The sequence below is a fragment of the Bidens hawaiensis genome, unplaced genomic scaffold, assembly GCF_021521415.1.
Source record: "Bidens hawaiensis isolate Kalapana, Puna unplaced genomic scaffold, B.hawaiensis_p1.1 tig00033581_1, whole genome shotgun sequence".
NCBI lineage: Eukaryota > Viridiplantae > Streptophyta > Magnoliopsida > Asterales > Asteraceae > Bidens > Bidens hawaiensis.
The window spans coordinates 150,271-222,359 of record NW_027495772.1 but is presented as its reverse complement, the minus strand read 5'-3'; the positions used below and the strand labels follow the sequence as shown (position 1 = coordinate 222,359).

The 72,089-nt window shown below is 38.9% G+C and overlaps 1 pseudogene across 1 annotated transcript; it reads right to left on the bottom strand.

Moving 5' to 3' along the window:
- Positions 1-36,418: 36,418 nt before the first annotated feature.
- LOC143585138 (leucine-rich repeat receptor protein kinase HPCA1-like) lies at positions 36,419-48,406 on the bottom strand (annotated as a pseudogene). The gene is made up of 9 exons (XR_013144506.1): positions 48,303-48,406; positions 45,831-45,962; positions 45,602-45,741; positions 45,269-45,493; positions 45,139-45,199; positions 44,526-44,667; positions 44,226-44,445; positions 36,988-37,227; positions 36,419-36,935 (listed from the first exon to the last, which is right to left on the bottom strand). The product of XR_013144506.1 is annotated as a leucine-rich repeat receptor protein kinase HPCA1-like (transcript).
- Positions 48,407-72,089: the final 23,683 nt, after the last annotated feature.

Below are 72,089 nucleotides of genomic sequence, written 5' to 3'. Positions count from 1 at the left end.
AAATCGATACTGCATTTATTCAAGACATAAAAACCAATCGTTAAACCAATAACCTCTTATTTATAGGTTAACTTGTGCTTGTTTAAAAGTTGGTTCTTGCATTATCTTTCTTCGCGCCGTTTACAAGTGAGTAATCTCGTACTTAATCCCCTTTTATTTTTAACGTTTTGGGATGTTCATGTGTTCGTACAACTTGAGTCTTAAACTTGTTTATGAAATTTATGTGCGCAAAACCCCATGTGTTATGGACGTTTACTTGGCTGTTTATTTGTATGTGTGACTCATTAACCGCTTTGACGGCCTATTCCGAAGTTTTCATGGATCCATTAGATGAACACGGGAGACCTATCGTTTACGGTTTTCTTGTTTTGTTACACATGCACGTATGATTTATCGTTTTTGTGCTCAATTGGGAGCACGGATTGAACTATGAGCTATGATCTAAGGCTTGATCACAATCTGATTACACCCTATGTTAAACCCCAGTTAAGCACATGTTGCGCGCACTGTTTGTATTATCTATTTATATCTATTAAACTTGATTTCTCACCGACACGCAAGTGTTGACGTTTTATTTTAACACATGTTCAGGTTTGCTGTAGCTGCTTTTGGAAATCTCTTGGACGCGTAGGATGTTTTCTTTTTGTTTGGACCTAGATTAAAATGTAACAAGACAAGTTATGTTATTTGAATATTTTAAGTTATGATATGATTTATGTTACTTTATGTCGTGTTCTGCGAGTGCGCAATGAAATGTGTTTATTAAATATTGACACCCAAATAGTGTCACGAGTAATGAAATAATACGTGGCGCCCCGATGTATAATCCGCCATCGGTCGGGGTGTTACAGATTGGTATCAGAGCTCCGTGACTTTAGGATAGGTGGTTAGACGTAACGACCTAGAATACCTAAGAGTCCCTTCTCGCGCATGAGAAATATCTCATGTTTGCGCGCTAATTGTTAATTACTCGATATTTATAAAATATACTTGCGTATATGCAGCACATGATTTCATGTTTATTTCGCGATCTTTCGATTTTTATTGTTAAATTTCAATCTATTTCTTTACTTACATATTCGTTTGTTTTGGGGATTGAAAATCCGAGAAGTCATGGTGGTACATGAATAGTTGATTTTCAATTACCATTAACTTTATGTTTAAATTGAAGATTTGAAAAGTCATGGTGATACATGAATTGTCAATCTCCAATATTCATTTGCTCGATATTTTAAATTGAAGATTTGAAAAGTCATGGTGATACATGAATTGTCAACCTTCAATGCTCGTTTACTCGATATTTTAAATTGAGAATTCGGAAAGTCATGGTGATGCATGAATTGTCGATTTTCAATTCGAATTCATTACCTGTATTAAGTTTGCATTTAAATTCATAATTTACTTCAAAATTTGATAGCATTTAACTCCGCGAAACAAGCTTTACAACGATATACTTGCGCTAAAACGATTTCCCAAACCAAGATATTAACAAAAATTAAAACTTTTATAGAATGCCTCCGCTATCTCGCCGTTATCAGAGGAGAGAAGCCGCGCGCAGACGTAGGCAGCAACGTTCCCAGGAAATGGCCGCCGCAATAGCCCAAGCCTTAAACCAAAATAATACCAACCCCTCCGGATACAATATTAAGTCCTTTAATGCGGGTAACCCTCCGAAATTCGCAGGGCTTGAAGGAGCCACCGTAATGCTCCAATGGCTCGAGAAAATTGAGAACACCTTTCTCCATACCCAATGCCCTCCAGACCGACGAACCTTATACGCCTCAAGTGTCCTAGAATCAAGGGCGCTTACTTGGTGGAACGGAGTAGCTCATGCGCGTGGCGCAGAGGCTGCTTCTAGCATGCTCTGGGAGGAATTCAAGGAACTTTTGACTAGAGAATTCTGCCCTCCCAACGAAATAAAGCGCCTTGAGGAGGAATTTTGGAACTTGAAGCAGTACAGTGGCGAAGCGCGCGAGTACGCTACGCGCTTCCACGAATTAAGTTTGCTTGTCCCACACCTAGTTACCCCTTCCCGCCGAGCCATCGAGAAGTTTCTTGGGGGTCTTCCCATGGAAATTCAAGATTCTGTATGGGCCCAGGAACCCAGCAACCCTCTCTGACGCCATCGAGTTGGCCGCTGTGCTCAGCGACAACCATGTCAGGGCAGGAACCCTGTTCCTGCGGGGAGCCGAAAAGACCAAACTCACCAAGACTGTCCTAGAACCAACAGAAACCAAGCCAGAACCCTCAAACCGTAACAACCTCAAGCGTAAGCGCAGACCCAATCATCAAACCTACGCGCTTACCAACCCGCTCGTTGTCCAGCAACCCGCCTACCAACCTTTAGTACACGCTCCTAACCCACTGACAACTTACCCAACACCCCCTGTAGTCCATAACTATGCCTTAACCAATCCCGCACTCCCTACCCCGTCAACTAAGAAACCTTACACAGGAAACCAACCCTTTTGCCCAACCTGTAGACTTCACCATCCAACTCAAGTCCCGTGCCGACAATGTAACCGATGTGGCCGTTCTGGTCACACTGCTGAGAACTGTAGAGTCCTTCCCGCCAACCCAATCGCGCAAACACCACCAACTTACCCGCTAAACCCACAACCAACATACCCTAATCCACGACCCAGGTCGTGCTATAACTGCGGTGACCCCAGTCATTTCCGGAACGCGTGCCCGAGACTGCAAGTACAAATTACGCAAGCTAATCCGGTTAACCAAATTTCGAACCAAGTGACGCGTGGCCGAGCTTTTAATATAACCGCGCACCAAGCGCAAGCGAATAATGACGTGGTTAATGGTACATTTTTACTTAACGGACAATATGCATCTATACTATTTGATACTGGCGCCGATAGAAGTTTTATTTCTCGCGCATTTGAACAAAAACTTGCGCGACCACGAGTAAACTTAAACGAAAACTTTTCAGTTGAATTGGCTAATGGTGAAACTATTTTAATAAACTCCGTGATCGAAGATTGCACGCTTAACCTTAATGAACATGATTTTCTAATCGACCTCATTCCCATGCCTCTTGGAAGCTTTGATGTGATTATTGGAATGGACTGGCTCTCGCAAAATCGCGCCGAAGTAATCTGCGCCAAGAAGTTGATTCGCATTCCTCGGGAAAATGGTGAAAATCTTCATATCTACGGCGAGAAACCATCTAACGGTCTTAAACTTATGTCATGCTCTGAAGCCCGAAGACTTTTGCGGAAGAATTGTGTCGCGTTCTTAGCTAATGTGGTCAAACCCGATGAAGGAAAGAAGAAACTTTCTGAAATCCCCATCGTGCGTGACTTTCCTGAAGTCTTCCCCGATGATCTTTCTGGTTTACCTCCCGCTCGAGAAGTCGAGTTTCGTGTTGATCTTGTCCCTGGCGCATCCCCCGTAGCCAAATCTCCTTATCGACTTGCACCCGCTGAAATGCAAGAATTGGCAAGTCAACTTCAAGAGTTGACCGATAAAGGATTCATTCGCCCTAGCTCTTCACCATGGGGTGCTCCGGTGTTGTTCGTTAAAAAGAAAGATGGTTCGTTTCGCATGTGTATCGATTACCGCGAGCTGAACAAGCTCACCATTAAGAACCGGTATCCCTTACCGCGTATTGACGACCTCTTTGACCAACTCCAAGGTGCCTCTTGTTTTTCCAAAATCGATCTCCGTTCTGGCTATCACCAGTTGCGTATCCGCGAAGAGGATATTCCCAAGACTGCCTTTTGAACCCGCTACGGTCATTTTGAATTCTTGGTCATGCCCTTCGGTTTAACCAACGCACCCGCTGTTTTCATGGATCTAATGAACCGGGTGTGTAGATCTTTCTTGGACCGATTCGTGATCGTGTTTATCGATGACGTTCTGGTGTATTCCAAAACCAAGGCCGAGCATGAACAACATCTTCAGTTGGTGTTGCAAAAGCTTCGAACCGAACAACTCTATGCCAAACTCTCCAAGTGTGAATTCTGGTCGGATGAAGTACAGTTTCTTGGTCATGTTGTAAACAAGATGGGTATTCATGTTGACCCATCCAAAATTGAAGCAATCAAGAACTGGATTACGCCGTCCACTCCTACCGAAATCCGTTCCTTTTTGGGCTTAGCTGGTTATTACCGGGGATTCATTTCGAACTTCTCAAAAATCGCTTTGCCGTTAACAGCTTTAACGCACAAAGGCAAACCGTATATTTGGGGCTCTAAGCAAGAAGAAGCTTTTCAAACGCTCAAGCAATTGTTGTGCGAAGCTCCTGTTCTAGCGTTACCTGAGGGTACTGACGACTTTGTCGTTTATTGCGATGCCTCCTACCAAGGTCTCGGTTGTGTACTTATGCAACGAGGCAAGGTTATCGCTTACGCGTCTAGGCAACTTAAAATTCATGAAAAGAACTATACGACTCACGACCTCGAACTTGGTGCAGTTGTATTTGCCTTGAAAATCTGGAGACACTACCTTTATGGGACTAAGTGCATCATTTACACAGACCATAAAAGCCTTCAGCACATTTTTGATCAAAAGGAACTTAACATGAGACAACGCCGATGGAACGAACTCATCAGCGATTACGATTGTGAGATCCGGTATCACCCTGGAAAGGCTAATGTGGTAGCCGATGCGCTCAGCCGAAAACCCAGCCAACTTAACTGTATCTTGCCGCGCACGCAGCTTCGCTTCGCGCCGATCCAAAACGATCTTGAATCGCGCATTCGCGACGCGCAGCGCGCATCGATCAGCAAAGGCAACCTACGCGCCGAGTTAGCGTGTGGTGCAGAAGTACATCTAGTCCCTAACCTGAATGGAATTCTCTGTTATCTCAATCGCATCTGGATCCCCAATGATGAGAATCTTCGCTCTGTCATACTGAGTGAAGCACACAAAACTCGTTATTCCGTTCATCCTGGTGCTGACAAAATGTACAAAGATTTGCGCCTTTCTTATTGGTGGCCTGGTATGAAAAAGGATATTGCTGTGTTCGTAGCTAAATGCCTAACTTGTTCTAAGGTAAAAGCTGAACATCAACGCCCATCTGGTTTGCTCGAACAACCTGAAATTCCTATGTGGAAATGGGAAAGTATAGCAATGGACTTTATCACCAAGTTACCCTTGACCGCAAGCAAACATGATAGCATTTGGGTAATAGTGGATCGATTGACCAAGTCTGCCCACTTTCTGCCCATTCGTGAAACCTACCGTGTTGAACAACTTGCGCATCTATATGTCAAGGAAATTGTCTGCCGTCATGGTACTCCCTTGAGCATCATATCCGATCGCGATGGCCGTTTTATATCTCGCTTTTGGAAATCTCTCCAATCTGCGTTAGGAACTCGTTTGGACATGAGTACTGCATATCATCCTCAGACTGACGGACAGTCTGAGCGAACCATTCAAACCCTTGAGGATATGCTTCGATCTTGTGTTCTTGATTTTGGAGGTAATTGGGATTCACACCTACCTCTGATCGAGTTCTCTTATAATAACAGCTATCATTCCAGCATCGGTATGGCCCCATTTGAAGCACTTTACGGTCGAAAGTGCCGTTCACCAATTTGTTGGAACGAAGTGGGTGAAGTTCAAATCACAGGACCCGAACTAGTTCAAGAGACAACCGATAAAATCACCAAGATCCGTGATCATCTGCTGACTGCCAGAAGCCGACAGAAGAGTTACGCAGATCGCAGGCGGAAGCCTCTCGAATTTCTAGTTGGTGATCTTGTTCTCCTCAAAGTGTCGCCCTGGAAGGGTGTTGTCCGCTTTGGGAAGAAAGGTAAGCTTGCACCTCGTTATGTTGGTCCATTCAAGATTCTTGCGAGGGTGGGAAAAGTTGCCTACAAACTGGACCTGCCGCCCGCGCTCAGCAATGTGCATCCAACTTTCCATGTATCCAATCTCAAGAAATGTTTAGCTGACGAGAACCTCCACATACCACTTGATGAAGTTCAAATTGATGAGTCTATGCACTTCGTTGAGAAACCTGTGGAGATTATGGATCGCGAGGTAAAGCACACCAAGCGCAGTCGCATCCCTATTGTTAAAGTTCGTTGGCAGTCCAAGCGCGGAGCCGAGTTCACTTGGGAAAGGGAAGATCAGATGAAGATCAAGTACCCGCACCTCTTCTCTGCGCAACCTACTTCGAGATAAATTTCGGGACGAAATTTCTTAAAGTAGGGGAGACTGTGACAACTGCCCAATCCGACCCGACCCAGGTACCCGTTTTCGAATCCGATTCTTTTTATGATTTAAAATTTGATTATTAATCTTTGTAAATTTAACATTAAATAAACTATATATATATACATATTATATTACTTACTAACAATAATAATTTCCTTCCCGCCGTCCCGCCTCTTTTTCTCTTTCTTGTCGCCGTCCCTCCCTTTTTCTCTTTCTTGTCGCCGTCCCGCCTCTTTCTCTTTCTTGTCGCCGTCCCGCCCCTTTGCTTAACCCTTAAGCCTTGAAACCCCTCTAACTCTTTGCTTGTCATTTGGTTCTTCCCGCCTAAGGATGTCTGCGCAGCTCCACGCGCCAGACTCCTTACAAGGAAGCCTGCGCGAAGACCAGCTGTTCCTGCGATACGCGAGACGAACTCTTCTCGCAGCGCGCTAAGAATTATAGTTCTCGCAGCGCGCTAAGAGTTGTAGTTCTTCTCGCAGCGCGCTAAGAATGGTAGTTCTTCCCGCGGCGAGCTAAGGATTTGAGTTCTTCCCGCGGCGCGCTAAGGTTGTTCTGTCTGCCTTCGCCCTCGCGCGTGCGCTCGAATCTTCTCGCGCTAGACCTTAAGTCTTTTCTTCGGTTTAGGTCAGCCTGTATGCTTTTGAAATATCTTATCTTTTGTTTGAACTCTTTAGGTCAGTTCCGACATCTGTCCGAAAAGCCACTTTCGGCGCAGCATGCGCACCGATCCTATTGGTTGACAGAAAAAGTGACTGGCATAATCTTTTGAAATCTTCTTTTGCATGTCTTGAACAGTGTTTTATCTGACACCTCCCATGCTTTGACCTGTACCTGTCAGCTTTTCCCCATCCCCTGCAGCTGCCGGCATATCTTTTGATATCTTTTGCTTTTGTTTTCTTGTGCTTTTTAACATCTTTTGCTTGATTTGATAAGATCTTTTCCCCTTTTTAAGGGATTGTGTTCCCTAGGGTTTTCCTATAAATAAAGCTATTTCCTTTTTACACTACAACACTCCCCAAATCTCTCTCCCTTTGCTCTCTGCCGAAGATCGCCGCTCCTCTCTTTGCCTCCGTCTTCTCTTCTGTTCTGCCCAGAATCTCGGTAAATATAAATATATAAATTTTAATTTGTTTAATTAACAAATCGATACTGCATTTATTCAAGACATAAAAACCAATCGTTAAACCAATAACCTCTTATTTATAGGTTAACTTGTACTTGTTTAAAAGTTGGTTCTTGCATTATCTTTCTTCGCGCCGTTTACAAGTGAGTAATCTCGTACTTAATCCCCTTTTATTTTTAACGTTTTGGGATGTTCATGTGTTCGTACAACTTGAGTCTTAAACTTGTTTATGAAATTTATGTGCGCAAAACCCCATGTGTTATGGACGTTTACTTGGCTGTTTATTTGTATGTGTGACTCATTAACCGCTTTGACGGCCTATTCCGAAGTTTTCATGGATCCATTAGATGAACACGGGAGACCTATCGTTTACGGTTTTCTTGTTTTGTTACACATGCACGTATGATTTATCGTTTTTGTGCTCAATTGGGAGCACGGATTGAACTATGTGCTATGATCTAAGGCTTGATCAGAATCTGATTACACCCTATGTTAAACCCCAGTTAAGCACATGTTGCGCGCAGTGTTTGTATTATCTATTTATATCTATTAAACTTGATTTCTCACCGACACGCAAGTGTTGACGTTTTATTTTAACACATGTTCAGGTTTGCTGTAGCTGCTTTTGGAAATCTCTTGGACGCGTAGGATGTTTTCTTTTTGTTTGGACCTAGATTAAAATGTAACAAGACAAGTTATGTTATTTGAATATTTTAAGTTATGATATGATTTATGTTACTTTATGTCGTGTTCTACGCTGTGCGCAATGAAATGTGTTTATTAAATATTGACACCCAAATAGTGTCACGAGTAATGAAACAATACGTGGCGCCCCGATGTATAATCCGCCATCGGTCGGGGTGTTACAATAAAGTAAATTAAGAAAACTATTAAATGATTTATCATAAAGTAAATTATCCTTTCTTTAGTAAACATCATTTTAATAAAGAAATATAGTATATACATAGGCTTAATTAATTGTATCATATCCCGTATAATAAACATACTTTGAAGTTAGTTTATACATTTATTTTTAATTAGTTGACTCAAATAAAATTTTCAATTTCATATCCCGTCTCTAGTAAAAATTATTTTAATATATAAGCTTAACTAGTATACATTAAAAATTTATCAAACTAAACAAAATTATATTCTATGCTTAATTATTTATGTTATTGTTAACTGGGTCTAATTTTATATGTATAGGAATTGACAATTCATACCAGTTACCAAAATTCGTTTAATTGATATGATTAATTATATTAATGGTAATAAATATCAATTACTAACTTATTCTTGTACATTACTAATTTTATGCTCTAGCTTGAAATATGGTGTAGATTTAAACATATCAATTTTAATTATATTGTAATTAATCATGTTTAAAACATTATATCACCTAACCTAACTAAAGCACCTATTATAAGAATCTTTATAAAAACGTAAATACATTAATTAATTAAAAATAATAATTTATTGGTTACCTTACACGGTAATTAAAAAACTATAATAAAGACATATTAAATTGGTCAAATGTATTAAAGATTCTACAATGTACGTGAGCACCGGATTATTAACTATGTAACTTATTTTTGTAAGTGGTCAAGAATTTTAATTTCAAAATGGTTCAAATAAATAGTTTTTATTATTCAATTAAAGAATTTAGTTGAAATTGACATTAAATTCACAATAACTTGAAATATTTAGAAGAAACTAATAATTTTTTGATTTAATGGATGAATATTGAATAATTATGAAATGAGTTTATATTTATGGATGGTATTCAAAAAAATAAAAAGGGTTGAAAAAATTAGTCAAATTAGGAATGAGAATTATGTTTAAGTATGTAAATTTTATTTAAACCTATTCAATATAAATGGTCAAATTGAGACAAATCGTTAATTTATTCAAATTGTTGTTATTTAAACCTATTCAATATAATCAAATATGTAAATGTTATTTAAACCTATTCAATATAATTGGACTTTGACAAACAACAATACAAGATTGATTATCTTACTATAGATAATTTAATGTATTATAGAATAATCAACTAAATTTCATTTCGGTACTATATAATAATCAATTAAATAACATAAATTGTGAAAAATAAATAAATACATGAATACTAACATAAATATAAATAAATATTAAACAAAAATAAAAGACATCTTATCAAACAATTCTCAATCCATGAAATTAGCTATACCAAGTTGAGAATAATAACCTGAAATGATAAAATTAAATATTAATATTAATATCACATAATAAATATATTACAAATTATGGAAGATTTGAATCATGTGAAAAAATGTAAAATTGATGTTATAACTTACAACCGAAAAATTTGAATCACGTTACCGGAAAAACGAAATAGTGAAGATCTCCATTGAATCTTCGTTTTGAAATATAACCTAAAAAGATTATAAGAAAAAAACATATAAATATTAATATAAATACAAACAAAAATGGAAAATTATCAGTTTAATCTTGGATTTTTATATAGAATCTAAAGATATTATAACAAAGTAATATAAAAATTAAAATAAATATAAAACCTTACCAGAAAACCGTAATAACTTCAACATATTAATTCAATCTTAGATTTTGTTCTACAACCTAAAGAGATTATAAAAAAATTATATAGCAATTAAAATAAATATAAAACATTACCGGAAATCCTACCGGAAACAATAGAACCTTATCAGAAATACGTATAACAAAATTGACCATTACCGGAATATAGGAGACGGTTGAGGAATAAGCCAAGAGAGAGAGAGATTAAAATGGTTAGGGATTGTTGGCTACACTCATTGTTAAGAACATTCAATTGGTTCAACATGGTGATATTTGTTGGCTCCATCTTGCTAGTGGTGAAAATTTTTGAAAAACAAAAAAATCATTTAGGAACAATAACACTTTTAAGCAAAATAATGAATAAGAAAATGGAAGATATAAAAACAACAAAAAGTAAAAAACTTGGCACAAGCTTATCGTTTTTACTAAAGAGGCTTTGATGGTGTAAGAATTAGCTTATCAAATGTACGTATTTATACGAAATGAATTAGGGTAGACTAAATTATAGAAGGAAGGTATACAGGTAATTGATTAAAAACATAAATTTAGGAAATTTCAAAAATTTTCAAAAAAGTTATAGTAAGTACGAATAGAAGGGAAATCGTAATTAATGGATTTTCAAATTTTGAATTTTGTAAAATGCAATGTTACATAATTAGATTAGTATAAATGTAATATTATTTAATCTAAATGTTGACTATATTTAAACATAGGGAAATAAAGTAATTATTGTAAAAATATAAGTTACTAATTATATTATTTACAATAATATAATTAATCATCAATTATAACACCATATATTATGTAATGTAATTCATATAAGGTGTGAAAATAAAAGTTACTAATTTTGTTATATACATGTAACTCAATTGTTAATTAGTAAATCGTAATTATAAGTCAATGTTAACAATAATAAGTCAATGGGCCAATGGGTCAACAACGGATTTGTAACACAATTGTTATTGTTAAACAATAATAAGTCAACGGATTTGTATTATAATTGTTAAAACTTAATGACCGTAATTAAGTCAATGGATCTATGGGTCAACATCCATAAATATGGTAAAACTTAATGATTGTTAATTAATTCAAATTTACACTATAATTTATACAATAATTAATTCATATTTACAAATTAATTACATTCAAAGAATATACAATAATTAATTCAAATTTACAAATTTCGTAATTAAATCATTTTCTTAATCAATTGGGTCATAATTTCTAAATTTAACATGAATGGTACAAACCTTTACAACTTTATGAATTTGATAATTTTAAATAAATATAATATTTTAACAAAATTTTAATATTTTAAATCGGTAATATCTCTATCTTATATATATATATATATATATATTATCCGTAATCTCTATATTAAATCCGTAATCTCTTCTATTGATGAAATATCAAATAATTATCTAAATTATATATTATATATTATCTAAAAAATAAACAAAGGTGGTGAATGAAATCAACCAACAATTATAAAATATTCAAAATGAAATTTTGAATATTTGATTTTACAAACTATAGCTACGATTTTAAAATATTACATTAATTAGAATATTCAAAATGAAAAATTAAGCATTAAATGAAAGATGAAAGATAATATTTTAATAGCATTGATAAATATTATTTTAATATATTATTGATTTATTTTATTAAGATGAAAATTAGAGAAGCCATTGATATACATGAAAAGTATGAGAATCAACCAATAGAAAGGGGGAAATGAACTTAAAGCTTACTGTTTTAATAGTATAGTTAGATTTTTATAAGATCAAATAAAATACATGTGTTTTTTTCCCATGGAAAATCACCCAACACCTCTTGTGAAAATCGAGCTAATATTTTGTTTAGCAACAATTTTGGCCATATATATAACGAAAAACAAATATAATAAAGTTTAAAAGAACTTGATGAGCTAGATACGCCCTGTTTGTCGTAAGGCTTGTTAAGACTACTGAGCACACAATACATATTAGAGAGTCCCGAGGCCAAGTACTACCATAATTTGGTTATGAACGTTCCTTTTGACATATTAAGGCATGTCGGGTTTTGCTTTGTTAAAAAATAAGCACTTATGAATAAAATGTTATGACTACAAGATCAATCAACGCAATTTATAAAAGAAAACGTGTCTTGACAACTAGCCCGCGTTTACACCATTTGAATTTAATACTTTTGGTTTTCTTACGGCTGACAGTGTAGAGTTACTTAATTGCTAAGTGCAACGGGTTATGCATAGTAATGTTATGACTCAAAGATCAAGCAATATAATTTATAATTAAAAGGCACGATCTTGCAATCTAAAAGGAGGCTACCGACGCAACTTATTGCTCATGTACCTTTTATTTCAATGTAAAAGAAAATATAAATTTTTGTAGCTTTAAGATTTAAATACTAAAAGAAAATAAATTTTCCACCCTTAATTTAAATTTTCACACTATGTTACATTATATGTTTTTAATCTTACAAATGAATTACATTCTCTCTTCAAATGTTAAAACAAGTTTAAGGAAAGTGTTACTTAAGTAAATGTGTATGTATGCATGGGAGAATTATGTGGAGTCGGGAAACCTCTTCATAAAAAGGACTGAAATGTTTGCCGAATTGCCTATACACCGTATTTAAATTTTGAGACCAACAAACCCATTTCAATATCACAAATTCACAGTTGTCGTATTTATTTTGTAATTTGTACAAAAACTCTTCACCCAGATCATATTCAAATGTTGATTTGCCATATTTACAAGATATGAAGGTTTCCATTTACAGATTTGGAATATGCTATGATCAATTACCATTTGTAGCAGGTTTAATTTACACACACATAATCGTCCTAATTCCTGGTCGTGAATTGCTCAAGTTGACGGCAATTTCATAGAATAGTAACAAAATTTCAAAAGTATTCAAATTGTATTACTCAAGTTTAAAAAATGTTCCAATTAAATCACTTAATTTTTAAATTTATTAAAGGGATACTGGTTTTAAATACCCTTAACTTTGACCAATTAGTAGATAACACTCCCAACTTACGGAATGTTCCCCAGCATTCCCAACTTTTAACATATGTTCTTCTGGCACTCCCGGAGTAACGAAACACTAACTTCGTTAGTGTTTGGGGTAAAAAATATCATTTTCCAAAGTTCAAGGGATAAAATCAAAATTATGTTTATTATATATTTCACATCTTTCTCCACCCAACCACCACTCCCTCTTCCCTGTCACCACCGCCACTGCAGCCACCAACCACCACTGCCACTACAGCCACAAACCACCACCACCAGTAGCCACCAACCACCATACTAATCTTGATCTTTAATTTCCAGTTGTTGAGCAATTTAATTTCCAACAAAAACCCCAATTTCAAAATACAAAAAACAGAGATGATGATGGCGATGTTGTTCGTGTGTGTGTGTGTGGCGGAGATGGTGATGGCGGTGCACTAATCGTAAAAGCAAAGAGAAACACGGGGTCGGCTGAAGATGGTGATGATAGCAGGGCGGTGGTAAGGTAAGATGGTGACCTCAGATCTGGTAGCGAGGGTAAGTACGACGATGGTGGTGACAGATTCTTTCGTCATGGTCTTTGATGGCGTTGGTGGTTGTTGGCAGGGAGGTGGGGTGGTGGTGGTGGCAGGGAAGAGGGGTGGTGGTGGTTGGGTAGATAAAGATGTGAAATATATAATAAATACAATTTTGATTTTATCCCTTAAAATTTGAAAAATGACATTTTTACCCCAAACACTAACGAAGTTTGTGTTTCGTTACTCCGGGAGTGTCAGAAGAAAATATGTTAAAAGTTGGGAGTGTTGGTGAACATTTCGTAAGTTGGAGTGTTATCTACCAATGTGTCAAAGTTGAGAATATTTAAAACTAATATCCCTCTATAAAATTAAAGTTTTAATATGTTTTTTTTTCATTTTAATTTCTTTTATGTTTCACATGAAATATTTTTATCTTTTTTTTAAGTTGACGTTGAGTTATTTTTATCTTTTTTTAAGTTGACGTTGAGTGTTGACGTGAATTTTAATTTTTATTTTTTAAAATTTAATAAAATTAATGTTTTTTAAAATTTAACTACATATATTGCAAATTCCGACTCCCACATTTTATCTCCCATTGTTTTCTTAACGAACAAAAAAATCGGTAAGGCTCGAGTTGAAGATTTAGTAACCCAATTTGTGAAAAATTTGCATGTGTAACCTAATCATAACACTTTAAAACTTGATTGTAATCGTTTTGTTTAATTAATATATTTGATATTATAGTTGAAAAAAAAAACTTTATTATTATATAACATTTTTCCACCAATGAAAATTTGTATGGTGGATTTTTTCAAAATATTATCCTTGCAAATTAGTGATCGATGATCACCGACTCACGTACTCGTCACAAACTGTGCACAATGACAAGCGACTGCAAAGTCTAAGAAGAAATCATACTCGAAATCGCATCATAAAATCATTAAGAATTGTTCTTCGGAAACACGTTCCCGCAACGCAAATAACGACTAGAGCTGGACTTACCACGTTGGATACACTTAAGTGTCAGCTATACTCATTTCCCTTACAGTGACTAATAACTGGCTTCCCTAGTTATGCATTTTAGTTGGCGTATTTGATTTTTCACGTCAAAAGAACGCATAAACTCACGATTCATTATGGCATGAATCAAAAAGGAATTTAATATTGAATAAGGGTTCAGATAAGGTTCAGATATATGTGGGTTATTTATTTGTGTTTGTTTATGATAACTATTAGTCGTCTATTAGTGGTAAAAATCTTTTTAAGAAAGTCTTATTTGTAACCGACCCAAATCTACCAAAATTCGATGTGTGTTTGGAATCAAAATCCGTAAAATCTTATAGACGGGCATCTAAGTGTGACATCTCATGGTCAAAAGTCATGACATTTTGTTTGATAATTACGGAAAAATCTTGTGTTTAATCTAATCACTTCTGTATATACCGCGACAAAAGTGTGTTATTCATCGAGGGCCCATCATCTCGGATGAAGTGAACCGTCGTCATCGTCTCATAAAACAATCGATGTGTGTTTGTTATCAAGATCCCGGTCAATTATTATCTAAACATATTTCGTTTTATATTTCTTTAACATCACCCTTTTGTACGTGTTTAAACATTAACCACAAATGCAAAACGTATACCCTTCACCGTACGTCAACAACTACTCACCAAATGAGCAAAAAGGGCCCAATGGTCCTCTATATCAAACTAGTGAATTTTAGACTTTTAGTCAGCCGTGGAAATTTGAAGTCAAAGGATTGAATGATGGTGTAAGCACTTGTGGTTTAGGCTATCAAGTTTTAAAGCTTTCATAACACATTTATGGCGCCACTCATAAAATAAATAAATAACTAAATAAAACAAAACATTTATGGCCTTTCAGAACTTCCGAGAAAAAAATGTGACATGGTCTTGCAATCATTATTCAGTTTCAAAGCAGAATAGTAGGTGTGTAATTAACTCGTGTAATGTTTGGGTTTTGTTTGAGTCAGCCCATTTCCTGTTTATTGCAATGCAAATATGAGTAGATGCCAAGTAATACAAAACAAATTAAAAAGAGAAAAAAGAAAAAAAGAAAATTAGTTACTCACATTCATTTGAAACTTTTTTGTATTTTTGTATTATTATTATTATTATTATTATTATTATTATTTTTGTAAATTTATCTTTTTCTATTCCTAGTTCACAAACTTGATCATGTATATATAGCTCAAATATAGAATAAACAAATGGTGATAATCAAAGAAGAAGCGGCTTGAAATAATAAACTTTTTTGAATTGAAGAGTTGGTAAACGGGTTCAAAAGGGGAATTCAATTTATTTTTAAATGCTAATAGTGAAAATCAAAACCCACATTTTAACATGTCGTGTTCGGGTTGACCTGTATTTTAATCAGGTCACGTTCGATTGACTTGTTTAAGAAAACAAGTTTGAATATGACTCATATTTTATGCATGAATAACCTCCATCTTGTTTCAAAAAGCCTCTTTAAATAACAGAGTTGTAAGGTCCAAGATGGATCTTTTAATTATGATATCAACGATCTAGGTGTTGGTGCGGAATTCCAATACTAGATGATTCAAGAACACAAAACACAAAACAAGTAGAACACCAAGAATTGCTTCAAAACACACGTATTATTATACGTCGGGTGCTTAAGCACAATGATTACACACACGTCTAGAACAACCCTTAGACGACACAAAAATAACTTCGATGAACAACCCTTGTACCCTATACAATGCATTCTATATATAGGGTGCTCAACCTACTAGCCCAATATAGCCCAAAGCCCACCGAGATCCAAAGGGATCTCGGTTAACATACGCAGCCCAAACAAAATAAACAAACTAAGTACAAACTAAATAACTAGGCCCAACAATCTCCCCATTGGTTTGTAGCTTGGTTCTCAATCATGCTCCATATAATCAATGTCAGCGTCTTTCAAAGCACCTGCCCAGAATTTGCACCTGATAATTGAAGCTGCCATGCTTGTGCATTCTTTTGCAGCCGCTTAAAAAATCGGGTCAACAATTATCTGAAACGTGCTGAGCGTCTTGATGTCTTTTTCTCCAAGCTTTAGCAAATCTCTAGGATCAACAAATTTGTACTGCCATTTGCCCTTCTGCAAACGTATAACAACGGTGGCAATCTCGCTATCCAGAATCTCATGTTATCCAGAGTACCATCTGGAATAGCTTTAGGCACAGGAATATGAGTGGCCTTCTTTGTAGCAGGCCACATAACGTTGACCATTGTTTTTCCTGTCTTTGGATCCACAACCCCCTTTGCTTTCTATAAGAACGATTATGCAGTTGGCATCTTCGGAAAGCCTTGATCAACTTGATTTCTCAGAAAGTTCTAGAAATCTCTACCACGTTTATCATTAGTTGGGTTGTGGAATGGAGAGTTTATCAGGTCACTAAGATCCACCTTAGTCCATGATCCAAAATCTGTCATCGTCTTATAGTACCCAGTGGCCCCGGACTTCCGCTTAACCCACTACATGTTCTTTTCAGCATCAAAACCCCATGCCACAACTCCAGAACGATCCCCATATTTATATGAAAAACCCTTTGAAAAGTGACAACAAACCTTTTTGGGTGATCGGATGATTCAACATTTTGATTGGAGTTTTTCATTACCAGGAGCTTCCTCTGAACTCTATCTGACTTGTCTTTGGTGACTGGAGGGGCACACATGTACTGTTTCGGCGTCTCAGATTCATCTATGTTTTCAACTGAGCGAACAGTAGAGCTACCACCTTGATCAACGTTAGGCATCTTTGAAGTTACATCACTGCTGCTCTATAATTCATCTCCAAACTTCTGAACGAGTTTTTGTTGGAGGTTTAGATAAATAGCAGTTAATTCTCCCATGTTCAAGTTCAAAGACTCGACGCTAAAGAGCTTGCACATCAACGGGAGCTTCTTCAATTACAACTCCTTTGCCTTTATCATGCAGATATCTTTCTTGCATGGCCAAAATCTGAGCAACCTTCTTGGAAACATTAGAGCTTGACTGACCCAAATTGGAAGGGCCAGAAGATCCAAAAGGAGCATCAGTGAATGGTATGTAAGCTTCATCAGTGTGTGGAATATCTGCCACAAAATCAAAAATCACTAGCAATGTCATCAAATATCTGATCTTGAATCTGTGGCTCTGCAGTGGATGAACTCGGTTCAACGTGAGTCTCTGGAACATGTGACTCAGGTTGGTGTGTTTGTTGCTGTAGGCTAGTGGTTTCTGTTGTTGTTGGTGTGGTTGTTGTTTCAGTAACCAGCACGTCCGATCTCAGATCTTTCTTTCTCCGTTTCCGTGGAATGAGATCAGCTACTGGTTCCTCGGGAACATCATCTTCTTCATTTACAGCAATTGCTTGAGGAGGCTTCAGAGCAGTCGACTGTAATAATTCTTTGAAAGTCTCAAATTCACTTAATTGCTCAGCAGTCAGAGCAATATTGGTTTCACGATGTTCTGTCTCTTCATTTTTCATCATCAGAAATCTCAAAAGCTGCAGCAAGCCTTTGAACTGGCGACACGTGTTCATCTGCAACTTGAGCTACAACTGGCGCAACTTCTTTCTCAGCAAATCTCCCAAAATTTTCCAGAGCATTGAGACCCTGATAGACGATCTTGGAGCCTTTCCTGGATTGTTTCATCAACCCAAAGGTGTTGGGTCTAATTGACTTCATATCTAAAGTATCAACTGATCTGACAAGGTCGGTGTAGTGAGAGTGAAAAATCATCTGCATAAATCTTGGATACATGAGGAACATCTCTTTCTTCTTCCCTTTCAGATTGCTCATCATTTCATTGAAAACAAACTTGGAATAGTTGTAATTCCAATCCATGATCAGAGCAACGATAGCAGACATCTGAGTATGGATTATCTCGTCAGATCCTCCCTTTCTTCCTGACACAAATGTGAAGAACGTGTGTATTAAAAACCTCCAGTATGGGTGGAAAAACTTCTTGATTGCTGTAGGATAAGTACCCTCATAACCCATCCTGGTGAGGATCTCAGTGACAGCTGTAGTAGAATATTCCGTCGGGTAATCAGGTTGATCTCCAAATAGAAGTACCTCCCGAATGATGTCCTCTGTGATGACGACCGGCTTCTTCTGCACCTTGGAATCTATCGATACAACTCCACCTGGCCCTCTTGGATTGATTGAGGCATGGTTCCAAAAATCAGTGATCATTTTCCTGCATATTACAGGGTTTTCTCGTAATGCGTGAGAAATCCTGCAAGTGTTGAGACCGACGATCATAGATTTGAACTCCTTGTGAGCCAATGGTGGATCAAATAAGTGTCCAACAATATTATGTGTATCCACAAACTTTAACGGAGTCAGATCAGCCATTACTGCACCAAACGAATCAAGTTAGTAAAAACAATCTTGACTATAGTTATATTTCAAAGAAGGTTAGTCAAGTTTTAAGACATGAGGGGCCAATGATGACAAAATCACATTTGGTGGACCATAAGAGAAAAAAATAATAAAATTATAAATGAATTCGGTCCATCAACGAGTTCTCTGTCCAACAACGAAGTCAAAGTCAAATACAGATGGTTTTCGGTCAACGCCCAACGTATTCTGTCAAGATTGGCCGAGAACATGAGTTCTCGGTCAAGACCAGCGATTTCGGTCTATAAAAAATCAGCCGAGAACGTGTGTTCTCGGTCAAACCCCAAAGATCTCGGTCAACGAAAGTCAACCGAGAACCATGGGTTTTCAGTCTAACAGCTGGAGACAGAGAACCCTTTGGTTTCCTTCTTGAGGTATGTGCCATCTTCTTCAAAAACACCGAAATATCCATTAAACCTGCAACAAAACCTTTTAAGTCCCTGATTTATAACCCTAATACTCTCCAATCAAACCATCAATCACTTATCCTAACAACCCATGAGTCCTCGTTCGTCTATGATATTCATCTATTCATCTATCAATCCTTGAGAACCCGATTTTCACAAAAAACAACTAGCTTGAACCTTGATTCATTTACCTGTGAATCAATCAAATAACATCAAATAAAATAGAGTGTGATTAGATTATGCAAGAGGAGTTCTCAGCAGGATGGTTTGAAAAGAAAGATGGATCTTGAATGTGTTTTGAATGTAATGAGGATAATAATAGAGGTTGGGGTTACTTATACCCCAACAGATATGGGCCGAGAACCCCTAAATAAGCCCAAACCTAAATCAAACCAATTGATTAGCCCAAAATCAGTTTAAAAACACATTGAAAACGATCCAGTTAAATCACGCATTTCGAGAAGAGTAGTTTCGGGATAAAACAAATAAAACAAAGATAATTAAATGAAAATTACACAATAATGAAAATAACACGAAATACCAAGCCTTTTGAATGTAGTGAATTGGGATCAAATTTCAGTTTTTGCAAAAACGCCGCCTTTTATGAAAAGATCCGAACATGAAATCATATTGTTTAAGATGTTGTCACAAGGATTCATGTTCAGCGTTATTATGACATAAAGAGACAAGTTGATAGCATGTATAATGAACTTAGCCTGATTTTCATTGCATCAGTGATATATATTAGGTTAAGTTCGGCATAAATCTTAGATTGTCATCACTCATGGACCTGTGATGCCTCCTATCTCTTCTCAAAGCGTATTTGGCTTTCCCAGATCACCCCAATTTGACTTCAACCCCTTAGTGCTTGATCAAAGAATTTTAAGAAGCAATAAAACTTTGAGCCTTAAGCCTATTGATGTACCACAACAGATATTATATACAAACTTAACTGAATACACACCATTTTTTTTACTTCATATAATAATAATAGTAATGAAAACCTGTAAGTCCCGAATCTGGATCACTACAGTACGATTGCACAGTATTTTTGGTGATCAAGACACTAACGGGCTCGTGTATGACTGGGTAATTGCTTTTCTGCCTATCATTCGGAGAGATGTATATGGAGACATGCACATTTCTTCAAAATGACTCTCCACAGTAAGTTTAGCAAATTTAGTTTATATCAATTCAACTCTTACGCATCATGGAAAGCAACCATACCAATCAATGACTGTTTTAGAGCCTTTTAAGCTTAATAACTTCACCCGTTAGGCACACAGAAACAATTTATCTATCATTTTTCAAAGGTTGGATCAATTTTCATTTGAAAATATTTTGAAGCTTCTAAAAGCTGTTAACTGAATAATAATATCATTTCCCAGAGAGTTACAGAAAACACACATGTTAAGAGCTCAGAAACCCCGGTCACTATTTAGATTTCAGGTAAATGGCTATCTCGCAGGACCAAACATATAAAAATACATGTCCTTCCAACTTAGAGTTACCAACATAATTTTCAGTGAAAGAATTCAAAACACATAAAACAAATCACAATCGCCCTGGATTCTTTCAGTCTTTAGATAAATGGCTATAAACATATACAAGTATATGTTCTTCAAACTTGAGCAATCGACATAATTTTAAGCGAGAGTGAGCAGTAAAAAGACACACTACTTTTGGCTTTTTGAATTTTACACACTATTTTTGGCTTTTTGAATTTTCACACACACACACACACACTATTTTTGGCTTTTTGAATTTTCACACACACACTATTTTTGGCATTTTGAATTTTCACACACACACACTATTTTTGGCTTTTTGAATTTTCACGCACACACTATTTTTAACTTTTTTGAATTTTTCTCCCCCTAAAAAGTATACAATAAAAAAGACCCAATCCTCGAAACGAAGCATTTTAAGAAAATTCATAAGCAAAATTAATTTGGTTGTTCCGACCAGTTCTGTAAATAAGTCCGTCACGTTGTTATCAGTGTGAACTTGTTCAAGATGAATCAATTTTCGGTCGTAACGGTCATGAATAAAATGAATTTTGATATCGATGTGCTTGGTTTTAGAGTGTTGAACTGGATTTTTAACAATTGCAATGGCAACATCATTATATGTGCTTGGTTTTAGAGTGTTGAACTGGATTTCTAACAATTGCAATGGAAACATCATTATCACAAAAGATATGAGTATCAAGAAATTCCAAACCGTAATCCAGCAGTTGATTTTGCATGCAGATAACCTGAGAACAGCAAGCTGATGCAGCAACATATTCCGCTTCGGCGGTCGAGGTGGACACCGTTTGTTGCTTCTTACACTGCCATGAAATGAGACGATCTCCTAAGAACTGGCATCCTACAGATATGGATTTCGTGTCAATGTCATCTCCACCATAATTTCTATCAGCAAAAACATAAAGATCAAATTCTGATTGTTTGGGATACCAAAGACCTAACTTTGGTTGTCCCTTCAGATATCTAAAAATACATTTAACAGTAATTAAATGAGATAGTTTAGTATTAACTGGAAGCGAGCACATTGGTAGACTGCAAACATGATGTCAGGACGACTGGCAGTGAGATACATTAGAGACCCGATCATCGATCGATAGTTTGTTTGATCTACGGGACTCCCTTCCGGATCTGATGACAAAAGAGGCCTTTCTGCCATGGGAGTGTTAGCACTCTTGGAATCTTGAAATTCAAACTTTGCGAGCATATCTTCAACATACTTCCCTTGATGCAGTAAAATTCCTGTCGAGCTTTGGCGAACCTGTAACCCCAGAAATGTTGTCATTTCACCCAGCGAACTCATCTCAAATCTTTTCTTTATCACTTCTTCAAATTCTGCACACAACTCAGCACTGGTGGATCCAAAGATAATGTCATCTACATAGATCTGGACTAGAATCAAATCTTTTTTGAAAGTTTTGCAGAATAATGTTTGATCAATAGTTCCTTGCTGGTATCCATGATTTAGAAGATGTGCTACCGTTCGAAATTTTGGTCGTATTGCCACGAGCCGGAGGAAAAACTGAGGATGGGTCGAACCGCTGAATCGGATCATAAATTCATACTAGGAGACTGCCATACAATATTTTATGACCATAAGAAAGAATCGGATCAATAATTATGCTCTAACGCCACCCCGTGTCCCGTTCAAAATTTTGGTCGTATTGCCAAGTGGGTAGTAAACGAGCCGGAGGAAAAACTGAGGATGGGCCGAACCACTGAAACAAATCATAAATTCGGTCTAAGAGAGTGTCATAATTTCGAACGACCCACGGGGTGGAGTGAGGGCATAATTATTGATCCGATTCTTTCTTAGGGTCATAAAATATTGTATGACACTCTTTTAGACCGAATTTATGATCCGGTTCAGTGGTTCGACCCATCCTCAGTTTTTCCTCCGGCTCGTATACTACCCCCTTTGGCAATATGACCAAAATTTCGAGCGGGCCACGGGGTGGAGTGAGGGCATAATTGATGTTCCGATTCTTTATTAGGGTCATAAAATATTGGTGGCATACCATGCCCAAGGAGCCTGATGAAGCCCATACAATGCCTTGTCTAACTTGTAAACATGATTTGGTTTATTGGAATCAATAAAACCGGGTGGCTGTTCCACATAGATCTATTCCTTGACTTTGCCATACAGAAATGCAGTTTTAACGTCCATCTGATACATTGTGAACCCCATGAATGAAGCATAAGCCAGAAAAATTCTGATGGCCTCAAGTCTAGCCACTGGAGCATAAACCTCAATGTAATCTAACTCTTCAACTTGACGAACCATGAACTACCAACCGTGCCTTGTTTCGAACAATAACCCTGGTGTCGTCTTGATTGTTTCGGAATACCCATCTCGTATCAAGTTCTTTCTTTCCTCCCGGTAACTCAACCAATCTCCAAACTTTCAACTTGTCAAACTGATTTAACTCTTCATGCATAGCATCTACCCAACTGGGTTCCTGGAGGTCCATTTCTACTTTCTTTGGCTCTATCTGAGATATGAAATAGGAAAACAAACAGCTGTTTATGTGTCATGTTTGACTTCTGGTGGACACGCCCGTTTCAAGAGGACATATGACGTTCTCAATTGGGTGATTTTTTTGAATTCTTGAAGGGACCAATTGATCGGAAACATCACTGATAGAATTCAACTTTGACTGATTCACGTCAATGTCAGCAAGGGGGTTCTTCCATCCGGATGTCGCTGTATTATGTGAGTACGAAGTGCTGGCGACATATTCATTTGGAATGACATCGGGAAATAGTGTGCTCCCGAAAATGTGATGAATAGGACTCTCCCCCTCAACTATTGCAGTATCTTCAGACGAATTAGACGAGTATTCAGTTTCTGGAACTTCTTTCGGCTGAGAGACGGATGCGGGTGTGTCTTCATTAAATGGTTCTATGACATCATCATCCAGAAGTGGAGAGATGTGAGATACTGCATGTGAGCCTTCTTTCTCAGCATCCACTGTACCACTGCCTGAAGGTTCTCTGTTGATGACCGGAAACACATTGAATGGTATGAAGAGTTCATTGTAATCGAATAACCAATCCGGACCAACACGAGCATCGGTCTCGTATTCTTCCAACCAACGAACTTCATAGGACCCTAAAATCTGTTTGGTTGACTTATTGTAGACTCTGTAGGCGGTATGGCCCGCATAACCAAAAAAGTAACAATCATCGGCGTTGGCCCCAAATTTCGGAGTAGATTCGAGATTCAGTAGGGTGCATGGACAACCAAATTCTTTGAAGTGCGCAACAGTAGGTTGGTGGCCGTAGACAATCTCATATGGAGTTTTCATTTTAGATTTGCTGAATATCACCCGATTCTTAACATAACTGACCGTATTAATAGCTTCTGCCCAGAAAAATAATGGCAGCTTAGAATCACACAACATAGTCCTTTCCGCTTCGATAAGAGTTCTGTTTCTCCTTTCAGCCACACCATTTTGTTGTGGTGTTCGTGCTGAACTATACTGACGAAGCACCCCCCTTTCTAAACAGAAATAATTCAATGATGCATTCTTGAATTCTGTACCATTATCACAACGTATTCCCTTCATCCTTAAGTTCAGTTGGTTCTCCATAAGCACTATGAACTTTTTGATCAAATCTGCAGCTTCACTCTTATTTGACAAGAAAAACACCCAAGTAAAACGTGAGTAATCATCAGTAATAATAAGATAATAAGAGCTGCGTGAAAGACTCAAAACATGAACTGGAAGAGATCCATATGTAGCAATTGAAAAACTGATGAAATGGTGTTGATCAATTTGGTTTATGAGTTTTCGATTGTGTTTACCCAAAGCACATGCCACACATTTTTCAATAGTAACAAAATCTTTAATGGGTAAGCCACGTACCAAATCAATTTTAGTAAGACGATTCAAATTTTTCGTATTAGCATGACCAAGACGACGATGCCAAAGCATGACATTGTGTTACGACACTTTTGAAAACAGGCATGTTATTTCATCAGGAACATTTTTGTTCATGTCAATCAAATAAGCATTATCTTTTCGTTGTGATTAAACAAGAATCCAGTCTTCTGGTATAATGATACCAGGTTTTAAAATTAAACACTCTTTCTTAGTAAAGTGAGTTGAAAACCCTTTGTCACAGATTTGTGACACACTCAGCAAACTGTGCTTCAATTCAGGAACAAAATTAACATTTCCAAATTTTAGAACACCGTTACTTACAGTACCCTTATGTGTAATCTTTCCCTTTTCTCCTCCCGCAAAGGACACATACCCACCATTAAATGTTTGAATGTCGTGTAGTTGGGAAATGTCTCCTGTCATGTGCCTGGAATAGCCACTATCAACATACAATGCCTGATGATATTCATCCATAGCTGTCCCTGCACAAAATGCGGGATTAGTTAGATTTTGGTACCCAGTCCATAGTTACAACGGGTGACCCTGATTCATCTTAAGTTGTCACGGGTTGCCATGGAATGTCCTTTTTATCATCAAATGTAAAGCTTGCAGACTCTTTTAACGGAGATCCAGGCAACCATTTATGTCTGCCATTGTAGGATTTGGCATTATGTGTACGAATGGTTGACTCTATCTCCGGTGTTTTTGGTTTAGGAAAACACGTTTTTGTCTTTTCGACCTGTTTTGGTTTATAGTACGTGTTAGTTTTTGAAACTGAATCCCCCCTTTTAACCCCATTGCGAAACATGTTAGGCTTGGTCTATGAGAACTAAACTTGCCCGATTTGTTTCGGTTCCAATCATCGTTAGAGAAATTAACCTAACTATGCCTGAATCTTTTCCTGTACGAATTATGATGCACATAGGGCATATTCCTCTGATAAAATCCATAATAAGGAACATACGGACGATGTGGACAATTTCTGGCAATATGACCATGAGTCCCACAATTAAAACAAGTTTGACGTTTTATGTAGAAATAATTTTGGGCAACTCCTCATCTGGACTGGTTGTGTGGACCAGTTTGTTCAAATTTGCGAGGACCATTTGTTACATTACTAGGCTTAACAACTTGTTTGTCATTAGAGCATCCCTCTTTGACAAATTTTGGTGGTAAGTATTTGTTGGAAATTTTTGAATTTTTAATTTTATTAGAAACCACATTATCAGAATCCAAAGTTTTAACAGAATCAACCATACAAAAATCCTTGGTCTTTAAAACAGAGCCCACACAAACAGTCGGAATAACATAATTCAAAACAGGCAGTTTTAAAGAAACATCAGAGACAATGTCATTATTAAATTCAAAACAAGGGTCGTCATCCTCATCAGTCCATTCATTCACAATTACTTTTTCTGTACATGAAGCAAACACGTTAGAATCTTTCACTCCTGAGGTGGACGCACTTGAGTTTACAGAATCAGCTTCATCAGATTTATCTTGTTTGCCATACTTTATGTCTTTTACCTTTTCTTCCTATTCTTTTGTAACAGGAGTGCTGACATAATTGTGGTTGTAAGGTGGGGGATTTGACTATATCCTATGCCCTCACCTCCATTTTCCTTCCACCACAATTGATTTTCAATCATTGAGTTAACTACTTTACCGGAACCCTCGAATTTTTTAAAATCTAGTTCAGCCCTTTTAAATTCACTAGTAAGATTCAAAATTTCTAACTTGGAGGCTTCCAGTTTAGCAGTTAATTCAGCGATTTCATGTTTGGAATCTAGATAGTGACAACATTTTATACTAAATTCAGACTTAAGCTTTGAGAAATACTTTTGAGTTGCTTCTATGTTATCTAGAAAACCTTTTTCGTTTTTCTTAAGTTTAAAGTTTTCAGATTTTACTCTTTCTATGTCTTTAATTAAATTATCATTGTGGAGATTATATAATTCTATATTATCAATGCAATCTAAAGAACATGGTTGAAAAATTACCTCAAATGACTCGGGAGAAGTGAAAGCCATATATGCGAATTGAAGTTCCTTGACTAGCTCCTCAGCAGCATTTTTCTTCTTCAGTGTCTTCAATACTTGCGAAGTTTGCGGTCTGATTTCCAATGTTGAGAGCAGCCATCTGATCCTCCCAAGAAAATTTTTGAACAACCAAACCCCTTTCACCATTTCCCGAACTACCACCAGCATCTCCTCTAGTATTACCCACTGGAACCAATGACCTTTCTGCGTTTCCTTCCTTTGCTGGGTTAGTACATTCACGAGCAAAGTGATCCGGCTCGTGACAGTTATAGCATTTCAGAGTGTCTTTGTTAAAACCCACCTTTTGATTATTGGGCATATTCCAATTGTTTCTACCAGTCCTCTTAGTAAATTTCTTGGCCCAAAATACTGCCATTGCGATTTGCCAAGAGATATCCATCTCTTCAACATCATCATGATGAATCTGATCGAGCTCAGCAGCAACTACAGGTTGGACCAAGTCTCCAGCAAGAAATGCATTATAGCAGTTCATGAATTCCGCCATTAGAGCTATGTTATCCTGAGTCTCTTTCGGAATAGAGGGAATTTGACTAGAGGTCTCACCATGAGCAACGCCAGAAGATGAAGATTGAGCAGACTTAGTGAAGAAAAATGGAGCTGGTTGAGGAGGAGTAGAGGATGATTGGCCTTGAGTGGATTAGAACATATGAAAGTTTCCCTAGGGTGGAAGGTGCTGATTGGCCTTAAACATGGAGAAACTGTCTTGAGAGATGAGAGCATTGTTGGAAGCAACATTGTATCCAGCTGCATTGTAAGAGTTAGCATGATTTATTGCGTGTTGCTTATCATCCATATCACATGACTTGATAGTAGCCATCATCTCAGAGATAGACATTCTGTTGAGATCTTTAGTCTTCTTGATAACAACAACATTCATATCCCAACTCTTTGGCAATGACTTCACCAGCTTGTTGTTTATCTCAGAAGTTGCTAGATAAATACTTGCAGATCTCATTTCAGTTACCAGGGCAGTGAACCTTTTGAGTTGAGTTTCCAACGACTCCCCCAGAACATGGTTAACATATTGAATTTTTGTCGCAGCAAGTCTTGATGGCTCCTTTTCATGTCCTCATTTCCTTCATACACCTCAATCTATGCCTCCCATAACCCCTTAGCAGATTGAAGTTCTCTAAAACCAATTGCAATATCAGGTGAAAATGCCATGGTTAAGGTTGAAAGTGCCTTATCATCTTCTTCAACTTTAGCAAAGTCATCATCATAATACAAAGCAACAGGCTTCATAAGAATTTCAGTTGAGGCCCCCTAACAATACTTCTCCATACTTTGGGATCCTTCGTCTTAACATATTTCTCAAAACAAAACTTCCATTCACCAAACCCCTCATGAGACAAGAGACGGGGTATACGAGTGGTGGTCCCCATTATAGAGTCGAGTTCTTAATGGATTGAAGTATTATTTGTTAGCTGATCCATTTTAAATTACAAAGTCCACGAGTAATTCTAGTCCAACATGTTTTATAGTCTAGGTACAGGCCCAGATCTAATTTATCAGGCCCAAACAACGTTTACAGTTCACTGGGCCGAGAACCAGTAATCTTGACCGAGAACCAGGTATTGTTGACCAGAGGTTGACCGAGAACTAATGGCAGCCGAGAACAAATGCCGAGAACTACAAAAATTGACTGAAAACCCAAAGATGACCGAGAACTCTATAGTTTAGTCGAAAACTATCAAAGGTAGGCCGAAAACACTTCTTTTAGACCGAAATCTTGGAAACTCAGCCGAGAAAAGATTATGGTGGCCGAAAAAGCTTGATTTATGCCGAGAACACTGATTCTACACCGAAAGTCAATCTAGATCGTAACTAACTTCGGAGAAATAAGGAATTTGATTTGTTTCCAAACCAAAGTCAATCTCTTACCAAAACAAGCAGATCCTTCACCTCTGATCAATGGTTCACCGGAAATAACAACCCAGCCACCAAGAAACACAATTCTTGAATCCTCGATATCACAATAACGAGCCTGAATAGGTCAAAGGCTCTGATACCAATTGTAAGGTCCAAGATGGATCTTTCAATTATGATATCAACGATCTAGGTGTTGGTGCGGAATTCCAACACTAGATGATTCAAGAACACAAAACACAAAACAAGTAGAACACCAAGAATTGCTTCAAAACACACGTATTATTATACGTCGGGTGCTTAAGCACAATGATTACACACACGTCTAGAACAACCCTTGGACGGCACAAACACAACTTCGATGAACAACCCTTGTACCCTATACAATGCATTCTATATATAGGGTGCTTAACCTACTAGCCCAACATAGCCCAAAGCCCACCGAGATCCAAAGGGATCTCGGTTTACATACACAGCCTAAACAAAATAAACAAACTAAGACAAACCAAATAACTAGGCCCAACAGGAGTACGCCGGGTCATTGATGTAGGACATGGGTCACACCATTATTAAAAATAATAAAATAAAATAAATATAACGATACTCTCGCTATAAAAGAGAAATATCGTAGTACAATACCTTACCTTAAACAAAACGAATAATAAAAGAGTATAAAATACGTAATTTACATCCCAAAATTGATTCGAATCGGCGTCTTTAGCGGGTAGTTAAATAAGTCTTCATGTAGTATCACATTTGATCTTCGACTAAGAACATGACTACAATTACAGGAAAACACAATGTTAATAGTTGTGGTTGAGAATTAATGTTAAACAGGAGTCCCTTAAAACATATTTTAGGTCTCTATTAAAGAGTCCGTTTTTCTTCCAGGTTACGACAGCCGAAGTAGTATGTACTGCTGGGGAAGACCACCCACCCGAGGTTACACCAGGAAGATTAGTGTATTGGAACTTGGAAAAATAAATATGAAGTTTAGAGAGTACTCATCTCTAATTATTCTTAAAATAAAGAAAAATATGATGTTTCTTTGGTTTGTGTGATTTGTAGTAAAGCTTATAGTTTTTTTTTCATAAAATGAACCTTCGTGTTCATTATATAACCACAAAAACCATAATTACGATATCCATTAATCATGTCATAAACAAAAGTTAAATGATGTAAGCCCCGGTCCCGGTGCCCTACTTTGATGTTGGATTTACTCATTAACACAGTTCTAAATATCAGAGTGAATTAAAACTTTCGCGGAATATTAATAACGTTCAAGCATTCATTACAAACATATATAACTTGTCTTTTTAAACCATAAATAAAACATAGTATCAAAACGTCATGACAAATCTTCAGATGCCAGCCTCTTCAGATCCCGCCATGTGTCTTCCTCAAACCAGCTGTCTCAGTCTATTTACTTGCGTGCATACTAAAAGTAAGCTACGCTGAGTGAGTTCTAGTTAATCAAGCAACATACAATACATTCACATACTTACATACATACGTATCCGAAGATACATACTACATACTTAGCCTGTTATCTTTCTTTCTTTCATTCATACATACATGCTTCCTTTCTTTCTTTCTTTCTTTCTTTCATACTTTCAATGTTTATCTTACATTACATACATACTTACACGTTTTAAAGAGCTTTTCGGCCTGTAACCTTCACATATATTATTAGGGTACGCAACCCTGTAACCTTCGCATATATTATTAGGGTATGCAAACCTTTAAGCGTACCTCCATACAACCATACATTATCTTCTTTGTATATTAAGTTTATATACTTTCAAACATACGCTTAACATTCTCCATAACTTTCACATATCATTCATAAAACATTCACATATCACACTATTACCTGGCGGCACATGCAATATCCGAATATCGTTTACGTACCATCAAGCATTCATTCATACATATAATCATAGAAGGCATACACTTACCACTTAAGGTACCACTTAAGGTAAGTGTATTAACTAACCACGTTGAGTATGCACACAACCCCAAAAACATAACAAGGAAATGGGGCTAGAAACTCACCTGACTCCTGTTACGTTCACCATTAATAGTTATTCCTTTCTTTAGCTGGGCATGGCTAACTATATAATTATTACGCGTATCAATCAACTATCATTATCCATATTGTATTTCTAGTTTAATGAAATCCCACAACGAACGGGGGTCCAAGGGCAGCGCCCCTGGAAGCGGGGTTCTAGGGGCGGCAACCCCTAGCAGGGTCCAAGGGACAGAGCCCCTGGTTGGGGTTAAGCTGCCAGGTCAGTTTGGAAAAATTTTATTTTCATTAACTGTCTTAACATATTTTACATTAGGATTTTTAAATTATTATCTACTTCGCCCACTTGGTCGCTATAACGAATTAAGCCTAATTCGTTATCTAAACATAGCCTGATTAATGGCCTAATTCGTTATCAAAACATGGCATGATTCGTTACCTTAACTTAGCGAATTAGTGAGTAACAATCACCTGATTCATTATCTTAGTTTGTTAGCCTAATTCGTTATCTTGACGTGACTTGATTCGTTATCTTAATATAACGAATGGATAGATAACGAATTAAAAGTTCATTCGTTATCAAGTCGCACGAATGAGTCCCATTCGTTATGACCGCGTAACGAATGACTAGTCATAACGAATTATCAACAGTTCTTATCCAGACTTTGACTCACGGTCAAAGTAAAAATCGTCAAGAACAAGAAATGGTCAACATATACCAGATCTGCAATTAAACCTTCGATTCTTAGCGAAACATCATGAAATTGGTACCATTGAACTCGGAATCACAGCGCTAACAAATCCTAATCATCCAATCAGCCAAACATTCACATTTAAAGGGTGCGATTTGTTCTATTATAGACCCGATTATTCATTTGACAAATTAACCTATCAATTGTTAACGGATTTTAGTAGGATTTGTTGTGTTGAATTCGTTTTTAACATACTCAAACAGATCTATGATTTCTAGACGTAATCCGGACCCAAAGGAACAAGTTATCGATATAAACATACCTTAAACGAGTAGGTTTACGAACACGGTCTAATCTTGATGTTGTTTTGGTTCGTCACAACGTTCTAGCACCAACGGCCCCTTCAGATCTTGGCTCGGGTTATAGGATATTGTTTGTGTGTGTTTTTTGATGGTGTAGGCTATGGTGTAGAGATGGATAAAAATGGAAACGATTAGGGTTTAAGGGATATTTATACTCCCTTAAGCCCGTGGACCTAAGACCCATTCCATCTATTATTCCATCTTCTAAAGTCCAAGCTCGCCTTCTATTAGTTTATTTATCTAAACCAATAAACGACACACTATAAAATAAACGAAATTTATTTTATTAATTTTTTTCAAAAGCGGTACGCTACAAGTGACATATTAAATTATAATAAAAAAAGATTCTTGAGATCTTATTAAATGTCCTTAATAGGTCATATGAACCATCAATTTGAAGACATGTTAGATTTGGTCATGGCATGATTAGTGACATTGCATTGTTTACAATAAACAATTATTCGATATCTCATTCATTGTTATATATTAAAAACACATTTTTACTAAATTTTCCAACAATCCCCGCATGAATGGAGATTGATCAATACACATAAAATTTACAATAGAACCTCGATAGTTGAGTATTGCAGGATAGGTAGGTGTTATCTTTGAACCTTCCTTTATGGTCTCCTAGCAGTTTGTAGGCGTGATGTCCTTGAAAAAACCCTCATTTGTGTAGACGACAATACATTTCACATAATTTTCTCCCTAGCCGAGCACATACCCTCGTTTCCATGTCCATTATGGTCCTGGAACACTAACGTAGTTTTGTGAAAGCTCTAGGAATTTCATACCCCACAACTTCATTCAAAGCGACCACACTTCTGTTTCACATAGATGATTATCCATAAATCATTAAAAACATTAAGGTTAAGATGCCTTACACAAATCATTAGCCATACATTATGCTTAACTTCACAACATGTCACTGTTGTTATAGGAAAGAACGAAAAAGTAAGTAAACCCCATTTACAGCTTAGGAGGATATATATAATCATATATATTAGCTTATATGTCAACTTATACATCAGCTATGCCTCCATAGTGACTGTCACACACCAACCTAAGGCGAAAATGTCGGGACCTGAGCTGATTGCTCACAGCTCTCAAGGTACTATTATGCAATATTTAAAAGTGAAAATATCTATTTAATTTGATTAAATGATTCAAATAATTCAAGTACAAAGTACAAAATCCATAATCATACAACAATACAATTTATATCATAAATGATCTTGATTAAAAGTTTTCTAACTTCAATTCTTCACTAGGTCTTAACCAAATCATGCAACTAGTTCAAACAATAACCTGCATATGCGTATAAAATAGAAAGGTTTGTCAACAACACATGTTGAGTGTGAGTGAGTAAAACACCAGTTTAAGACGCAACAATAATAATATATAATAAATAAAGAAAGATGCAAACTGTTACTGTGAGAATAAACAGTTAAGCCATAACACATATAAAATCAATCAAACCATAAAGAATGGGCTCAACCAATCCATATAAATGGACATTGGTTACCAAGCAAGGACTAAACCGTTGCCATAAAAATGAACATCGGTTGCCGAAAATAGTCGTATGATCATACTATAATGAGGAACTTCACCAAAATGTGTACAAACAAAACAAGTTAGCAAGTAGCAAGTAAGACATAAACTGATATACACACAAGGATTAAACAGTTGCGGTTTTGAATAGTAGATAATAGATCAATACTGTAAATACACATGTGTCCCCAAAAGATTTTAATATAAGTAAAAAGGGGAGTGATTACTCACCTTAACAGACGAGTAAACGAGGAAAACAATATAATAAGAATGTGGATGATAGATCAAACTCTTCAAGAATACGGAAACAAATATAAATAATTGAATAGGTAAAGATTCGGAAATTTTAATGATCGAGTATAATCATACTAAAGCTATTTGTTATTAATTTTTATTACTTGGAAATACAACTTTTATTTATCAAGCTTATAACATAATTTTAGTTATATAAAATACATAATGGTACTTAATTACATATTTATAAATATCTCATAGTTTATATAAAGAGATTCGTTTTAAGTATTTATTTTAAACTAATAATATGTTTAAGGTATTTATATACATTTTATTAATAATAAAGCTTTATTTTAAATACATAATGTAAATAATCAATAATAGATAATAAATAATTTATATATCTAAAATCTTTTTTAAAATATTTAATAACTATATAACATATTAAGGTTTAATATATACTTTAATCATGTATTTTAAGTAAACAAAACCCTTAATAATATATTACATATACATATATATAAATATGTACATATATATGGTTTTAACAAAAGTTCGGAAACGTGACAAGTTAAAGTCTCGGCTTTTAACAAAATATAAATAGAATATGATTTTATAGTATTATAATATTAATTTATGGTCCATTAAGATTAAAATTAACAACAAAAAAATATGTTTTAAAAAAATCTATGAACCCTAGATTTCTTAATCGGTTAAATCCGTATGAGTTTGATTAATTAACCATAGGGTTATTAGAGAGGATTCAAAGACGAACATAACTACATTTACAATTACCGAAGAATAGAACCAATTGATGGATATATTGTCCATGATGATGGTATGAAGGTGCAGATAAGTTTAATTGATATATAACGATCTCTATGGTGTATTACCCAAAACATTTAAGGACGGTTCAACTAAATCTGTCAATACGTATCAAATATATCACGAATTCTCAATTAGATTAGTCGGTGGATTCGTTATAGCAAGGGGAATAGTAACCATGATTCAATTACCAAATTTGTTACGAGAATTGTGGCTCAAGTTGATAAACAGGTATACGGGTAAACAAATCGGGTCACGGGTATGAGTTAACCAGATTGTCTGATGGATTATATGATAAATTTGCATTTTAGACCCTAGGGTTTGAAGATGGATGCATAAGGAGATAGGAGTTTATTTTTGGGTAAACTGATATACACACAAGGATTAAATAGTTGCGGTTTTGAATAGTAGATAATAGATAAATATTGTAAATACCCATATGTCCCCAAAAGATTTAAAAATAAGTAAAAAGGGGAGCGATTACTCACCTTAACAGACGAGCAAACGAGGAAAACAATATAATAAGAATGTGGATGAAAGATCAAACTCTTCAAGAAATACCGACGAGATGTCCTACTAAAGAATAATTACGGAAACGAATATAAATAAGTGACTAGGTAAAGATTCGGAAATTTTAATGATCGAGTATAATCATACAAAAACTATTTGTAATTAATTTTTATTACTTGGAAATACAACTTTTATTTATCAAGCTTATAACATACTTATAATTATACAAAATACATAAAGGTACTTAATTACTTATTTATAAAGATTTCATAGTTTATATAAAGATATTTGTTTTAAATATTTATGTTAAACTAATAATATATTTAAGGTATTTATATACATTTTATTAATAATAAAGCTTTCTTTTAAATACATAGTGTAAATATTCAATAATAAATATTCAATAATTTATATACATTTTATTAATAAGATTTTTATTATAAATATACTATAATCAAGAAGAACAACTTATGAAAAAGTATGCACATTCAAGATAAAATCAAAACAAAACCTATAAATGTCTGGAATCCGTCTATGATTGCTGGTTGTTTGAATTCGATGGTGGTGGTGGTGATGGACGGTGGCTGAGAGGTGGAAATCAAAGCCACAAGAATCGATGTGGTGGCGCAAGGTTGTGGCGATAGGCAGTGGCAGGGAAGCAATGTGCCGCGAGGTGGTGTCCATAGCCGGTAGTGCGAGGAGATGTGAAAAAACCAGAGATTTCATCATCGGAGCATTAATCGATGAAAGAGAAACTGTAAGGTTTTAGGTTTTAGAATGAAAACCATGGTGAATGAATGAAAACCATGGTGCATGAATTGGAGATGAGATGATTTAAGGAGAGTTGTTATGACCCGTGTAAGAGTATCCGGGTACATAAACAACTCAAAACTGGGCTAAATCAATGAGAGGGCACCATTTAAAGATAAAAAAATCTGATGACTCTATAGAGGTAAGGGTGGGGGTGACCACATTGCGACAGGTAGAATAGAGGTTTCAATTATATATTATAGATTATTATTGTAGATTAATTATAGATACAAGAGCATTCTCATCCAATCTATCATATTTAAATCCAAAATTACACTAAAAACACTACATTTTCTCTATCCTTTCTAATTAATTTTTTTTATACATTTATATTTCTCTTTCTTTAATTCACAACCACTTTCAACAAATTATGGGGGGGGGGGGGGGGTGAAAAGTAGTTTTTCAAATATATAGAAAAATCACCAAATTTTCTCTTTCATCTACCCACAACCCCCTAAACCAGTACCTAAATTATAAAACATCACTCACCAAAATTTAATGGTTTGAATGTTAATGTTCTGAAACAAGACTACCTAAGAGATACATATGTTCTTCTAATGACGGTGTCATCACTTTCGTCCATAGCAGTTGATCCCTTAATAGTAACCCATTATCAGTTAGCATATTGTATCGGCCCAATCGTTGGATTTTCGAACAGAAAGTATACAACCATAGTGTAACCATATAATTGCTTCAAATAAAATATCTAACAATCTGAGTTTTTATTACAAAATATACCATCAAACAACAAGTTTATATAATTTCATATTTCAAAATTCACATTTTAACAATCTGAGTTTGTATATATACAATACAACTATTGCATAGTGTAAAAAGCAGCACCCCTTAAACTCACCTCCTTATTTCTGTTTCAAATGGCACAGACAGACTGCTTGCATCCGAAACCGAATCACCATATGGATGATAAAGATCCCCAACATTTCGGTACTTTGACTTGAGAAAGTCAAAGATGAGTCACCACCAGCGCTTAAAACCGCCAAATCTATAATGCTTTCGATCTCTCTCACAACTTCTCCCATTTTGGGCCGATCGGCTCCTGACTCTTAGACACAACTCATTGTTAAATCAACAAACTTGGTCAAACCTCCAAGTGTTTGCAATGAACCAAGAGCCGAGTCAAGAACCGCGTAGAGTCCATTTGGATATCCTGGCTTGTCAATGGCCTCCTGAACCTCTGTCACAATGTATTTACCGTTTTTTATAGGTGATCTTGCAGTTAACAGCTCTAACAGTACAATCCCAAAACTATAAACATCACTCTTTTCGGTCAACTGGTGGGTCCTAAAGTATTCAGTATCCATGTAACCATGCAATTAGATATGACCCATTGCTTATTAATGGCTCGACGATTTTGGTTTCCACTAAAAGAGAGGGGTTTTCACTTACCATGGTACCCTTCACATCAGTGTTAATATAACCCTTTGCTTCATCTCCCAATAATTTGGACAAGCCGAAATCAGCAACCTTTGCGATTAATTGAACATCAAGCAAAATATTATTTGATTTAATGTCCCTGTGTATGATTGGTGGGTTTGCAAGCTCATGCAAGTATGTCACACCTTTAGCAGAATCAAGAGCTATTTTTAGCCTCTTTATCCAATCTAACCTCATTCTTGCCTCACCTGCATGAACAGTGCAGAATGTTATAATTGCTTGCCTTCTCATTATGATAATCAATCACTTAAATACAAAAGGGAATCCCATTCCATTCGGGATTTCTCCTAACAAAATAATATTATCCATATATAAAAAATATAGCTTACAAATATACATAATGCAAATAGACCCCCGCAGTCAAAGCTGGAGGTTCTCGAAGGCTGAGACTGGCACGTAAATCTTCAAATAAGGCTTTCGGAAGACCCTTGGTAAATATATCATCAATCTGGTACCGGGATGGCACATCAAGTACGCAGACCAGGCCTCGGTGAACCTGTTCACGAACGAAGTGAATGTCTAGCTCTATATGTTTCGTTCTTTGATGTTGGACTGAATTACCCGAAAGGTAAATAGAGCTCAAATTGTCACAGTAAACTAGAGAGGCCGTCACAAGGGGACGATGTAACTCCAAAAGGAGGTTACGAATCCAGCAAATTTCGGCAACCTTATTGGCAAAACCCCGGTATTCTGCTTCAGTACTTGAGCGAGAGATCATGGATTGATGTTTTGAGGACCATGCAAGTAAGTTGTTGCCGAAATACACACAGTATCCCAACATTGAGCAACGGGTGTCGGGACAGCCTGCCCAGTCAGCATCAGTGTAGGCTCGTAAGAAGCTCGATGAGAGTGGTCCGAGGGTGAGACCGAGATGAGATGTTCCCCCAAAGATAACGGATGATGCGCCGTAAACTGTCCAAGTGAGGAAGACGCGGAGAATGCATGTGCATGCAAATCTGCTGTACAGCGTAAGAAGTATTTGGTCTCATGAACGTTAGACACTGGAGGGCCCTAGCTAAGCTTCTGTAAAGAGATGGATCTTCAAATTCGGGTCCCGAGGCAGGAAGCTTTCCTTTGGTGTCAGCCGGAGTAGCCACCGGTTTGCAAGAGGTCATTCCGGCTCGATTTATGACGTCGGGGGCATAACTTTGCTGAGATAGAAACATAGTATTTCATGTTCTTTTGACCGATATCCCCAAAAAATAGCTTAGTGGACCTAAATCTTTCATTGCAAACTCAGAACTAAGACGTCCCATCAGGCTAATTCAGACTTTTTCTGATGAGGTCGTGAGAATAATGTCATCCACATAAAGTAGCAAGTGCGCGGTGTTCGCCCCGTGGTGAAAAATGAAAAGTGAATTGTCACTGCGACTTTGTTTAAATCCAATGGATAGAACGAAGTCGGTGAATCGTTGGTACCTAGCCCGAGGTGTCTGTTTGAGACCGTATAACGACTTTTTAAGTAAGCAAACATGATTAGGGAACATATTGTCCCGAAACCCCATTGGTTGGTGCATATATACTGTCTCGTTGAGGTTCCCGTGTAGGAATGCATTGGTGACATCAAGTTGATGCACCGGTCAAGGCTGAGATAGAGCAATCGAAAGACTGTGCGGATTGTGGCTGGTTTGACAACCAGACTAAAAGTTTCACCGCAATCGATACCAACCTGCTGACTATGACCATCACATACCAACCATGTTTTATAGCGTTCCAATGACCCATCTGATTTGAATTTATGCCTGAATAACCACATACATTTGATGAAATTCATATTGGGTTGGCGTGGGACTAACTCCCACATCTTAGTTTTAATAAGGGCATCGTACTCGTTGGTCATGCGTCTCACCATTCTTTTGTGGACAGGGCGGCTTTGGGCGACTTAGGTAAAGGTTCAATAGAGGAGGTATGAAGGTTTAAGTGATGTTTTGGTTTAGATATTCCATCCATCGCCCTTGGGCGCATTGTACGGCTTGGAGGGGGTGGGGGTGGGGGATAGGTAGGAGGAGTTGTTTGAGGCTGTTGATTGGGGACGGTATGGATGGGTGTAGGAGCTAGAGGTTGGGTGGGGCTGGTGTGGTCTTGTATCGACGAGAATAGGTTAGAATAGGTGATTTAGGATAAGAGTTAGGTTTTCCATGAGGTGGTCCGTGAGTGTTTGAAGTTGACATTGTAGAGGTGGGGTTTGTGTTATTGGACTGGGAAAAATTGGTAACTTGTGAGGAGGCTTGGGGAATGTGGGTTGGACGTGAGTCCAGAGTGTGGGATGAGGTGGATTCGAAAAAAATACATACGGTTCGGGTGTTTTTGCGTAGGGAAGGTATTTTCGTCAAAGATTACACGACGGGATGTAATTAATTGACGGGTTGTGAGATCGACTCATCGGTATCCCGATGGTTCGGTGGATAACCAAGGAAAACGCAAGAATTAGATCGATGTTGAAGTTTGTGGATGGTGTTGGATGGTTTAAGTGGGTAGCAAAGACATCCAAAACTTGAAGATGGGTGTATGGCGGTTGACGTTTGTATAGGACATTGGTGGGGTTATTAAGGTTATTTGATTTGCTTGGGAGGATATTGAGAAGATAGGTGGTGGTTTCAAGAGCATAGTGCCAGTGGGTGTTAGGGAGATTGGCTTGCGCAAGGAGGGTGCGAACCATGTTGTTGATGGTGCGGATTTTGCGCTCTGCTTTACCATTTTGTGAGGATGTGTGAGGGCACGATAGACGAAACGTCATGCCATGTTGGGAAAAGAATTGGTGAAAGGGGTTATTAATGTATTCTTTGCCATTCTCACATTGTAATTGTTTAATGCATTTATCAAATTGTGTATGGATTAAATTGTAAATGTGTTGAAATATGAAAAAAAAACTTGGGATTTTCTACTAATAGGAAATGTCCATAGAAAATCAGAAAAGTCGTCAATAAACAAAACATAATAGCAGTGACCCCCGGAGCTCAAAATTGGTGAGGTCCAAAGGTCACTGTGAACAATTTCAAAGGTAAATTATGGTTGCAAGAACTAATAAATGGGAGTTTAACACTTTTCCCAAAAACACACGGTTCGCATACACGTTTATTAGACTTAGAAAAAGAAATAAAAGATGACTTCTTGAGTGAGTGTAAAGGACATGAGCCAGGGTGTCCAAGACGTTGATGCCACAGTGTTTGAGGGATCACCATATTAGCCGAATGGGAGTTGATTTTGGAAAGCATATGTGGCGTCAGGAGATATAAATCACTGGTACTATTGCATCTGAGGATAGGGGTCCTTGTCTTGAGGTCCTTCAAAGAAAAACCGAAAGGATCGAATTCAATGGAAACCAAATTATCGGTAGTTAAACGTCTAACAGATAAAAGGTTATGAATTAAATTAGGGCATAAAGGACATTGGTTAATTTAAGTGATGGGAAGGGTGGGGGTAAGGTTTGGTTGCCCTTTCTAAAAACGGGGACCGTAGTCACGTTTCCAACGATAATATTACGATTAGTGCCATTATTAACGTAAGACGTGAAGTTACCTAGTTGGTTTGTCATGTGGGTGGTGGCACCGCTATCCATAACCCATGGGGTTTCCGGGGGGTTGAGTGACATGGTATAAAGGGCTTGCTCAATATCGGTAAGAAAACAGAGTTATTTTGGCCAACATGTAATGGGGTGAAGGTTCAGGAGGGGTTGTTCCCTTGGGGGATTGGAAGGCCGGTGATTGGCGTGAAACTCCTTGGTGGTGCTGTAAGCCGGGATGCGGGGTTTATCAGCAGTTTGGCTATGAAAGGGCATCTAGCGCTGTGTAACTGATGAGCTGTCTCCCAAGACTTCGGGATCCTTAATGCGAGCTTCTTTTCCTTCGCTCATGTATGGGAGTCGCCAAGCTTTTGTTCGGTTTGAGAACGTGCCAACCTATGTATGTGGGGGAAGCTGTTTCTATATTTGACAATGGTCTTCGAAGGGAGATTGAGGACATCGTGGTTTATGGAGGTCCATTCTTTGGGGATCTCCAATGGAGGTTGGCATCACTTCCGACCCGTTATGGGGGTTCGGCCGAGGATGTATCTACATATGCTTTTGTGGCTTCGAGAGCACAGTCGTGGTGTTTGCAAGACCATATTCTTCGGGGTTGTGATATTTATGGGTTGGACTCTGATTATGGGTGTGCGATTGATCGTTTACGTACTTCACTTTCAGATTTTGATCTTAGCGGGTTCTCTAATAAGGACACCGCCCCCCTAAAGCCCAACATGTTGTGGCGAGTGCCTTATTTAGTGGAATCGTTAAGAGTTTAGAAGTAAAGTTTGATCTATCCCCTCGCCAAAAGGCGGTGTTTGAATTCCTTCGGGCTCCTCGGGCTCAGGATTTTCTAACGGCCATCCCCATTGAAGGATTAGGCCAACGTATGTCGAGTTTGGAGTATCGGGCTATCCTTAAGTACCGGTTAATGATCCCTATGTTCTCGACTGATGAACCTTGCCCAATTTGTCGCAAGGTCTGTTTGGATTATTTTGGTGACCATGCGATGCATTGCAAAGAATTGCCTGGCTTTAAATACAGACATGATTTGGTTAGGGATGTTCTGTGTGATGTTCTTAAATGGGCAGAGATTTCTGCTAAAAAGGAGGCCCCTATTAACTTTCTCACGGATCCTCTTGAAGGGAGGTCCACTTTACGACCAGCTGATATTCTTGTGTTCGGGTGGACAGGGGGACACACGCCTGTGTAGATCTTACAGGATTGTCTCCTCTTGTTGGGCTCAGGGAACGTGGGTTTGTTGTGGGTAAGGCTGCGTTGAAGGCTGAATCGGGCAAAGTTGTTAAACATGAGAAAGCTTGTTTAGATAATCAACATGTCTTTCTACCATTTGCCTTTGATACATTTGGTTTCCTGGCCCCAGATGCTGTGAAATTTTTGAGTAGGGTTTAGCGCGTCGTACACGGGACCTCTTCAGCTTCTAGGTCCCAGAACTTCGTTTTTAGCAGGATTAGCTTTGCTATTCAAAAGGGGGTTGCGGCGCAGCTTGTTGCCCGTTTGCCTGCCACTCTATTGTAATCGTTTTATAGTAAATTATAATTTCTTAATTATATCAGTAGGAGCGCAACTTGCTGTATATGCCTGATTAGGTCTCAGGCCAAGAATACCAGATGCTTGACTCCCGCTCGGACGAGGTGTAGTGGGGTATGGGCAAGGAGGTTGAGCAGACCATTGACCTGGTTGAGAACCATGTCCTCATGCAGGTTGAAATACCCACTGACCATGCATGTTGGAAAACGATGGTGGGACTTGGTGTTGCTGCCCACAGCTAGGTGAGCCATGGCCACCGTATCTTCCACGACCCCTACCCCTGGATCTTCCATGTCCGCGACCGCGTTCAGCATGAGAATTTTCTGCAGGTCGGTTGTCTAACCGATGGTTCGTGTTATCGGTTTTGTGAGAGGTGGTTGCATGAAGGGTCATTCCCGCATTCTGTGAAGCATGAAGAGACATGTTAGCTTCTCTGTCGTATTCACGCATCAGTTTGGATCTAGCTTCATGGAATGTTGGCATAGGTTGAAGGTTTGACAGAAGCATAACAATTCCTTCATATTGCGCATTGAGACCGGTGATAAGTTGTAGAACCATCTTTGCGTCAGTGAGCTGGGCATCGACATTGGCAAGTTGATCACATAGGATCTTGACCTCTTGACAGTAGGCTGCCATGGTGTCGAAATTGTCGAGCCGGGTGTTATTGAGCTTTTGTGTGAGGTAGATGCATCGGGACGATTTGTTGTCCTGGAAGAGAGTTTCGAAGGTTACCCAAGTTTCACTAGCAGTTGTGTTTGGTTTAAGGATAGTATTAATGAGGTCTTGAGAGATGGTGCCATAGATCCATTGAAGGACTATGGCATCCAATCGATCCCACATATCAGCATCAGCAAAGGCGGCGGCTACCTCTTCATCCTTCTGTTTTTCCGATGAAGAGGAGGCAGCGGAGGCAGCGGTAGATGAGGTTTTAGGTAAGAGATGGTCATAAACTTGATAGGCACGACAATGAATCTTTAATAATTCTAACCAAGAAGTGTATTGGCCCGTCTCGTTATCGAGAGTGATTAGAATAACAGTCTTGATGTTGGAGACGGTGAGCGCGAGGTGGAGTTTGGAATCCATTAGGGAAGTGACGAGAGTAGAGGAGGATCGAAGTACCGCCGGAAAAGAAAATACCGACTGGTTGTTGGCGGCGCTAGGTTTTAGGCTAGTGATACCATGTAGAATGTTATAATTGCTTGCCTTCTCATTATAATAATCAATCACTTAAATACATAAGGGAATCCCATTCCATTCGGGATTTCTCCTAACAAACTAATATTATCCATAAATACAAAATATAGTTTACAAATATACATAATGGTAATAAACTGTTTTAATAATTTAAAAACTAAGCTGAAATATGATAGTTTACAGCAAGAAAAATGAATTTTTAAAGTTCTTTGATGTTTCCATATGTAAGTAACGGAAACATGTTTTCCGTTCTATACTCATCCTATATTAGAGGTGGGCGTGTAAAAGAATCTAGCGTTAAATGAATAATCATGAACATATGCCTCGTTCATTCAGTTATGTTTGTTCATTTATTTTCTTGAAACGTTAATTTATACTATTTACGAACTAGCATAAACGAGAACGAGCATGTTCATTTTCTTAACGAACGAAATACGTACAATAAAACCCCATTCGTTTGATTGATTGTTTATGTTTGATCGTTTGTTTGGTTAAATTTAAATAAACGAAAACGAACATGTTTTGTGTGTTCCTTCGATCCCTTTACAAGCCATATTACAAGTGGAATAATTGATGGGCTGAGCGGGTTGGGTAAATGATCAAAACAGGTAATTTTAAGACAAGGAATGCCGTTTAGGTTACATACCCTTTCTATGATTAATTAATTAGTGTTTAATATATGATTGCAAAAATTATATTAGCTTTATTAGTTATCTACTTATCTTGTTTAATAAAAAATGATTCATGAGATTTTTAGACTTAAAATACACTTTGAACAACTTGCTATAATACTTGACATTTTCTTTTTAGCTAAATATGTTTATCATTATTGTTTGACTTGTTACAGTAAAATCCACAACTGAACTGGCCCGTTCTTAAGTAAATACTTGACATTTTCTTTTTAGCTAAATAAAAAGGCTTGGCAACAAGTACATTTACCTGTAAGATTATCTTTTAAAGTACCATTTGAAATGAACTCATAAACCAGCATTTGTTCCCCTTGCTCATAACAAAAACCCACAAGCGCTACAACGTTTTTATGATGAATACGCGAAAGAAGCTCAATTTCAGTTTTAAATTCTTTAGCACCCTGCAATGACCCTTGTTTAGCTCTTTTAATTGCAACTACATGACCAGTGTCAAGAGTCCCTTTGTACACCTGGCAATTAACATATTAACCGATTTAGAAATTTCTTCGTGAGCAAATAATAAAATAGCAAGGTTATGAAATTAATATACATTTCCATAGCCCCCTGATCCAATTACGTTATCTTCTGAGAAGTTGTTGGTGCATCTTCTTAGTTCTTCGAACGAACACCATCTTGCGCCTTTTAGTTGAGGTACACCGCCCGCTTCATTGCCATTGTCCACCCCCATGTTCCTGAATTATTACATGATATGCAGATGTAAGCGCATGAGCTCGTTGTGAAAACAATAATGTCCTATATGTTGGAAAATTGGGTGGGTTCACCAACAGGTCAAAACAGACTGCTTCAAGAATGCCGCAAAATGGGTCACACATATTTGTTCGAGCAACAAGCACTCTTTCTTTTACCACTTTTTCTTGTTCTTGATGTGGTAAATAATACTACTCGAGATCGGCTCGCTAAAAACTCGAATCAAGCCTAGCCTAAAAATAAGTTTCTTTAATAAACAAGCCCAAGCATGAGTTTCAATTACTAAGCTCGAGCTTTAGTCTCCCGGAGCTCAGGCTCGAGTCTGCTCGATACGTTTACACCCCAACATATTATCAACTTAATTAATTGTCTTACCAAAAGGAGTATTTTGTTTTGCTTTTGTTGCTTGTCTTTTCTGATAGATCCCATAACTTATGGCCGAAGCTAGCAGCAACAGGACCACAAAACCACCAACAACACCCCCAATAATAGCGCCATGACTCGATGACTTGTTTTCTATGGATACTCAAAAGTCAGAATGTTAAACTTCAAATATACTTTTTGGCGTATTTAAACTGAAAATACCTGGAAAACAGCAATAGTTTTCATCAAGAAAGAACAATGGCCCATAAAATGGGAGAGGAAACAGTTGGTGGTTGACAATCGTCCCTATCGAAGCCACTGATGAGCGGTTAAAATAATCTTGACTAGAGGGGAAAATATGCAATCTATATTGAAGGTAGTTAAACTCATCAAGAGTTGCACTAGAAAGAGCAATTGAGTCAACTGGAAGTTGACTCGAATTAAAGGCTGACATTAAAGTATCATGCAATTTTGTATAGTAGGTTGCATTATCCAAGTTTGAGAAAGAATGTGAGAAAAAATATATGGTTCCTGTGTATGGATTTGTGCATTTACAATTGGGACTAAGTATTTTAGATGAACCACATTTAAGAGGTGGACACCTATTTATTGGTAAATTGTTTGGTATATTTGGCTTTCGGACTGTACAATATATTCCTATTGATCCACCTTCACAAATCGGATTAATGTCAATGCTGCAAGGTTGTACAATAAAATCTTTTAGTAAGGTTGTGAAATACGTTTCACGTTTCCATTTCTAGCTAGGTTTTATTTAAGCTCTTACTTTAAGCTTAAATTATATCCGGAACTTTGTACCAAGTTACTAATTGAATTGTTTTTGAGATCCACGATCAAGTCACTGCTAAAGCTGTTACCAATATCAAGAGTTCCATTAAGCTTGTTGTTGCTTAGCACCCTATCAAAATATAACCAAAAATAGAATAAAAGATTATTCTAACACTAGTGTCACATTTCACAACTAGTATTGCAAACATTTATACATGATTCTACAAACACAACATATGCCATGTTTTATTCTTTTAAATGTTTGAAATATTCCCTAATGTGGCCTCAAATATTTACAATGTCTGTGTATTCATATATAGGATTGTTCATATCAGCACCCAGGATTATATTTAGAACTGAGAGAATCGCTTAATGTGTTCATACCTCGTGCTTTAAATGTGGTAGATATCACAGTTATGAAACTTCTTATATTTCCATGTCCCATTATCTCTAAATTATATTATATGAATCTATGCACAATGTACAATTGTATTATGTCATTCTCGTGGTTCTCAATGATGTACTAGTTCTAAAAGCATCCTAAAAGTAACAACACACACACACACACGTGCGCGTGTGTGTAGGGAGAGGATCAAGAAAAAACTCATCCTTAGAGAGAAAACTTAAAAACTCCTAAAAAATTATTTTTAATAAAAAATAAAAATATTTTTTCAAATTTTCGTTTCTTCCATTCTTCTTATGTTTTGTTACTCTTCATAAGGAAAAATAAAAAAATTAAAAAAAAAGACGTTGTAATGCACACATGTATTTAGTGGTTTTGGAACCGAACCGTTTTACTATAATAGGTTCCGGTTCTGGTTCTATTTTTTAGTCATTTTCGGTTCCGGTTCCGGTTCGGTTCTCGAGGTTCTGAACCGTTGCACAGACCTATGTGTAATATTGTGTATTTTTATGTTCAGTATTGTTTAATTGCATATTTTCGTTATTAGAGTATTTATATGTGCTGCAGTGTTGTATTATATGCAAAAAAAAAATATTAAAGAAAATAAAAGTCGATGTAGTGCACATATGAATTAGTGTTGTGGTACACATACGTACTAATGTGTATTCGATCTGTACATTAGTCTTATATTGCGTATATACAAGAATATATACAATGTTGTGTATCAGATATGTGTAATAATATTGTATTCTATGCAATACAACACTCTTGCATATATATAATACACACTATTGCGCATATGCACAACACGGACGAGGGTTTTATTTTTTTTTTGACAATATCAACATATAAGAATAATGGAAAACAAAGAAACTAAAAAAAATAAAAAGTTAAAAATAATTATTTTAGAGTTTTTAAGTGTTCATTCGATCCCACCTGAAGAAACATGAAATCCCCCTTCAGTCTATTTGCTTAGTTTAAGGGTGATGATTAAGTATATCCCACGATGGGTTAAATATTCTTCGGCGCAAATGAGCAGTTTATCGACAAAACAAAACACCATGAGCTCCTTAAGAGGGAATGTGGGGAGTCCTCTAGTAACCACCATCAGGCGTGAGATCAGTATTGATAGTTATAATTCAATACTTTTCTAGATAGTTATGATAAATAAAAGTCTGGATCCTTTACCATTTGGAGGTAGTTTGGTATTTATAGCCGTTGGAGATGAGAGAAAGGGTTTGGCCATCTGCCCTGTTAGACAATCCAACAATCAGGTTTCTTAGATGTGCATTAAGGATAGTTGGTGGACATCATGGTCGTCTGATATTAACATGTCGTACTATTGACTATGTGTTGTCCATTACTCATTGGTTGGTCGTTCTTTACAATGAATATGTCTCCTTTTTGCACCATGATCATGGAGATCTTTGGCGCTCCCATTCTCGAGGTGTCAGGGAATGTTTGGCGCCTGAATATATAACATCTAGCGCCATGACCTTTGCATGGCGCATGACCCAATAGCCAGTGGAGTTATGTTATGTTTATGGGTAGGTTTAGTACCCTCCTCGAAAAGTCCCCCAGTCCGTTGCTGCCTTCAAATGAGGGGAGTTATGGACTGAGTCGATGTTGTTGGGTGTTCTTTGAAGGTTTCCCCGGTATATTCCACTGTGGGAGCTAATATTTCGTGAAGTAGCTCCGTAGGCGGAGCCTTTTATGGCGAGAGTTTATTGTAAACATTCCTTATGAGGAGCCTTTTATGGCACGAGGTAATTGTGAACCTTCCTTGGGCGAAGCCCTTTTATGCGGGAGGTTATTGTGAACTCTCCTTAGGCGGAGCCTTTTATGGAAGGAGGTGATTGTGAACCTTCCTTAGCGCATCCTTTTATGACGGGAGGTTAATATGAACCTTCTTTATGCGGTGCCTTTTTTCCATCATAATTGTATTGATGATTTTTATTAAGTGTTGTGGTAATATTTGAAATTACACGTGTCCTTGGCGGAGAGAAATGAATTTAATGAATGTCAGGATAAGGGCGTGGGAGATGTGACATGTTTGATGACAGTTACATCTTGCAAGTAGTTTTTTCGTCTGTGTCAGACGCGTGGGCGAGAATCCCGGTGATGCGCCTAGCTGTAACACATTTTTCTGCCTCGATTTTACTCCCCGGCATTAATTGCGATGGGTATAAAAGGAGGTGTTGTGTTTTCATTCTTCTCCTATTCATCTTCATTTCAATTTTCCCTCTTTTCATCTCATACTCTCCTTTGCTCAGACGAACCTTTTGGTTTTTTCCTGTGGTTCTTCTCAGCCGAATAAGGAGAAAGGTTCTAAGTGGCCTCATACTACGGAGTTTGTCGGGAGTCGGATGTCGCGCTCCGAATTTGACGAGGTGGTCAAGAATTTTGCTTTAACCCCATTTTAGAGCCGGAATTGCCGGCTCAAGGCAAAACGGTGATGCAAGCTCCTGCCAGCAAGATTGGCGTGTACAGGGAGTTTTTTATTCTTGGCAACTTTCGATTGCCCATCACCTGTTTTCAGTTGGAGGTTTTGAATGTGTTTGGGTTGCATCTGACGCAGCTACATCCTCTCAGAATGGAGCACCTTCGTCGTTTCGAGTTTACTTGTCACTGCCTGGATATAACCCCTTCGGCTGACAAGTTGGTGTCTTTCTACCATTGGTGCAACTCTTAAGGCTGGTAAAATTTGTTTACCCATTCTAGCGCCAAAGCCATCGCTCTTGACATGCCCAAGATCCTACATGAGTGGAAGAGTCTCTTCTTCTACGTTACTGAGCGTGTGGTTCCTCATGAAATGCACTTTGTTGAAGGCAAAGAGCTTCCGCAACCTAAACCAGTTCCGTATACTGGTGTTGACTGGTATAATGTTTCGAAGGATAGCCTTTCTCCACTCCGTCAGTATCCGGAGCGTGTGTTGTTGTTGTTTTGAATGAGTCGCATCTGGGGCAAGCCCATGATGGTGCTTTACATCCATAATGGTGGTCAAGGTGATAACCTTTGTTATTTTTGTTGTTTTTGTTATAACAGTTATTACTGTTTTTTTAGAGGAGGATGATTTGTTTCTGTTGTTACAACCTTCGCCTGAGGGTGTGAAGATCCTCTACCGGCGGGAGCTTGGTCCCCGGGAGGAGCCGATTCTAACTTGGACGGCTCATAACTTTGTTTTTCCCCTTCCTATAAACCAAACACTGCCACCTCGGCCGCCGCCACCTCCCAGCTTTGTTAACCCAAGAAAGGGTAAGCTATTTTGACGCCATATCACTATTACTTGAACCATATAACATACTAATGCATGTATTCGTATTTTACAGGTAAAAGATCTCATATTGTGCTCGTTCCTAAATGCGGAGGGAAGGAGTCACAAGGCGGCGACAGAAGATGGATGCCTTCTCAAAGGGCCCTAATAAAAGGCCCCTTGTAGAGGATGATGATGACATCGCCATCTCTTATGTGCCATTTGGCCCTCCTCTCGTGTCATCCGCGAAGGTTCTGGATAAGTCTAAGACTGTCGTGGACACAAATTCACTCCCAACCGCTAGCAGCCATGTTACTGAAGGCATTATGTTGTCTTCAGTCTTTCAGCCTCTAACTGTTGTGCATACCCTGGTGTCCCATGATTCCTCAGTTGGTTCCGCCGTGAATGCTGAAGCGTTCACTGTCCCACCATGCGGGGTTCACGGTGGTGACCGATGACAAGGAAGAGGAGGAAGTTCCTCTTTTCAAGAAACCCCGTCTTGACGGGTTCGTGAAGCTAAGTGGTATGGTTAAGTCTCCATGTATTTAAGCTAGGTCCACTTCTTGATTATTTCCCATTTCACTTGGTCTTACTCTTGTTTGATTTTTATGGAGATGCAGCCTAGAGAAGAAGGGCAAACGGAAGTTGTTGCGCCAGACGGTGTATCTTTGACGGCTAGCGGCGCGATGTTTTGTTTTCCTAATATGACGAGCGTGGGAGACTCATCTGAAGCCTTGCACATTGTTCAATCGGTGACTTTTCCAATGACGTCGGGTATGGTTGGCCCGTCTGTGGCCAAAAACATTGTGATGTCAGTGCCTATGACGGTGGAGTTGTTTGTTCCGCATGAGGTCGAAACTTCGGCGTCAATTTTTCAACCCGTGACGACGACCGTATACAAGTCACCTGAGTTTCCATCTAGGAAGTCAGTGAAGTCAGTGAGTGTTACACCTGGTCTATATCATTTACTGACTTTTTGAAGTCTATGGAGGTTTCACCACCCAAGGACCTTTTCCTGGACGGTGATGAGGATGTTCAGTCGCCCCCTTTTCAAATTGGGGCGGTTGTGCGTGGTAAATTTTTTTATCTTGGTGATAGCAGCGGAGTCGGTGCTGCGGTGTGGTGGAGGATTTAAATGTAATCTCTCGTGATTCCATCGAAGCTGAACAAGCTTATCAGCCCAAGTGGAACATCACTTACGACGCTAATTTTGAAGATCTGGCTGTGTATGTCGAATTTTTGGAGCATGCGTTTCCTCCTGGGAACGAGTTGCTCACAAGTTCCAGCCTCGCAACGATTTGGTTTATGACGCCATATACGACACCATCCGAGGTCTCTCTAGTTTGGCAGAGCTCGTTTGCGATAATCAAGCTTTGCATGCGAAAAAGATTAAGCTTGCTGTGAAGAGAGATGGAGCTTACTGTGAAGAGTGGAGAGAAGGCCGCCTGGAAGGCGGGCCGTGAAGCGGAGGAGCACCGCCATGCTTTGACTTCTTTTTAAGGAAGGTTAGTGAAGGCAGAGGAAGACTTGGAGGAGTCTATCCGTGAGCGCACTGAACGCTACAAAGGGTTTCAGGCTGCATGAAAGAAATCTAACGAAGATCTTGTTGATGCACGCGCTTAAACTCTAGCAGTAAGGAAGGCCACGACCATGCATGAACAAGAAAACGTCAACATGCGCAAGTAGGTTGAAGAATTGGCGGTCAGGAAGGTGGATGCGGGCAAGCTGGCAGACGCGATTGCCACTCGTGAGTAGACCACTGAGTCATTAATTGCTCAGTGTGTCGTCGCCACCGTGACCGCGATTGGTTGCTAAAGCAAGCCTTTCGCAAGGTATATCCTCTTTTTTTTTTCTTTTTTATTCACTATTCAATATATCTATTCTTTGTGTTGTTTCTTATGTATGTTTTTATTATAGTTTGCCCACGACATCATAACAGATGATGCAATAACCTTGAGCGTTGGGCGGATTGTGACGGCTGCGCAGCAGCTGGGGCACAAGGCGGGATTCCAGGAGGCTATGACACATGTACGAGATCAACTTCCTCTGGAACTCTACGCGCTCCATGGCGTTGATGTGGAAGCGGAGTATCAAGCTGCCGAGGCTACATATGATGCCATTTCGTTTCCCATCTTGTCTGTCATCCCTCAGTATACCAAGGAGGAAGATGGCGTGCAGAAGCTGAAGGAGTTGTTGGAGCCATCTAAGGCGGGTCCTTCTTCTGTGGCAGGCGATGGTGCTACTTCGCATCGAAATCCAGCGGAGGAGGAAGCGGAAGACATAGTAGATTATGAAGTTTCTCTTCGTTTAGATTAGTTTTGTATAAGTAGAGTAGGATTAGTTTTTTATAGAATCCTTACACTTGTTAGGCGGGTGTTGTATCCGCCTTTTGGAAATATTTCCTTATGTTAATGAAAAACTTTTTGTTTAAAAAATTTCTCATATTCTTTGTTGTATTTGAATGTTATGCTTTTGCCAAACAAAAATTGTCAATCGCGGATACTCATTAACAACACATGGCCCTTGGCCCGCTTTTACATAGTAATGAAATCGATTTACATATAATACCTTCACAGCTGCGCCGCGTTCCATGTTCTTGGACCCAGTGAGCAATCGAGTTGAATCAGCGCATATGCGCCTTTGCCTAGGACCTTTTCTATTTGATAAGGCCCTTCCCAAGTTGGTGACAACTTTCCTGGTGCATGCGCCATTGATGCCTCGTTGTTGCGGAGCAAATAATCTCCTGCATTGAACTCACAAATTTTGACTTTTACGTCACGATATTTCTGGAGCTGGCGTTTGTAATTCTGCACGCACATTTCAACTAACTTCCGACGTTCTTCCAAAAGCATTTGGTCTATACGCCTTTGCTTCATTATCATTATCTACCGTCAAGACGCAGTGAGGATGGACCTATTTCCGCCGGGACCATCGCTTATGTTCCATTAGTTAGGCTGAACGGTGTTTCCGCGTTGCCTATATTCTTTTGTGTGCGGATGGCCCAAATTACGCGTGCGACTTGGTCTATCCATCCTGACCTGTAACCATCGAGTCTCAGCTAGATACCATCAACGATGCTACGTTAGCGCGTTCGACTTCACCATTAAATTGTGGGTGTGCTACGGAAGTGAACGTTTGATGTATGTTCAATTCTGAAAGCCAGGCTTTGGTGCGCTGGTCTGCGAATTGTCTACCATTATCGCTGACGATATTCATTGGTAAATCAGAACGGCAGATGATGAATTCCCAAATAAATTGCTTAATGCTGGCGGCTTTGATGGTTGCTAGTGGCTTTGCTTTGATCCATTTGGTGAAGTAGTCTATGGCGACTATTAAGAACTTCACCCGCCCTGGCGCTTCTGGAACGGACCTGTGATACCGATAGCCTATTTGTGGAATGGCCATGCTGGCGTTACTGGTATCATGTTTTTTTGGTCGAAGAGTATTTGGCGCGTGTCGTTGGCATGCGCGACACTTGCGAATTTGTCTTTCTGCATCCACGTGCATACAAGGCCAATAATACCCCGTGTTCATGAATTTTTCCACCACCATTCTTGGCCTTGAGTAAATTCCGCAAATACCTTCATGAATTTCTCTAAGCAGATAATTTGCATCTTGCGGATCCATACACTGAAGGAGTGATCCCAGGTAAGATCGCCTATACAAAATTCCTTCTTTCATTTGATAATTTAGTGCTTTATGGAGTATCTTTCTGGCTTCCTCCTAGTTGTCCGGTAATGCGCCCGAGGATAAGAAGTTGACGATCGGCGTCATCCAATTGGTGGTGCCTGTAGAAACGACACAGACTTCTTTAGCGGGACTGAAGGATTGTCAATGAATTAGACACGGATGTCTTTCCCTAAGTGTTCAAAGCTTACTGACGCCAATTTGGTAAACGCATCTGCCTATTTGTTTTCACTTCGCTTTATATGTATTACTTTGCATGTTGTGAAACTTAGCATGAGTGTTTTAGCTTGCGTGTGGTATGAATCCATTTTGTCTTCTTTGGCTTCATATGTACCCCCAATTTGATTTTCCACCAACATTGAGTCCACATGGGCTTCCAGGTGTCTAGCCCCTAACTTCTTTGCTATTCTGAGACCCGCTAGAAACTCTTTGTATTCTGCCTCGTTATTCGTACTTTTGAAGTCGAGGCGGACATTGTATGTAAACTCGTGGCCTTCTAGGTCTACCGGCTTCAGCCCTACCCCTTATCCTTCGTCGTTTGATGCACCGTCTGTGCAACATGTTAGGCGAAGTTGTTGATAACTTTGCCTGTTCCACAAGTTCGCTTATAAGAGGCGAACTTGTGAAACAAGTTAACAAAACATTAATACAAATCCAACTAACACTATTACAGACACTAGATACTGAACTACTGACATCATGCACCAACAGACTCCCCCTTGGCAGTAGCTTCATATCTCATCTTCAATCACGTGTCTCGTAATCTCAAAAATCTCATATCTCCCGTCTTCAAGCATGAACGCCTTCTCGTACACAAACTGAAACTACTCTTTGGTATTTCTTGGCTTCTTCTTTCCAAGCAGGAATGTAAAATATCTTTTTCTCGTTCAGCACCTGCAAGTCCGCTTGAGACAAATTCACTAAGTGCATAGGATCATACACTCTCATCAACTCTTGTTCATCTTCATCCTCCATCACTGCTTCAGCTGTTTCACTATCAACGTACCACCATTTCAGATCTTTGAGCACATCCTTGGGCATTTGTTTCATCGGTACTTCTTTTAGACACCGGATCGACTTATACTTCATTATCATCTAAGGCTTGCCATCAGCTCTCATGCCTCTGTCTTTATCTTCAACTAGGCGAAGTTAGGGTTAACTTCGCTTACCCCTTAACTTCGCCTGTTTAATAAGTTCGCCTATAATTTCACAACTTCACTTATATTAAAAGTTACACAACAAGCCCTTATAAATTGAACATTTTGCCATTAACTTTTAAAACCTCCTTTAAAGCGTTAAAATAAATATGATCAACGATCAAGTAACCAGGTATTAAACCATAATACGACATAAGTAAAATCAAAGTTTGAGATAGAATACACGGGATCAAATTTCAGTCTGACAGGGACTTACATGTTTTAGAAAAGATCTGAACAGGAATCATACTAATTAAGTGACTGTCACTTAGATCCATGTTCAGCTGTATTATGACATAAAGAAACAGGTTGTAAGCAGGTAAACAACTTAGCATGGTTTTCATTGTTTCTGTGATACGGATTAGGTTAAATTAAGCTCAAAATATAAATGGACAACACATCAGAGAATGTGATGTCTCCTATCTGTGACATCTGCCCCGATCCGACCCGACCCAGGTACCCGTTTCTCTGACCCGATCTCTCTTTTATTATTTAATATTTATACTTGTATTTTATTTTTAATAATAATATATATTTCCTGCCCGCCTCTTTCTCCCTCTTTCTTTCCGCCGTCCCCTCCCTCTTCCTTCTCTCTTTCCGCCTTCTCTTCCCTCTTGTCCTTTGGATCTTTCCGCCTAAGGATGTCTGCAGCTCCACGCGCCAGACTCCTTACATGGAAGCCTGCGTGAAGACATCTTGTTCCTGCGATGCGTGAAGAGAACTCTTCTCGCAGCGCGCTAAGAATGCATGTTCTTCCCGCAATGCGCTAAGAATGTATGTTCTTCCCGCGATGCGCTTAGAATTCTTGTTCTTCACGCAGCACGCTAAGGATTTGTGATTCTTCCCGCAGTACGCTAAGGATTGTTGTGCCAGCCCTCGCGCTCGCGCACTCAGCCTTCCCGCGCTTAACCCTTGTATCTTCTGTTTAAATCTAGCCGTTTGCTTTTGTGTTGTCTTATCTTTTGAGCTGTTGACCTAATCTGCTTTATGTCTGAAAAGTTACTTTCGGCGCAGCATGCGCACCAACCCCATTGGTTGGCAGATAAAGTGACTGACATTATCTTTTGAGATCTGCTTTTGCCATGCTTTATCCAGTACCTTTATCTGAACCGCCCATGCCTGTTACTGTTCCCTGTCAGCTTTATCTTGCCCCCTGCAGCTGCCATATCTTTTGATATCTTTTGCTTTTGGATTCTTATGCTTTTTGATATCTTTTGCTTTTTGAGATCTTTTCCCCTTTTCTAGGATTGTGTCTCCTAGGGTTTTTCTATAAATAATAGTAGTATTTTCTTAACACTTCACACACTACACTTATTATCTCTTCCTCCCTTTTTGCTCTCTGCCGTTGTCCTCCTGCCGCCCCCCTCTCTGCCTCCGTCTTCCTCCTTGTTCTTCCTGCTTTTCCGGTAATATATATTATATATAATAGTTTACTTATTAATTATGCTAACTTATAATCAAGACTTAAAACAAATCATTAAAACAATAATCTTATTTATAGGTTAACTTGTGCTTGTTTAAAGTTGGTTCTTGCTTTATCTATCACCGCATCGTTTATCATGTGAGTTATCTCGTATCTAATCCCTTTTTATTTTAAATGCTTTGGGATGTTCATGTGTTCATACAAAACTTGAGTCTTAAACTTGTTTATGAACTTTAGTCGCGCAGTATCCCATGTGTTGAGGACGTTTACTTGGCTGTTTATTTGTATGTGTGTATCATTAACCGCTTTGTTCGGCCTATTCCGCAGTTCCGTTGGTACCATTAGTTGAACACGGGAGACCTATCGTTTACGGTTTTCTTTGTTTACACTTGCACAGATGTTTTCTCGTTTTTATGCTCAATTGGGAGCATGGATTGAACTATGATCTATGAACTATCTTAGGCTTGATCACAATCTGATTACACCCTTGTTAAACTCTAGACATACACGTGTTGCGCGCAGATTTACTGTGATTATCTATGATTATCTATTAAACTTGATTTCTCACCAACACGCAAGTGTTTGACGTTTATTTTAACACATGTTCAGGTTTGCAGTAGCTGTTTTGGAGCTTGTGGACACGTAGGACGTTTTTACTTTTGGACCTAGAATTAAAATGTATCAAGACAAGTTAATGTTGTTTGAATGTTATAATTTATAATATATTGATTTATGTTTGATTTATGTTCTTTATTTTCCCCGCTGCGCGTGTGCGATAAAATGTGTATTAATAAATATTGACACCAATAGTGTCGCGAGTAATGAAGCAATATGTGGCGCCCCGATGTATAATCCGCCTTTGGTCGGGGTGTTACAGATTGGTATCAGAGCTCGTTGACTTTAGGATAGGTGGTTAGACGTAACGGCCTAGAATACCTAAGAGTCCCTTCTCGCGCATGAGAGAAATCTCATGTTTGCGCGCTTATTGTTAATTACTCGTTATTTATGAATATGCTCGCGCTTGCGCAGTATATGATTTTATGTTTTATTTCGCGATATTTCGACTTTTGTTGAATTTCGATTTTTATTGATTTTACTTACATATTCGTTTGTTGGGGTTGAAAATCCGAAAAGTCATGGTGATACATGAATAGTTGATTTTCAATTTCCATTTACGATTATGTTCTGAGGTTGGAGACTTGAAAAGTCATGGTGATACATGAATTGTCAACCTCCAATACTCATTTTCTTGTATGTTTTATATTGAGGATTGAAAAGTCATGGTGATACATGAATCGTCAATCTCCAATACTCGTTTGCTCGTATATTTTAAATCGGGAATTCAGAAAGTCATGGTGATACGTGAATTGTCGGTTCTTGATTCGAATTTGTTACCTTTATTAAGTCTGCATTTAGGATCATTTATTTTACTTTAACTTTTGATAGTATCTAACTCCGTGAAACCAAGCTTTATAAGATTAAAACTTTGCGCTAAAACCAAGATATTAACTAAAATTAAAATTTTTATAGAATGCCTCCGCTATCTCGCCGATTTCAGGGAAGAGAAGCCTCGCGCATGCGTAGACAGCAACGTTCCCAGGAAATGGCCGCCGCAATAGCCCAAGCTTTGAGCCAAAACAATGCTAATACCTCCAGTTATAACATTAAGTCCTTTAATGCGGGTAACCCTCCGAAGTTCACAGGTCTTGAAGGAGCCACCGTGATGCTCCAATGGCTTGAGAAGATTGAAAACACTTTCCTCCATACCCAATGCCCCTCAGAAAGACGAACCCTATATGCTTCCAGTGTCCTGGAATCCAGAGCGCTTACATGGTGGAATGGAGTAGCTCATGCGCGTGGCGCAGAGGCTGCTTCTAGCATGACATGGGAGGAATTCAAGGAAATTCTTACGCGAGAATTCTGCCCTCCCAACGAAGTTAAGCGCCTGGAGGAAGAATTCTGGAACTTGAAGCAATACAGCGGTGAAGCGCGCGAGTACGCGACGCGCTTCCACGAGCTAAGCTTACTGGTCCCTCACCTTGTTACCCCTTCCCGCCGAGCCATCGAGAAATTCCTTGGGGGTCTCCCCATGGAAATTCAAGATTCTGTATGGGCCAGAAACCCAGTTACCCTCTCTGACGCCATCGAATTGGCCGCTGTGCTCAGCGACAACCATGTCAGAGCAGGAACCCTGTTCCTGCGGGGAACTGAGAAGACCAAACCCACCAAAACTGCCCCTGAACCCGCAGAAACCAAACCTGAACCCTCAAACCATAACCAGAAACGTAGGCGCAGACAAGCTTACGCGCTTACCAACCCGCCCATAGTCCAGCAACCCGCTTACCAGCCTCTAGCATACGCCCCTCAACCTCTGTCAGCCTACCCAACACCTCCTATAGGCCACAACTATGCCATAACCAATCCCGCACTCCCTGCCCCGCCAACTAAGAAACCTTACACAGGAAACCAACCCTTTTGCCCAACCTGTAGACTTCATCACCCACCTCAAGTCCCGTGTCGACAATGTAACCGATGTGGCCGCGTAGGTCACTCCGTTGAGTACTGTAGAACCCCTCCCTCCAATCCGATTGCGCCAACACCACCAGCTTACCCGCAGAACCCACAGCCAACTTACCAAAACCCACGACCCAGATCGTGCTTTAACTGCGGTGATCCAAGTCATTTCCGGAACGCGTGCCCAAGGCTACAAGTTCAGATTACTCAAGCGAATCCGGTGAACCAAATTTCGAACCAAGTGACGCGTGGCCGAGCTTTTAACATAACCGCGCACCAAGCGCAAGCGAATAACGACGTAGTTAATGGTACATTTTTGCTTAACGGATTTTATGCATCTATGCTTTTTGATACTGGCGCCGATCGAAGTTTTATCTCTCGCGCCTTCGAGCAGAAGCTTGCGCGACCGCGCGATGACTTAAAAGAAGATTTTTCAGTTGAATTGGCTAATGGCGAAACTGTTTTAATAAACTCGGTAATTAAAGATTGCACGCTTAACCTTAACGAAAACGATTTTCTGATCGACCTCATCCCTATGCCTCTTGGAAGCTTTGATGTTATCATTGGTATGGACTGGCTCTCGAAGAATCGCGCAGAAGTTATTTGCGCCAAGAAATTGATTCGCATACCTCGAGAAAATGGTGATCTTCATATCTACGGCGAAAAACCCTCCAGTGGTCTTAAACTTATGTCTTGCGCCGAAGCCCAAAGACTCATGCGGAAGAAGTGTATTGCATTTCTAGCCCATGTGGTTAAACCCGATGAAGGAAAGAAGCTTCGCGATATCCCTGTTGTGCGTGATTTTCCTGAAGTTTTTCCTGATGATCTTCCTGGTATCCCTCCCGCTCGTGAAGTCGAGTTTCGTGTTGATCTTGTCCCTGGTGCTTCCCCCGTTGCTAAATCTCCTTACCGTCTTGCACCCGCTGAGATGCAAGAATTGGCCAGCCAACTCCAAGAGTTGACTGCTAAAGGATTCATTCGCCCTAGCTCTTCGCCCTGGGGTGCTCCGGTGTTGTTCGTTAAAAAGAAAGATGGATCGTTTCGCATGTGTATTGATTACCGCGAGTTGAACAAACTCACCATTAAAAACCGGTATCCCTTACCGCGTATTGACGACCTCTTTGATCAACTCCAAGGTGCCTCCTGTTTCTCGAAGATCGATCTCCGTTCTGGTTATCATCAGTTGCGTATCCGCGATGAAGATGTTCCGAAGACTGCTTTTCGTACTCGTTATGGCCATTTTGAATTCTTGGTCATGTCCTTCGGTCTAACCAACGCACCCGCCGTTTTCATGGATCTTATGAATCGGGTGTGTAGGCCTTTCTTGGATAAATTCGTGATCGTGTTTATCGATGATGTTCTGGTGTATTCTAAGACCAAGACCGAGCATGAGCAACATCTCCGATTGGTATTGCAAAAGCTTAGAGCCGAGCAACTCTATGCTAAGCTTTCCAAGTGTGAATTTTGGTCTGATGAAGTACAGTTTCTTGGTCATGTTGTAAACAAGATGGGTATTCATGTCGACCCATCCAAGATTGAAGCAATCAAGAACTGGATTACGCCATCCTCTCCTTCTGAGATCCGATCCTTTCTGGGCTTAGCTGGTTATTACCGGCGTTTCATTTCGAACTTCTCAAAGATCGCTTTGCCTTTAACAGCTCTGACGCACAAAGGTAAACCGTATATTTGGGGCTCGAAGCAAGAAGAAGCCTTTCTAACGCTCAAGCGTTTGTTGTGTGAAGCTCCTGTTCTTACGCTACCTGAGGGTAATGATGATTTTGTCGTATATTGCGATGCATCCAACCAAGGTCTCGGTTGTGTTCTTATGCAATGAGGCAAGGTTATCGCTTACGCATCAAGGCAACTTAAGGTTCATGAAAAGAATTATACAACTCACGACCTCGAGCTTGGTGCAGTTGTTTTTGCCTTGAAGATCTGGAGACACTACCTTTATGGTACTAAGTGTATCCTTTACACTGACCATAAAATCCTTCAGCATATCTTTGATCAAAAGGAACTTAACATGAGGCAACGCCGATGGAACGAACTTATCAGCGATTACGATTGTGAGATCCGGTATCATCCTGGTAAGGCTAATGTGGTAGCCGATGCGCTCAGCCGAAAACCCTGCCAACTTAACTGTATCTTGCCGCGCACCCAGCTTCACTTCGCGCCGATTCAAAGCAACCTTGAATCGCGTATTCGTGACGCGCAGCGCGCATCCATCAGTAACGGTAACCTTCGCGCCGAGTTAGCGTGTGGCGCGGAAGCACTCTTTGTCCCTAATCTGAGTGGAATTCTCTGCTATCTCAATCGCATCTGGATCCCTTGTGATGAGAATCTTCGCGCTAATATCCTGAGTGAAGCGCACAAATCTCGGTATTCTATTCATCCCGGCGCTGATAAGATGTACAAGGATTTGCGCATAACTTATTGGTGGCCCGGTATGAAAAAGGATATTGCTGTGTTCGTAGCTAAGTGCCTGACTTGTTCTAAAGTTAAAGCTGAACACCAGCGCCCATCTGGTTTGCTCGAACAACCAGAAATTCCTACGTGGAAATGGGAAGGTATAGCGATGGACTTTATTACCAAGTTACCTTTGACAGCAAGCAAACATGATAGCATCTGGGTAATAGTGGATCGATTGACTAAATCTGCTCACTTTCTGCCCATTCGTGAAAACTACCGTGTTGAGCATCTCGCGCAGCTTTATGTCAAGGAAATTGTCTGCCGCCATGGTACTCCTTTGAGCATCATATCCGATCGCGATGGCCGTTTTATATCTCGCTTTTGGAAATCTCTCCAATCTGCGCTAGGAACTCGCTTGGACATGAGTACGGCATATCATCCTCAGACTGACGGTCAGTCTGAGCGAACTATTCAAACTCTTGAGGATATGCTCCGATCTTGTGTTCTTGATTTTGGAGGTAATTGGGATTCACACCTGCCTTTGATCGAGTTTTCTTATAACAACAGCTATCATTCCAGTATCGGTATGGCCCCATTTGAAGCACTTTACGGTCGTAAGTGCCGCTCCCCGATTTGTTGGAGCGAAGTGGGTGAAACTCAAATCACAGGACCCGAACTTGTTCAAGAGACAACCGATAAAATCGCCAAGATCCGTGATCATTTGCTGACTGCCAGAAGCCGACAGAAGAGTTACGCAGATCGTAGGCGAAAGCCTCTCGAATTTCAAGTTGGTGATCTTGTTCTCCTCAAAGTGTCGCCTTGGAAAGGTGTTGTCCGCTTTGGGAAGAAGGGTAAGCTTGCTCCTCGTTATGTTGGTCCATTCAAGATTCTCGCGCGTGTGGGAAAAGTTGCCTACAGACTTGACCTGCCGCTCGCGCTCAGTAATGTGCATCCAACGTTCCATGTTTCCAATCTCAAGAAGTGTTTAGCTGACGAGAACCTTCACATTCCACTTGATGAAGTTCAAGTTGATGAATCCATGCATTTCATTGAGAAGCCTGTTGAGATTATGGATCGCGAGGTTAAGCAAACCAAGCGCAGTCGTATCCCTATCGTGAAAGTTCGCTGGGAGTCCAAGCGCGGAGCCGAGTTTACATGGGAAAGGGAAGATCAAATGAAGATCAAGTACCCGCACCTGTTCTCTGCGCAACCTACTTCGAGATAAATTTCGGGACGAAATTTCTTAAAGTAGGGGAGACTGTGACATCTGCCCCGATCCGACCCGACCCAGGTACCCGTTTCTCTGACCCGATCTCTCTTTTATTATTTAATATTTATACTTGTATTTTATTTTTAATAATAATATATATTTCCTGCCCGCCTCTTTCTCCCTCTTTCTTTCCGCCGTCCCCTCCCTCTTCCTTCTCTCTTTCCGCCTTCTCTTCCCTCTTGTCCTTTGGATCTTTCCGCCTAAGGATGTCTGCAGCTCCACGCGCCAGACTCCTTACATGGAAGCCTGCGTGAAGACATCTTGTTCCTGCGATGCGTGAAGAGAACTCTTCTCGCAGCGCGCTAAGAATGCATGTTCTTCCCGCAATGCGCTAAGAATGTATGTTCTTCCCGCGATGCGCTTAGAATTCTTGTTCTTCACGCAGCACGCTAAGGATTTGTGATTCTTCCCGCAGTACGCTAAGGATTGTTGTGCCAGCCCTCGCGCTCGCGCACTCAGCCTTCCCGCGCTTAACCCTTGTATCTTCTGTTTAAATCTAGCCGTTTGCTTTTGTGTTGTCTTATCTTTTGAGCTGTTGACCTAATCTGCTTTATGTCTGAAAAGTTACTTTCGGCGCAGCATGCGCACCAACCCCATTGGTTGGCAGATAAAGTGACTGACATTATCTTTTGAGATCTGCTTTTGCCATGCTTTATCCAGTACCTTTATCTGAACCGCCCATGCCTGTTACTGTTCCCTGTCAGCTTTATCTTGCCCCCTGCAGCTGCCATATCTTTTGATATCTTTTGCTTTTGGATTCTTATGCTTTTTGATATCTTTTGCTTTTTGAGATCTTTTCCCCTTTTCTAGGATTGTGTCTCCTAGGGTTTTTCTATAAATAATAGTAGTATTTTCTTAACACTTCACACACTACACTTATTATCTCTTCCTCCCTTTTTGCTCTCTGCCGTTGTCCTCCTGCCGCCCCCCTCTCTGCCTCCGTCTTCCTCCTTGTTCTTCCTGCTTTTCCGGTAATATATATTATATATAATAGTTTACTTATTAATTATGCTAACTTATAATCAAGACTTAAAACAAATCATTAAAACAATAATCTTATTTATAGGTTAACTTGTGCTTGTTTAAAGTTGGTTCTTGCTTTATCTATCACCGCATCGTTTATCATGTGAGTTATCTCGTATCTAATCCCTTTTTATTTTAAATGCTTTGGGATGTTCATGTGTTCATACAAAACTTGAGTCTTAAACTTGTTTATGAACTTTAGTCGCGCAGTATCCCATGTGTTGAGGACGTTTACTTGGCTGTTTATTTGTATGTGTGTATCATTAACCGCTTTGTTCGGCCTATTCCGCAGTTCCGTTGGTACCATTAGTTGAACACGGGAGACCTATCGTTTACGGTTTTCTTTGTTTACACTTGCACAGATGTTTTCTCGTTTTTATGCTCAATTGGGAGCATGGATTGAACTATGATCTATGAACTATCTTAGGCTTGATCACAATCTGATTACACCCTTGTTAAACTCTAGACATACACGTGTTGCGCGCAGATTTACTGTGATTATCTATGATTATCTATTAAACTTGATTTCTCACCAACACGCAAGTGTTTGACGTTTATTTTAACACATGTTCAGGTTTGCAGTAGCTGTTTTGGAGCTTGTGGACACGTAGGACGTTTTTACTTTTGGACCTAGAATTAAAATGTATCAAGACAAGTTAATGTTGTTTGAATGTTATAATTTATAATATATTGATTTATGTTTGATTTATGTTCTTTATTTTCCCCGCTGCGCGTGTGCGATAAAATGTGTATTAATAAATATTGACACCAATAGTGTCGCGAGTAATGAAGCAATATGTGGCGCCCCGATGTATAATCCGCCTTTGGTCGGGGTGTTACACTATCTATTCTCAAAGCGTATTTGGTTTTCCCCAAGTCACCCGGAGTTGACCTCGACCCGTAGTGTCTGATTAAATAGTAAGTACTCTTCGATCTTTAGACTCTTCTTCCCGTTCTCTTTCTTGCCTCATGATTGATAAGTATTACATTATAAGCTTTAGAAGGCTTAAATAATTTTTTTTTATTATTATTTTTTTATTATTATTTTTTTTAAATAATAAGATTTACACAGCTTCAAGTAAACTACTGCAAGTCCCGAATCTGGAACACTGCAGTTTCTTGACACACCATCTTCTTGGGAATCAGAACACTCACGGGCTCGTGTATGACTGGGTAATCGCTTTTCTGCCTATCATTCGGAAAGATATATATGGAGACATGTACAACTCTTAAGGAGTTTCCACGTAAGATCGAGGAGATTTAGTTAGTATCACTTCTACTTTTACGCACCATAAAAAGCTACCATGACATACAATGACTGTTCTAAGGTCTTTTAGGCCTAATAAATTAACTAGTTAAGCACACAGAATCAGTTTGTCCATCACTTTCCAAGGTTGGATCAATTTTCTTTTAAACATTGTATATTCACTTCTTACGAAGTAGTAGACTTGAAAAATTATTTCATCTCCCTATTAAAAAAATTTAACTTCTATCGCCCCGATCAAGTCGAAGTCTTCAGGTAAACGGCTATCCTGAAGATCCAATGGATCAGCTGGACCGACCACATACGAGTATGTGTCCTTCTAACTAAGTATGAACGACTAATTTTCAGCGAAAGAATAAAAACACATCATAAACCGCCCCGGTCACTTTCAGTCATCTGGTTAATGGCTATCCTTATACTCTACAGGTAGAAATGAGGACCAAACATATCCGAAGATATGTCCTTCAAACTGAAGCAACCGACATAATTCTAAGCGAAACGAAAAACACGGTTACTCGGGATTGATCATCCCATTTAGCTCAACAAGGTTTTGAAAACGAGTTTTGTCAAACGCTTTAGTAAACAAATCAGTGAAATTAGCTAACGAATCAACCTTTTCGAGCACTATCAATTTCTTCTCAGCACAATCCCGTATAAAATGATGACGGATGTCAATGTGTTTAGTTTTGCTATGCTTTACGGGATTGTTAGTTACTGAGATAGCAGCAGTGTTATCTATGCAAATAGGAGTATGAGTGAAATTCAGACCGTAATCGCGCAATTGCTGTTGTATCCAAAGAACCTAGGAGCAGCAGTTCGATGCTGCCATGTATTCTGCTTCACAGGTAGAAATGGCGACTGAGGTCTGCTTCTTGCACTGCCATGACACTAATCTGCCTCCAAGAAACTGACATCCACCTGTTGTCGACTTCCGATTCTGATTGCATCCTCCATAATCAGAATTCGTGTAGGCGACTAACTCCAAGTCTCCCCCTTTCGTGTACCACAACCCTTGCTTAGGCTTGCCTTTGAGATAACGCAATATCCTCTTCACATCTTTCATGTGAGATTCCTTTGGGTTTGCCTGAAAACGAGCACAAAGACAAACTGCAAACATAATATCAGGTCTAGATGCAGTTAAATACATTAAAGAACCTATTATTGCCCGATATTGGGTAGGGTCCACGTCTGCATCACTGTCTGAATCAGCACTCAATTTATGGTTGACGCAAACTGGAGTATCAAATGGAGTGCTGTCCTCCATCTTGAAGTGTTTGAGAACGTCTTGGACATATTTAGTCTGATGAATGAACATCCCATCTTTCTTCTGATCAACCTGCAATCCTAAAAAGAAAGTTAGTTCACCCATAGCACTCATTTCAAACCTCTTTTTCGTGACGGCTTCAAACTCCTGACACATGGCGACTTTTGACGCAGCAAGGATGATGTCGTCCACGTAGACTTGAACCAGAAGAAGGTCTCTTCCTTTTCTCTTCACGAATAGTGTGCTATCGATCTTTCCCCTTTCAAACTCATTCTCAAGCAAGTAATCGGATAGAGTTGCATACCAGGCACGAGGGGCCTGATGTAGCCCATATAGCGCTTTACTTAGCTTGTACACGTGATCAGGAAAGTCTGGGTCAGGAAAACCCGGAGGCTGCTCAACGTACACAACCTCATCGACTTTACCGTTAAGAAATGCACTTTTCACGTCTAATTGGAACACCTTCATCTCCTTGTGTGCAGCAAATGCCAAAAACAGTCGAATCGCTTCCAATCTTGCCACGGGCGCAAACACTTCATTGTAGTCGATCCCCTCTTGCTGATTAAAACCTTTTACAACCAGCCTTGCCTTGTTCCTTATGATTATTCCTTTCTCATCTCTCTTACATTTGAAAACCCATTTGGTGCCAATCGCATGCACATTCTTCGGTTTTGCAACCAAATTCCATACCTCCATCTTCTTGAACTGGGCTAACTCTTCTTGCATGGCTTCCACCCACGAGCTGTCCTTGAGAGCCATTTGATAGTTCTTTGGTTCAATCTGGCTGATGAAGCAGGTGTACAAGCATTCGTTAATGATGCCTGTATCTTTAATGCTTGTGTAAACACAAGTGTGCTCATTCAAGCTTCGTCTTGTTTGTACACCGTCAGACAGATCACCTATCACGTTCTCCAAAGGGTGATTTTTGTGAACACTCGTAGTCAGAACCGAACTGACTTGCAGATTGTCTTCCAGGTTCGAAGATAGTTCATCAATGGGTGATTGTTGTTGAGAGTGAAAAGGATTGAAGAATTCTTCTTCTGTAGAGGAAGCAGGGTATCAACAGCATTTGACGAGGAAGGTTGACATTCATCGTACTGCAGTCGTTGCACAACACTTTCTTCCTCATCATAAAGAATCTTCGTAGCTATTCTCTCATCAACTTCTGCACAATCCAAGTAAGGCAAATTAAAAGATTTAAAAAGCTTATTATAGTCGAAAGCCCCAGCGAGTCCCGTGCTTGGTTTTGGTGATTTGTAACTTGTGATGTCAGAGTTACACACCACCTCAACCTTGATGGTCGATAGATTAAAGACTCGTCTGTTGGGTGTCCCAACAACATATCCGACTAAAATACCTTCGTCGGCTATCTCACCAAATTTTGAGTTCGTCTTTAATATCGAACACGGGGACCCGAATGGTTCGAGACCATTCAAGTTAGGCTTTCTACCATGCATAAGTTCATAACATGTTTTATTCAATCTTTTAACAGTTAAAACTCGATTAAGGATATAACAGGCTGTTACAACAGCTTTAGCCCAGAACACCACAGGAAGTTTAGCATCAGCCGCATGGTTCTGGCTCCTTCAATTAGCGTTCTGTTCTTCCTCTTAGCCACCCCATTTTGTTGCGGAGTATACGGAGCGCTGTACTGGTGCTCTATCCCTTTCTGTAAGCAGAATATCTCCATCTGATAGTTTCTGAACTCTGTCTCATTGTCACTCCTGATGTATTTAACCTTTCTCCCCATAATATTCTCAACCTTGGTAATCAAGTTAATTACCAACTGAACCGTTTCATCCTTTGTCTTCAGGAAATATACCCAAGAATATCGAGAGAAATCATCAGTTATCACCAAGCAGTATGATGTTCCACCTAGGCTTTTTACATTCACGGGACCGAAGAGATCCATGTGAAGTAGGTCTAGGGTACTGACTATTGAATTAACCTTCTTGGTGTGATGAGATTTCTTGTGTTGCTTTCCCTTCTTGCACGATAGACATTGGTCTTCAAAGTTGAAATTTTTCAAGGGAACACCCAGCACCAGCCCATTCTTGACAATGTAGTTCATTTTTCGAAGATGTATATGCCCCATTCTTCGATGCCATAACTCGGACTCCGATTCAGTTGCTTTTGACAGAAGACATGATTCTTCTGTTGCCATCTCAGTCGACCTCATGTCCATAACATATGTATTCTTTTCCCTTGGAGCCTTCATTACTATCCATGCCTCTGGTATCTTGAAACCAGGATACAGTACAATCGCTTCATTTTTGGTAAAGTGCACAATGTAATCTTTGTCACAGATCTGAGACACACTCAGCAAATTATGCTTCAGCTCTTCAACGAAATTCACCTTTTCTAGCTTCATTTTACCATTTGTCACCGTCCCCATTCCAGTAATTCTACCACCACTCTCTCCAGCAAAACTTACTGTACCTCCCTGAACAGGTTTCCATTCATGTAACAAATTCTTGTTACCCGTCATGTGCCGGGAACAGCCGCTATCCACAACCCATAGATTGTTTGCAGCCCTGTTCAACTGTTCCTGCACGATTAAAGTAAAGGATTAAAATCTGGGGACCCAAGACCTATTGGTCTTGGGTTGATTAAATCTATTAAAAGGCATCCCGTACTTTGGCTGTCCAAAGTTAGTATTAGAATGATTTCTGTAAGTCCTAAAAGGATACCTTCTTGTAGATTGACTATGAGGCCATCCAAACCTTCGTGAATTAAATGAATTATAACTAATGATTTGGTTGTTAACAGGGAAAAACTGAGATCGATTTCTTTGAAAACCTGGATTAGTCCAATATCTGAACTTTGATGAGTTTGCATTCTTACCATTATAGTAATTACTGTTAGCTCTATTCTCAGTTTTCGAAGGCCTCATACCTCTGAATCTCTGATTCAGAGGGCAATCAGCAATCAGGTGTCCTATTTGATTGCATCTGAAACAACTCCTGTGTTCAACTTTCGTCTCAACAGTTGTTTTAGATGTTGAGGTTGCATTACTGCCCGTTTGTCTAACATATGGTGGGACATACGGGTTTAGTGGAGAATTCTTTTCAGTTGGTTTATGTTCCTCTCTACGTTTTAGTAACACTGCCTTTTCTTTTGTCTCACTAGAATCGGATGTCTTGTCAGAATTTGATGAGACAGAACTAGGAACAGAAATCTTAACATTCGAAACAGGCTTACTCGTTTCGCTTTTACTAACTTCTGGATCTTTAATCGTAACTTTAACAGGAACTGTCTGACCAATTTCAACATCAACAGATTTCTGATTACTAGGATCATAAGTATAGTTATGATTATAAGGTGGTGGAACTTCAGAATATCCAATTCCTCCCCTTTTAACTGGGGAACGTTGATCACTTAATAAAATTTGATCAATCCTTTTTTCTGTCGTTAAGGTGGAGAACTGAACAAAGAATTCTCTTTTTTCATCATCAATCGAATCACTGTTTGAATCAGTTTTGATATTTGATATTCTAAAAAAATCCCAAAGCAGAGTAAGCCTAAATGGTAGAATTCTTTTTCTAGGACTGTTTTATAAATTCCGTTCCAGTTGCATCTCTTAAAATAAATTCAATTAAATTAAGGAAATTAAAACTAAGGATAGGATAGTGATTTCTATATCATTTTGGATATCTTTTCTATACTATGTTTTTTTTATTTAGGGCAGTCAAACCAACTCTCATACGAGCTCCCGGTGGTTCATTCATTTGACCGTAAACTAGAGCTACTTTTGATTCTGCAATATTTTGTTCATTAATTACTCCAGATTCTTTCATTTCCATGTAAAGATCATTTCCTTCACGAGTCCGTTCACCGACTCCGCCAAAAATAGATACGCCTCCGTGAGCTTTGGCAATATTGTTAATCAATTCCATAATGAAAAAAGAAAAAGTATTGGAATATACACATTGATTTTTTTTGAACCGTATGCGTTAAAAGGCACCTGTACGGTTCTTAAGCCTATTAAGCCGGAAAGTCTTCTCAGATACAAGAAAATGATTCAGTTCCAGAGCTAAAGATCGTAGTTCTCGAACGAACAACCGAAAAGATTCTGGAGCATTTCCGATTTCCAATCTTTTACAAAATCCCCAGAACGGATGTTTAGAATCAACCAAGTATTAACAGTCCCCTTATTCTGTTCTGGCTGGGTAAAATTATTGCTCAAGCTTTCTGTTTAGTTCCACACTTTCACCTGGTAATCAGCTATCTGTTTATCCCTTTCAGCAATTAGTTTGGTTTTCTCTTCTAACACTTCATAGCTAAGATCAATTACTTGTATTTTTTTCAGCTAGACTGGCTTTAAGACTTCTGATATCTTTCTCATTAGCTTTTATTTTTACTGTTTAACTGTTTTCTCTAGTTTTAGTGTAATAATGATCTTCTTTTACTGTTTTAAATTGAGCATCCAAACTAACAAACTGATCAGTTATTGTTTTCAATTGTTCAGACAGATTTTCACATTTCGTACAAGGGAGTTTAGAACTTACCTCAGAGAGCTGATCATTCACCTCTGCCATATAAGCTTGATCTTCTCTTGTCTCTCTGTTTTTTCCTTCAGTTTCGATGTTAACCAAGTTGGCCTGTTCGAACACTTCCCCAACTTGCAGATTCCAATTGTATTCCCCGTTTTGTCTGGATATCATCGCCCTATTCTCGCTACTTCCCCCATTCGGTTGTGTTGGCCTGTTCTGACTACGTTCTACTCGTTCATTTGTGCATTCTTTAGTAAAGTGTCCATTCTGTTGACAGTTATAACACCGAACCTTTGACTTATCAAACCCTGGTCTTTCGCCAACAAACTTTCTACCAGTTTCCTTCATAAACCTTTTGACTCTTCTTACTATCATCGCCATCTGCCACTGCAGATCCATCTCCTCCAGATCATCAGCATCGATCTGATCATAGTCTTCGTCTAAAGTTGCAGGGTCAACGATTTTACCTGTAATGTAATTTTCGTAAGAAGCAATGAAAGATGCATAGAGAGCAAACTGCTGTTCAGCAGATTTAACACTCATGGGCATCTGAGAGTAGTTGTTGTTCGGAACACTTGAGGAAAAACTACCCTTTGTTGCTTGAGGTTTAGAAGCATTTGTTCCACCAGCTACGAAACACACATCACCATCCATGTTGAGAGTTACATGACCATCATGAGTTGAGTTAGAGCTCGAGTCTCCCTTTGAGTAGTAAGCAGATGATTCTGACTTCGAACTTGAACTTGAATTAACTTTCTCACCATACATTCCCGGATCCTGAACCTGATCAGTTGATGTCTCTTTTCGAACCATGTTAAGTTCAAAAGTTCGTAGTTTATTGACTGCTGTTTCCAAGTCAATGTTGACAAACTCCTTATCTTCTCTCATCAAGACAGTGTACATCTCCCATTTCGGTGGGAGAGTATCAAGAAGTTTTTCCACGATCTCTTCTTCTTTATAGTCAATTGAATAGTTCCTGAGTTCGGTCATTAAGTGGTAATACCTTGTGATGATATCATCAAGTGACTCATTCTTCAAATGCTTGAACACCGAGAATTGGGTTTTGAGTAGCTTAATTTTGGATGCACGTATCCCCACATTACCTTCATATCGGTTTTCAAGCGCTTCCCATAGCTCTCTGGCGGTTTTATATTTCCTGAAGGTGTGAAGAATCTCTTGTGGAAGAGCCATTGTTATCACAGCATGAGCTTTGCTTTCAGCCTCATACATCTTCTTTTCTTCCTTTTCCATCTTATTGTATTTCTTAATTTGTTCACGACCCTCATACAAAGCCGTTGGTGGAATGTATCCATCTTGAATGCACACCCACATCTTAGCATCTTGATATTTAACATACTGCTCAAACCGATCTTTCCAAGCCACGAAATCGGTACCCTTAAGCATTTTCGGTGCCTTAGTAGCTGAACCTGCTTCCACCTCCATTTTCACCAGTTCCGTAATATTTATAGAAGTCATCTTTGGAGGAAATACGAACGAACACTCAAAGAAACAAACAAAAAATGTTCAATTATTCAGAACAGTACCAATAGGCGAAGTTAAACTTAACTTCGCTTAAGTCTTAACTTCGCTTGAATTCTTAACTTCGCTTCTTCTCAACTTCGCCTGATTAGGCGAAGTTGCAGATAACTTCGCTTAAGTTAAGCGAACTTGTGAGGTAGGCGAAGTTGTTAATAACTTCGCTTAAACTTATATCTTCGCCTAAACCCTACATACAATGGCGGCAACTTCGTCTGATTAACACAACATTTTTGCAGGTTTGATTTTGACGTTTTGCGAGGTATGCGAAGGTGTAATGGGTTGTTTTTGGTGGAGTGAGGTGAGTAGTACACAAAAACTCGGTATTCCAACGTAAACTCGTCCCGCGATTAGTCGAACGGAACGATTTCACACCCGTGTGATAATCCCGAACCACACAATCACGAGCAAAAGCTCTGATACCAATTGTAGGTTCCCAGCCGGATCTACACGGAAATATCTCGTTCTACGTAGCTGCGGAATCCCTACGTAAGACGATACGAGTGTAGAATCGATATACGT